The sequence below is a fragment of the Sciurus carolinensis genome, chromosome 1 (assembly GCF_902686445.1).
Source record: "Sciurus carolinensis chromosome 1, mSciCar1.2, whole genome shotgun sequence".
In the NCBI taxonomy this organism is placed as follows: Eukaryota; Metazoa; Chordata; class Mammalia; order Rodentia; family Sciuridae; genus Sciurus; species Sciurus carolinensis.
In genome coordinates, this window is record NC_062213.1 from 12992392 (window position 1) to 13064480 (window position 72089).

Consider the following 72089-nt stretch of genomic DNA (forward strand, 5'->3'; position numbering starts at 1 on the left):
AGAAAATTTTATACTACATGCATTCTGACTCCTTCTTGCAATCTGTAGTTTGCTTGAACTTTGACTCATGAACTCTCCAGGACCTTTCACTTTGGATCATGTCTTTGCACCATCACCATCGTACCCTATTCCTTCCCCTATGGGCCATGATTGCGGTCCCTTGTTAAGATATTTCCCATCTCTGATTTTCCAAATTGAATAGTCTATTTGCTGCCTAGGATTCTTGTTCATAAACTGGTTAGAAATGATTTAGTTAAAACTTTTCAGTATGTAAGTAGACTTGTCACTCAGATGTTATTTCAATACCCCTTCACCATCCTGATTCATGCAGCTAGGGGATTATAAAGATCCTTTACATTGTTATAGCACAATAGTGTCTTCAGGTTTTATCATAAAGAGTTTATTTAATCTTCATGAGTGTATCCAGGGGTTGGAAGATGGGACATAATTACCCCATTTTATAGGTAGAGATGTTGAGATTCAGAAAGTTGTAGACTGCTACTTAATGGTACACAGCCAGTTGGCCTCAGAGTGTGGAACTTGGTCTCTTGATTCCACTGCACCTTGTTGGATCCCTGATTGAGAGCTGAAAGAGTACCTTATAGATCAGCAATCACTGCATTGCGTATGTTCTATAAACTTACTGTGTCTCTAGTACTAAGTTAAGTGGTGTACATGCATGTTATTAATATTGCAGCAGAAATAATCACAGATAACTTAGAAAAGGTCTAGAATTTAGTTTTCACCATAACTGGTACTCTATACCTTCACATGCCTTGGTAAGTTTTTTTTCCCCTAATTTTGCTTATTTGGTTAGGTTTCTCATTATGGAAAGAAGACTTCAGGTTCCACAAGTCTCCTTTGGTTTATTTTCCATGCCATGCAGTGAAATCTAGGCTAGATATTTATTAAATGTCTTAAGTTTAAGTAGAAGTTCATCATTTCAAAACATTGAGAGTCCAGGAACAGGCCTACACATATATAGTCAAATTATTTTTAAACAAAGGTATGAAGGCAGTTTGATGGAAAAAAGGCAGTCTTTTCAACTGTAAAGTTAATATATCCACAGGCAAAAATAAAATCTGTATCCATAGCTTGTATCTTATATAAAAATCAATTCAGGAAAGAGAGAAGATGGTGGATTAGAAGAAGATTGTACTTCCTAGCAGTTTCTTAGCACCAGACCTAAAATGCAGGAAGCCTGCTCCTCAGTGAGGCGGGTAACCAAGGGAACTCACTGAGATTCAACACTTGACAGTAAAAGAAATCATAGAGACACAGAAAGTTGGAAACTTCAAGTATAATGTAAGAAATAAAATGTTAGAAGTACGCCAGCTTGACTTCTGAGGGGAGGGAAACATGGAGGAAAAAGGAAAAGAAACAATTTGTGTGGGTTAACCTGTGGAGTAGGGATGGAGGCTGAGCTTACTGGGCAGAGGGTCTGGGGTTATGGGGAGTTGTTGAGTGAAACGCAACTGAAGTTTCTTGGCCCATGGATGGATAGTTTAGCAATCACTGGGGTCACTGTTGGTACAGGAGACATGTATAAGCACTGAATAGCCTTAAGAAGAGATGGGAGGTTGGAAACTCTTAAAGGAAATTGCCCCAGACCCAGCAGTCTCTTTCTGTGGGCCCCAGAGTGTGCCTGGACCAGTATGATTGAAAGGAGAATTGAACCTAAGACATCCAGGCTCAGGATTCTGAGGAAAGCAAGTTCCCTTTGCTACTGACAGCCCATGAAAGCTATTGGAAACATACCAATAATGGCCACACAGGAGCATCTGCACTCCAGGGCCGATCCTGGGCAGTTCACGTCCATAGTGAATTTGTGGAGGTTAAGACCTTACAGCTAAAAGTGGAATTTGAGGGAAGCCACTGAGAACCAGATGTCCAGCAGAGATCAGCATCTCCCCAGGAACGGGATTGAATCAAATTTCAAAGACCCACTGACAGAATTCCAAAGGTCAGCCAAGACTGAATCCTGACTACTGGAGCTTCCAATTTAGAACTTCGTACCACTCCCACTATAGGGGTACTCAGTTTGCTCAGCAATTCCGTCTATCCCACACTATCCTGGGAGAAAGGAAGTTGAGAGCTAGTATACCAACTAGCTCCTAGCCATATTGCTGGCAGCAAGGGGAGGGACACAGACATTGGACCCAACCCTGGACCCAAGGGTTATAGAGCCTGAAAATAAACACAAAGAATGAAAATCCATCACTTCAAACACTTTTGACCACCACAGGGAAGACAAGTCCTTTATTTCTCATTAAGATTTTTTATCTCTCCTTCCCCATATTCTCAAATTTTCTAGGTTTTGAAAAATTTTTAATTAAAATTTTCTTTGTCCATTCATCTGTTGAAGGGCATCTAGGTTGGTTCCATAGTTTAGCTATTGTGAATTGAGCTTCTATAAGCATTGATGTGGTGGTGTCACTATAGTATGTTGATTTTAAGTCCTTCAGGTATAAACCAAGGAGTGGGGTAACTGGGTAAAATGGTTGTTCCATTCCACATTTTCTGAGGAATCTCCATATTGTTTTCCATAATGGTTACGCCAATTTGCATTCCCATTGGCAATGTGTGAGTGTACCTTCCCCCTACATCCTTGCCAACATTTATTGTTGCTTGTATTCTTGATAATTGCCATTCTGATTGAAGTTAATTTTGATTTGCACTTCTTTTCTTTTTTCTTTTTTTCTTTTTTTAAAGAACAAAATTGGTTTATTTGGATTCGGGACTCTGAATTGTTCTGTCTCTACTACCTGACCGCCTCCGCCACGACTCCTGGATCTAGATGAGCTCTGGTTCCGGCTCCGGCTCCGGCTCCGGCTCCTTCTGCTCCTGCTCCTGTGGCTCAGGCTTGGGCTCTGACTCCGACTCCTGTGGCTCCTACGGCTCCTGCGGCTCCAGCTCTGGCTGCCCCGGCCCCTGCTTTGGTCCCTTTTTCTTCCTCTGCTTCGTGAATTGTGCCTCTCACGATTCTTGGTCATGTGTTTGTGAGATTTCTTTGCCCTGTGAGCACTTCTCTTCCTCTCAGACTCCCCATTTCTCTTGTAGTTGTGGTCTGCACTAGGGCTACTTCTTCTCCTCCTGCTGTAGTAATTGTCATGGTGGCCCATTCTCTCCCGCCTCTCTGAGTTCTTACCAAAAGAGGAGCCAGTCAGATCCGGAGATAGGTAGATGTCTCTATTAGCTTCCCAAAATTCATTGTTGGGATTTCTGAACACATGAAGAAAGTTGCAGTGTTTTCCTCTTGGACACTGTTGTATTTCAAACAAACCACAAATTGCCATTTTCCATCGGGTCACTGGACAGAATTCACACTCCGGCTGTCGTCCTGCACACCAATGTCCGTTAAACAGAGAAAGGGCTGCTTGGCATTCTTCTTCCGACTGGTACTGAACATACACATTGCCCCTCAGATGAGGTTCCAAGTTGCAGCTAACCTTGAATTGGATCACTCTCCCCACGTTCTTGAACTTAGGCAGCATGTCATCATAGAAGTCAAGGAACTGCTGGTAGGTTTCCTCTTCGATGTCCTCCAGGCTCGCGTCAGGGTCATCGTCATCCTCCGGCACTGCTTCATTCCAAACGTAGTAAACATGCTTTTAATAAGAAGGGTGGAACTTGATGCAGGGAAGTTATGTTTATGTGAGCACCTATCTCCAAATCTGCAAGCTCCCGTTTTACTGTAGAATGGACAGTTGGCACGATCTTTCTCCATTATTCTTAAATCTGCTGGTGGTTCTGGGTTCTGCCAGGTGGTACCATTTTCCAGCTCATTTTCAGCCTGATCCAGCATCTTCTGTACAGCTTCCTCTCTTTCTCTCTTCTCCTGCAGTTTCTGCTCCTCCTCTTCTCTCTCTTTTCTCTACTGTTCTTCCCATTCTTCCTTTAACTTTCTCTCTTGTTCTTCCTGCCGTTTTCTGGCTGCCTCTTCCTTTTCCTTCTTTATTCTGAATTCTTCTTGTGCCTTCAGCTCCCTTAGCAACCAACCACTCCTCATGTAACTTTTGCCTCTCTCTTTCCAACAGCTTCTCTTCTTCTAGTTGTTGTTCTTCAATAAAAGCATCCTCCTCTCTCTCCTCCTCCTCCTGCAAGACTCCTGAGTCTCTCAGTCGCGTGAGTTCCTACCCGACGCTTCTTCCTTTTCTCCTTCTTCAGGGTGGCCCTGTACTTTTTATGACTCCAGTGTTTTAATTACAGAACATGCAACTACGATTACCTCATCCCTCCACACCCAAATAGCAGCTTTTCTCCAATTTGCCACCTGTTTCCCTTTGTGCTTCCCTAAGCTCATGGACGAGCGTTGACAGCCAGGGAAACAGCGAGGGTTCAAGCGAGCGCGGTGGCTCCCTTTTTTGGCCCAGCTCCCCTTTCCTTCCTGCCTGCTCATCCTCCATGACCGGTTTCAGCCTGCTCTGTTCCTTTTTCTCTCCAGTCCATCTCCTCAAGCGGAGCTTACCTAGGTTTCTCCTGCATTTCTTAATTGCTAGAGATGTTGAACAGTTTTTCATGTATTTGTTGATTGATTGTATATCTTTTTCTGTGAAGTTTCTGTGCAGTTCCTTAGACCATTTATTGAGTGAGTTATTTGTTTTTTTGGTGTTAAGTTTTTTGAGTTCTTTATATATCCTGGAGAATAATGCTTTATCTGAGGTGCATGTGGTAAAGATTTTCTCCCAATCTGTAGGCTCTCTCTTCACATGATTGTTTCTTTTGCTGAAAAGAAGCTTTTTAGTTTGAGTCCATCCCATTTATTGATTCTTGATTTAACTTCTTGTGCTTTAGGGGTCTTGTTAAGGAAATCAGATCCTAGGCTGACATGGTGAAGATTTGGGTCAACTTTTTCTTCTAGTAGGTGCAGGGTCTCTGTTCTAGTGCCTAAGTCTTTGGTCCACTGAGAGTTGAGTTTCATGTAGGTGAGAGATAAGGGCTTAGTTTCATTTTGTTACATGTGGCTTTTTATTTTTCCCAGCACCATTTGTTGAATAAGCTATCTTTTCTCAAGTGAATGTTTTGGTCCCTTTGTGTATTATGAGATACCTGTATTGATGTGGGTTTTTCTCTGTGTCTTCTATTCTGTATCATTGGTCTACAGGTCTGTTTCGGTGCCATTACCATGCTGTTTGTAATATTATAGCTCTGTAATATAGTTTGAGGTCTGGAATTGTGATGCCTCCTGCTTCACTTTTCTTGCTAAGGATTGCTTTGGTTATTCTGGGTCTCTTATTTTTTCCAAATGAATTTCATGATTGCTTTTTCTAGTTCTATGAAAAATGTCACTGGGATGTTAATAGGAATTGCATTAAATTTGTATAACACTTTTGGTAGTGTGGCCATTTTGACAATATTAATTCTGATGATTCAGGAGCATGGGAGATCTTTCCATCTTTTAAGATCTTCTTCAATTTCTTTCTCTAGTGTTCTGTAGTTTTTATTGTAGAGATGTTTCACCTCTTTTGTTAGATTGATCCCCAAGTATATTATTTTTTGAGGCTACTGTGAATGGGGTAGTTTTCTTTATTTCTCTTTTAGTGGATTCATTACTGATGTATAGGAATGCATTTAATTTGTGGGTATTGATTTTATGTCCTGCTACTTTGCTGAATTAACTTATTAGTTATAGAAATTTTGGTTGAATTTTTTGATCTTCTGAATATAGAATCACATCATCAGCAAATAGTGATAATTGAGTTCTTCCCTACCTGTTTGTATACTTTTAATTTCTTCTGTCTTATCGTTCTGGCAAGAGTTTAAGGACAATGTTGAATAAAAGAGGTGAAAGAGGGCATCCTTGTCTTGTTTGTTTTTATAGGGAACACTTCCATTTTTTCTCCACTTACAATTATGTCCACCTTGTGTTTAGCATATATGACTTTTATGATGTTGAGGTATGTTCCTACTATCCCTAGTTTTTCTAATGTTTTGAACATGAAGGGGTGTCATATTTTGTCAAATACTTTTTCTGCATCTATTGAGATGATCATATGATTCTTGTTTTTAAGTCTATTGATATGATGAATTAGGTTTATTGATTTCCACGTGTTTAACCAACCCTGCATCCCTGGGATGAACCTCACTTGATTGTGGGGTACTAACTTTATAATGGTTTTGTATGTGATTTGCCAGAATTTTATTGAAAAATTTTGCATCTTTGTTCATCAGAGATATTGGCTGAAGTTTTCTTCCCTTGATGTGTCTCTGTCTGGTTTAGGTATCAGGGTTATATTAGCCTCATAGAATAAATTTGGAAGGGTTCTTTTCTATGTCATGGAATAATTTGAGGAGAGTTAGTGTTAATTCTTCTTCAAGGGTCTTGTAGAACTTGGGTGAGAATCTGTAAGAACCAATTTTTTTTCAAAGAACCAACTTTTTGTTTTGTCAATTTTTTCAATTGTTTCTTTTGTGTCAATTTTGTTGATTTCAGCTGTTATTTTAATTATTTCCTGTCTTCTACTGTTTTTGGTGTTTGATTGTTCTTTTTCTAGGGCTTTGAGATGTTAGGTAATTAATTTGTTGACTTTCTATTCTTTTAATAAATGAGCTCAATACAGAGAGCTTTCCTCTTAGTACAGCCTTCAAATTGTCCCAGAGATTTTGATATGTTTTATTAGTATTCTCATTTACCTCTAAGTATTTTTTAATTTCATACTTTACTTCTTCTATTATTCATTCATCATTCAATAATGTATTATTTAGTCTCCATGTGTTACAGTAGTTTCTAATTTTTTATTTTATCATCAATATCTAATTTCAGTCCATTATGATCTGATAGAATGCAGAGTATTAGCTTCATTTGCCTTTTGTATTTACTAAGAGTTGCTTTGTGGCATAAGATATGGTCTATTTTAGAGAAAAATCCATGTGCTGCTGAGAAAAGTGTATTCACTCATTGATGGATGAAATATTCTATATATGTCTATTAAGCCTAAATTGTTGATTGTATTATTTAGTTCTAGAGTTTTTTTATTTAGTTTTTGTTTAGAAGATCTGTCCAGTAGTGAAAGAGGTGTGTCAAAATCACTCAGTATTATTGTGTTGTGGTCTATTTGATTCTTGAAATTGAGAAGGGTTTGTTTGATGTACATGGATGCTCCATTGTTTGGGGCATAAATATTTAGAATCTTTATGTCTTACTGCTGTATAATTCCCTTCAGTAGAATGAAATGTCCTTCTGATTATCTTTGGCTCGAAGTTCACTTTATCTGATATGAGGATGGAAACCCCTGTTTGTTTACACAGTCCTCATGAGTGATATGCTTTTCCATCCTTTCACCTTAAGTCTGTGCATGATATTCTCCAACTTCATCCATTTGCCTGCAAATGCCATAATTTTGTTCTTCTTTATGGCTGAGTAATATTCCATTGTGTATATATACCACAGTTTCTTTATCCATTCATCTATTGAAGGACATCTAGGTTGGTTCCACAATCTGGCTATTATGAATTGAGCAACTATGAACACTGATATGGCTGCGTTACTGTAGTATGCTGATTTTAAGGCCTTTGGGTAAAGGCTGAGGAGTGGGATAGCTGGTTCAAATGGTGTTTCCATTCCAAGTTTTCTAAGGAATCTCCACACTGCTTTCCAGAGTGGTTGCACTAATTTGCAGCCCCACCAGCAATGTATGAGTGTACCTTTTCCCCCACATCCTCTCCACACCTATTGTTGCTTGTGTTCTTGATAATCATCATTCTAATTGGGGTGAAATGGAATCTTAATGTAGTTTTGATTTGCATTTCTCTTATTACTAGAGATGTTGAACATTTTTTCATATATCTGTTGATTACTTGTAGATCATCTTCTGTGAAGTGTCTGCTCAGTTCCTTAGCCCATTTGTTGATTGGGTTATTTGTATTCTTGCTGTAAATTTTTATGACTTCTTTATAGATTCTGGAGATTAGTGCTCTATCTGTAATATTTGTGGCAAAGATTTTCTCCCACTCTGTAGGCTCTCTCTTCACATTGCTGATAGTTTCCTTTGCTGAGAGAAAGCTTTTTAGTTTGAATCTATCCCAATTATTGATTCCTGCTTTTATTTCTTGTGCTTTGGGAATCATATTAAGGAAGTCTGATCTTAAGCTAACATGATGAAGATTTGGACCAACTTTTTCTTCTATAAAGTGCAGGGTCTCTGGTCTGATTCTGAGGTCCTTGATCCATTTTGAGTTGAGTTGTGTGCAGGGTGAGAGATAGGGGTTTAATTTCATTCTGCTGCATATGGTTTTCCAGTTTTCCCAGCACCATTTGTTGAACAGGTTGTCTTTTCTCCATTGTATGTTTTTGGCACCTTTGTCTAGTATGAGAAAATTGTATTTATTTTGGTTTGTGTGTGTCCTCTATTCTATACCATTGATCTATCTGTCTATTTTGGTACCAATACCATGCCATTTTTGTTACTTCTGCTCTGTAGTATAGTTGAAGTTCTGGTATTGTGATACCCCGTGCTTCATTCTTCCTGCTAAGGATTGCTTTAGCTATTCTGGGCCTCTTATTTTTCCAAATGAATTTCGTGATTGTTTGCTCTATTTCTATGAGGTATGTCATTGGGATTTTAATTGGAATTGCATTGAATTTGTATAGCACTTTTGGTAGTATGGCCATTTTGACAATATTAATTCTGTTTATCTAAGAACATGGGAGATCTTTCCATCTTCTAAGGTTTTCTTTAATTTCTTTCTTTAGTGTTCTGTAGTTCTCATTGTAGAGGTCTTTCACCTTTTTGTTAGATTGATTCCCAAGTATTTTATTTTATTTTTTGAGGCTATTGTAAATAGGGTATTTTTCCTAAATTCTTTTTCTGAGGATCATCATTTATGAATAAAAATGCATTCGATTTATGAACATTGATCTTATATCCTGCTACTTTACCGAATTCATTTATGAGTTCTAGAAGTTTTCTGGTGGAATTTTCCAGCTCTGCTAATTATAGAATCATGTCTTCAGCAAATAGGGATAGTTTGAGTTCATCTTTTCCTATTTGTATCCCTTTAATTTCCTTGGTCTGTCTAATTGATCTGGCTAGAGTTTCAAGGACGATGTTGAATAGAAGTGGAGAAAGAGGGCATCTCTGCCTTGTTCCAGTTTTTAGGGTGAATGCTCTCAGTTTTTCACCATTTAGAATGATATTGGCTGTGGGCTTAGCATAGATGCCTTTACAATGTTGAGGAATGTTCCTACTATCCCTATATTTTCTAGTGTTTTGAGCATGAAGGGATGCTGTATTTTATCAAATGCTTTTTCTACATCTATCAAATTAACCATGTGATTCTTAACTTTAAGTCTGTTGATATGGTGAATGACATTTATTGATTTCCAGATGTTGAACCAACCTTGCATCCCTGGGATAAAACCCACTTGATGGTGATGCACTCTCTTTTAATATGTTTTTGTATGTGATTTGCTAAAATTCGGTTGAGAATTTTTGCATCTATGTTCATTAGGGATATTGGTCTGAAATTTTCTTTTCTCAATGTGTCTGGTTTTGGTATCAGGGTGGTACTAGCTTCATAGAATTTGTTTGGAAGGATTCCTTCCTCTTCTATTTCATGGAATACTTTGAGGAGTATTTGAATGAGCTCTTCTTTGAAGGCCTTGTAGAACTGGGCTGAGAATCCATCTGGTCCTGGACTTTCCTTTGTTGGTAGGCTCTTGACGACTTCTTCTATTTCATAGCTTGAAATTGATCTATTTAAATTGTGTATGTCGTCCTGATTCAGTTTGGGTGGATCATATGTCTCTAGAAACCTGTTGATGTCTTTGAGATTTTCTGTTTTGTTGGAGTATAGATTTTCAAAGTAGCTTCTAATTATGTTTTCTATTTCAATAGTGTCTGTCATGATATTTCCTTTTTCATTCCAAATTTTAGTAATTTGGGTTTTCTCTCTCCTTCTCTTTGTTAGAGTGGCTAAGGGTTTATCAATTTTGTTTATGTTTTCAAAAAATCAACTATTTATTTTGTCATATTTTTCAATTGTTTCTTTCGTTTCAATTTCATTGATTTCAACTCTGATTTGAACTATTTCCTGTCTTCTTCTACTTTTGGTGTTGATCTGTTATTTTCCTAGGGATTTGAGCTGTAGTGTTAGGTCATTTATTTGTTGACATTTTCTTTTTTTATTGAATGTACTCTATGAAATTAATTTTCCTCTTATTACTGCTTTCATAGTGTCCCAGAGATTTTGATATGTTTTATCTTTGTTCTCATTTGCCTGTTAGAATTTTTTAATTCCCCCCTGATGTCTTCTGTTACCCATACATCATTTAATAGTCTATTATTTAATCTCCAGGTGTTAGAGTAGTTTCTGTTTTTTATTTTGTCATTTATTTCTAATTTCATTCCATTATGATCTGATAGAATACAAGGTAGTATCTCTATATTTTTGTATTTGCTAACAGTAGCTTTGTGGTTTAATATATGGTCTATTTTAGAGAAGGATCCATGTGCTACTGAGAAGAAAGTGTATTCACTCATTGTTGGATGGAATATTCTATATATGTTTGTTAAGTCTAAATTAGCGATTATGTTATTGAGATCTATGGTTTCTTTGTTCAATTTTTATTTGGAAGATCTGTCCAGTGGTGAGAGAATTGTGTTAAAGTTACCTAGAATTATTGTGTTGTGGTCTATTTGATTTCTGGCATTGTGAAGGATTTGTTTGACGTATATGATGAGCCACTGTTTGGGGCATAGATATTTATGATTGTTATGTCTTGCTGATTTATGCTTCCCTTAAACAGTATGAAATATCCTTCTTTATCTCTTCTGACCAACTTTGGCTTGAAGTCCACATTATCTGACATAAGGATGGAAACCCCCACTTTTTTACTGAGTCCATGTGCTTGGTATGTTTTTTCCCATCCTTTAGTCTGTGGGTATCTCTTTCTATGATATGAGTCTCCTGAAGGCAGCATATTGTTGGGTCTTTCTTTTTAGTCCATTCTGCCAGTCTGTGTCTTTTGATTGATGAGTTCAGGCCATTAACATTCAGGGTTATTTTTGAAATATGATTTGTATTCCTGGTCATTTGACTCCTTTTTGTTTTTTGACATGACTTGGTTTCTCCTTTATTTGGCAATTCCTTTAGGGTAGTTCCTCCCTTTGCTGATTTAAATCATTGTTTTTCATCTCTTCTTCATGGAATGTTCCTCATGGAATGTTCTGTAGTGCCAGCTTCTTATTTGTAAATTCTTTTAGCTTTTGTTTATCATGGAAGAATTTTATTTTGTCCATCAAATCTGAAGGTAAGTTTTGCTGTGTATAAAATTCTTGGTTGGCATCCATTTTCTTTCAGAGCTTGAAAACTGCTATTCCAGGCCCTTCTAGCATTTAGGATCTGTGTTGAAAAATCTGCTGATATTCATATTGGTTTCCCCCTGAATGTAATTTGATTTTTTTCTCTTGCAGACTTTAAAAGTCTATCTTTATTTTGTATGTTGGGTATTTTCATTATAATGTGCCTTGGTGTGGGTCTGTTGTAATTTTGTACATTTGGTGTCCTATATGCCTCTTGTATTTGATTTTCCATTTCATTCTTCAGATTTGGAAAATTTTCTGATATTATTTCATTGAATAGATTGTTCATTCCTTTGGTTTGTTTCTCTAAGCCTTCCTCAATCCCAATAATTCTTAAATTTGGCCTTTTCATGATATCCCATAATTCTTGGAGATTCTGTTCATGATTTCTTACCATTTTCTCAGTTTGGTCAACTTTGTTTTCAAGAGTAAATATTTTGTATTCAATGTGTGAGGTTCTATCTTCTAGGTGTCTATCCTATTGGTTATGCTTTCTATGGAGTTTTTAATTTGGTTTATTGTTTCCTTCATTTGTTTGGTTTTTTCCTATCTCTATATCTCTTTATTGAAATGATCCTTTGCTTCCTGCATTTGCTCTTTTAACTGTTGATTGGTGCAATCATTCAAGGCCTGCATTTGCTCTCTCTCTCATCTCATTGTTTGCTTCTCTGATCATATTAATTATGTATATTCTGAACTCCATTTCTGATATTTGTTCTGCCATGCCATCATTGGATTTTATTCATGTAACATCTATGTTTGTTTTGGACACTTTCTTCCCTTGTTTTCTCATATTGCTCATGTATCTTCCCCTCTAGGATTGCAAATCTGAGGTATTGCAGTTTCCCCTATATAGACTTCTAGTGTCCCTGCAGGTTTCCAATAACTCACCTCCTACTCTTCAGTAGCCTGAAATCTTGGAGGAACTTGATAATGCAGTGACCCCAAAAGGATGCTGCCCCTCTAGGGATCTAGGGATGGTGGCCTCCAGGTGTTGTATAGTCCCTGCTAGTGGGCAGAGGTGCCTCCACATGTTGACCGATGGTCAACTGCAGGGGCACTAGATTGTGGGCTGTGGTGTGGTTGGTCTGGACCTGGGTCTCTGGTCTCTGGTTCCCCAGCAGGGAAGTCTCTCCCAATGGCTCTGTGCTGGTCCTGGCTCTCTCAATATTTCTTCTTCTTGAATCCTGAGTCCTGAAGGGACATGGAATTCAGTCATCCTGTAGTCTGCCATCTTGGATCTCCTATCCCATAATTCTTGGAAGTTCTGTTCATGGATTTTTACCATTTTGTTTGCATGGTCAACTTTATTTTCAATATTAATTATTTTGTCTTCATTGCTTGAGGTTCTATCTTCCAAATGGTCTAGTTTGTTGGTTATTCTTTCCATTGAATTTATATTTTGATTTATTGATTCCTTAATTTCAAGGATTTCTGCTTGTTTTTTTCTTCACAATCTCTAACTCTCTATTGAAATGATCTTTTACTGCTTGTGTGTTCTCTTTGATTTCACTATTTATACCTTCCTTTACTTGGCAGTATAGTGTATGTACATTCTAAACTCCTCCTTGGACATTTCTTCTATTGTGTTTCAGTGGATTCTTTTTTGAGAGCATCTTGGTCTGCATGGGGCACTTTGTTCCTTTGTTTCTTCATGATGCTTGTGTGTTTTCCCATCTAGTTGTATGGATTTGAGGCAGGACAGACTCTACCCTGTAGACCTATATTGTGCCTGAAGATTTCTAGTATCCCACATTTAAGAGGGAGACCAACATCAACAGCACCCAGTGCAAACAATATACAGCCTCAAATCTATCAGCTCCCTGCAAGACTTCCACTGCTCTGTTGCTATAAATAGCAATGATGAGTTCAATCACTGTCCACAATCAAAACAGAAAATTTGCCAAATGGATTTACCATCTCAAATAGTGACAATGAATGGACAGAAACAGTGCAGGACATGGTGTTCATGAGTGAGAAAGATAGAAACCAGAAGCAAATATCCACAGGAAGAGTGAAAGAGAAACCAACAGAGATTGCCTGGTAGGTGGAGAAAAGGTTGAAAGGGAATCTAGGATGATAGACATGTGAGGGGAAGAATGCATTTAAAGATAAAAAAATTAAAAATATAAGAATATACAGCAGAACTACAGAACACCATGTTTATTCACTGTCTTCAACAAACTGATGCACAAAAAACACCCTGCTCCAAATATGGTGGAGAGAGATGCCAGAGAAGAAAAAAATAAAAATAAAATAAATCTCAGTAGAAAATTGAACAGCTATCTCTGCCGGTGTGCAAAAGCTTCTCAGTCCTGTCTCTGACTTCCCACAAGACTGCCTGGTCCAGATAGGCCCTAGCAGACCCAGTCACTATCACACCAATCTGGGCCTCAGATGTCCTGGGTTCAACCACATTGCAGTCCCAAAATCTCAATGCCACTGGAATTTGGCCAGAGACCACCAGTGATGGGCAAACCTGAGAGACAGTAGCTAGTTGGTGCTAATCCACACTCCCAGGAGGAAGACCCCAGTTAGAGCCAAACCCATAGGTACCCTGACACTGAACCTCCAGGTTCTGGCTGTTGTCCCCAGACAGAGGTGGCTGCACCCTAAGATGGCAGTGGCACAAGCCCATCAGCACCCCAAACAAACCCCAGGCACTGGCCAGCATCCCAAAATGGATACGGTCACATGCAACCAAACCTGGAGTCTGCCTGGCAGCAGACCTCTGGGCAGTGGTGGAAGTGTTAGTAGCAGGAGTTGGTGGCAGCAGGCATGAGGTCAGCAGCAGCTGCAGACATCAGTGGCATTTGCAGGAGGTGGGGGAACTGTGGCAACAGTGGTGGTGGCATCAGCTGTGGTTTCCACTGCAGTAGCACCAGAGAGACCTCCAGGGGGTCTCCAGGGAGTGGCAGCGGTGCTAGGGGCAATAACTGGGCATTCGAGGCAGCATCGAGAGGAGACCTTCGGGGGACAGTGACTGTGACAGTGTCAATGGCAGCAGCACTCTGAGAAAAGACCTCCTGGTGTCTGTGGTGGCATGAGCAACAACAGCACCCAGAGAATATACCCAAAAAATATGTTTCGTATCTATCTATATACACACAGACACACACACGCACATTTCTATAATTTAACATTCACCTTAATTGCTTTCTTCTTCACCCATTTATTCTTAATCCTTGGTCTGGCTTAGGTGGTGATAATTATACAAGGATTCAAGTTATTGTGATTTTACATTCCTTGATTTTCAACAGGGTTTTTGTCCCTCTTATTGACCCTTCTTCATTCTCTTACCCTTGAAATAGCCAAATTTTCTTGTTCCCACTTTTTCTCCTTAATTTTTATTAATTTTAGAGAATTTTTTAGTCGTCTTCTTGATAGCTGTCATCTACTACCTATCTCCTGCCTCACTTCTTCAGTTTTTAAATATTTCAAATTTTCTCTTGCATTCCTGTCCTATTTTCTCTTCACTTAAGAAACAGTATACCAGAAGTTCAGTGGATCAGACAAAGGCAAATGAAGGGAGGGGGCAAGAGAGTAGGAAAGACAGAATGAATCAGATAAAACTTTCTTATGTTCATATATGAATGCACCACCAGTAAATCTCCACATCCTGTACAACCATAAGAATGGAGGGGAGATTCAAGATGGCAGCATAGAGGGAACCTGTGTTCTCTGTCTCTCCATAACTTGGAATTTGAGCAAAGGAAAATTTGTTTCTCTGTGAGACAGTCTTTTCTGCTCATTGATCCCCTATTGTTTACCTCATTTGTCCACCGGGATCACCTCCATCTGCCAGCGTATTGACTACTTTTTGAGTGCAGATCGCTCACTGACGGCCACGTGTCATCTGCCATTTGCCCATTGCTTTGCTCTTACCTGTCCATTGCCTACCTTTCACCTACCCATCACCCACTGCCCGAAGTCCACCTGTTGATCATCCACTGGTAGCCTGCAAGACAGCCCACAGACTGCCAGTGGATTGCCAGCTGCCCACTGTTGCCTGGAAGTTCACTGTCACAGTACCCCACAGGTTTGGTTACACATGGCTGCCGCCATTTTGGGACAAAGGCCAGGACCTGCAGGACCCCTGGCCTGACTGATCGCACCCCACCTCCAGGACCCCTGGCCTGACTGACCACCCGTCACATGCACTCGGCGCCTATGCCCCATGCTGCAGCTCCTCATTTGACAAGATGTTTCAAAGACAGGGCAGTCCATCTTGGATTACCCTGGAAGCAGAAGCTGCCATCTTTAGGTGGGGCCAATCCCATCCTGAAATTGCTGCTAGAGACTGGAAGTTCATTTTCAGGTACCTCCCATGCATAAGGCTACTGAAGACTGGGAGGTTTGACTTGTATATGACTGTTATAGTGTAGATAGTTTTTCCTCCTTTTTGAAAAGTTTTGTTTTTATTTCTTTATTTTTCTTGCTCTATTTTCCTTTGGTTCACCTGTTTCCTCAGAGTCTCATTCTCCCTTTGCTCATACTAATAACCAACTTCTTTTGATTCTGCTTTTACTCTTCCTATGATCTTTTCTTATCCCATTAATAGCTATATCCTACACCACCCCCCATACTCTTTGTACCATTAAAAACTGTAGACCTCATTGCAAATCTATTTGTTATACTGTAGATAATAATTGAACTCAACCTCTCTGTTTATTATGACAATATTGTTAATGTCTTCACAGGGGCTATTTGGTTTAGGGCTGCATATTTTCTGTACTGGGTGGTGCTAATATTGATCTCCCCCTTAAAGAAGAGGTATTGGAAGCCTGCCGAGTCACTATAAGCCTATGGGGGAAACTGCAATACCCCAGATCTGCACTGCTAGAGGCGAAGATATGTGAGCAACATGAAAAAAGAAGGGAAGACAGTGTTCCAAACAAACCAAGATTCTTTATAAATAGAATTCAATGACAGCATGGTAGAAGAAATATCAGAAAAGGAGTTCAGAATATGATTAAAATGATTCACAAAGCAAAGGACGAGATAAGAGAGCAAATGCAGGCAATGAATGATCACTTCAATAAACAATTGAAAGCAACTGCAGGAAACAAAAATTCATTTCAACAAAGAGATAGAGATTCTAAAAAAACAAAAACAAAAACAAAAAACAAAAACAAAAAAAACCCACAAAAAACAGAAAACTTTGAAATGAAGGAATCAATAAACCAAATAACAAACTTGATGTAAAGTATCACCAACAGACTAGATCACTTGGAAAACAGAAAATCAGACAATGAAGACAAAATACTTAATCTTGAAAATAAAGTTAACCAAACAGAGAAGATGATAAGAAGTCATGAATGAAACCTCAAAGAACTATGGAATATCATAAAAAGACCAAATTTAAGAATTATTGGATTGAGGAAGGCACAGAGAAACAAACCAATGGAATGAACATTCTATACAATGAAATAATATCAGAAAATTTCACAAACCTGAAAAATGAAATGGAAAATCAATTACAAGAAGCTTACACAACACCAAATGCACAAAATTTCAACAGATCCACACCAAGGCACATTATAATGAAAATGCCCAATATCCAAAATAAAGATAGAATTTTAAAACCTGCAAGAGAAAAGCATCAGATTGCTTATAGGGGGAAACCAATATGGATATCAGCAGATTTCTTAACCCAAACCCTAAAAGCTAGAAGGGCCTGAAACAACATATTTCAAGCTCTGAAAGAACATGGTTGCTAACCAAGAATGTTATACTAAGCAAACTAACCTTCAGATCTGAAGACGAAATAAAATCCTTCAATGATAAAAGTTAAAAGAATTTATAAAAAGAAATCCTGCACTACAGAACATTCTCATCAAAATATTCCATGAGGAGGAAATGAAAAACAACAATGTAGGTCAGCAAAGGTAGGAACTACCCTAAAGGAAAAACCAATCAAAGGAGAAACCAAGTCAAGTTAAAAACCAAAAATAAGCCAAAATGATCATGAATATAAATCATATCAGAATAATAATGCTGAATGTTCATGGCCTAAAATCATCAATCAAAAGACATAGACTGGAAGATTGTATAAAAAAGAAAGACCCAACAATATACTACCTTCAAGAGATTCATCTCATAGAAAAAGACATCCACAGACTAAAGGTGAAAGGATGGGAAAAAACATACCATGCATATGGACTCAGTAAAAAAGTGGGGGTTTCCATCCTTATATCAGATAAAGTGGACTTCATGCCAAAGTTAGTCATAAGGGATAAAGAAGGACATTTCATACTGCTTAAGGGAACCATAAATCAGGAAGACATAATGATAGTAAATATTTATGCCCCAAACAACTGTGCTTCCATGTACATCAAACAAATGCTTCTCAATTCCAGGAATCGAATAGACCACAAAACAATAATTCTGGGTGATTTTAACACACCACAGTCACCACTGGATAGATCTTCCAAACAAAAATTGAACAAAGAAACCATCGAACTCAATAACACAATCAATAACTTAGACTTAACAGACATATATAGAATATTCCATCCATCAATGAGCGAATACACTTTCTTCTCAGCAGCACATGGATCCTTCTCTAAAAGAGACCATAATGTTATGCCACAAAGCAGCCCTTAGTAAATGCAAAAAAATAGAGATACTACCTTGTATTCTATCAGATCAACATGAAAAAAGAAGGGAAGATAGTGTTCCAAACAAACCAAGATTTTTTATAAATAGAATTCAATGACAGCATGGTAGAAGACATATCAGAAAAGGAGTTCAGAATATGATTAAAATGATTCACAAAGCAAAGGACGAGATAAGAGAGCAAATGCAGGCAGTGAATGATCACTCCAATAAACAATTAAAAGCAACTGCAGGAAGCAAAAATTCATTTCAACAAAGAGAAACATAACAATAGTAAATTAGAAATCAATGACAAAATAAACAACGAAACTACTCCGACACCTGGAGACTAAATAATATGCTATTGGATGAAGCATGGATAACAGAAGACATCAGGGAGATAAAAAAATTCTTAGCAGTAAATGAGAATGATGATACAACATATCAAAATCTCTGGGACACTATGAAAGTAGTACTAAGAGGAAAATTCATTGCATGGAGTGCATTCAAGAAAAGAATAAAAAGTCAACAACTAAATGACCTAACATTACAGCTCAAAGCCCTAGAAAAAGAACAGAACAACAAAAAACGTTGTAGAAGACAGGAAATAATTAAAATCAGAGATAAAATCAATGAAATTAAAGCAAAAGAAACAATTGAAAAAAACTGACAAAACAAAAAGTTGGTTCTTTGTAAAAGTAAACAAAATAGATTAAACTCTTAGCCACACTAACAAAGAGAAGGAGAGAGAAAACCCAAATTACTAAAATTCATGATGAAAAAGTAAATATCATGACAGACACCATTGAAATACATAACATAATGAGAAACTACTTTGAAAATCTATACTCCAACAAAATAGGAAATCTCAAAGACATTGACAAATTTCTAGAGACCTATGATCCTCCCAAACTGAACCAGGAGGACATAACAATTTAAACAGATCAATTTCAAGCAATGAAATAAAAGAAACCATCAAAAGCATACCAACGAAGAAAAGCCCAGGACCAGACAGATTCTTAGCTGAGTTCCACAGGACCTTCAAAGAAGAACTTACACCAATACTCCTCAAAGTATTCCATGAAATAGAAAAGGAGGGAACCCTTCCAAATTCATTCTATGAAGCTAGTATCACTTTGATACCAAAACCAGACAAAGACATATCAAGGAAAGAAAAATTTAGGCCAATATCTCTGATGAACACAGATGCAAAAATCCTTAGCAAAATTCTGGCAAATCATGTTCAAAAAACATATTAAGAAGACAGAGCACCATGATCAAGTGGGGTTCATCCTGGCAATGAAAGTTTGGTTCAACATCAGAATTCAATAAATGTAATTCATTGCATCAATAGACTTAAGGTTAAGAATCATATGATTATTTCAATAGATGCAGAGAAAGTATTTGACAAAATACAACACCCTCTCATGCTCAAGACACTAGAAAAAAATAGGAATAGTTGAAAAATACCTCAACATAGTAAAGGTTATTTATGCTAACCCTACAGGCAACATCATTCTTAATGGAGAAAACCTGAAAGCATTCTCTCTAAAAACTGGCACAAGACAAGTATGTCCTCATTCACTACTTCTATTCAACATCGTGCTTGAAATACTAGCCAGAGCAATTAGACAGAAATTTCTTTAGCAAAGAAATTAAAGGGATATAAATAGGAAAAGAAGAACTCAAGCTATCACTATTTGCCAGTGGCATGATTCTATATTTAAAGAATCAAAAAAACTCCACCAGAAAATTTTTAGACCTAATAGATGAATTCAGCAAAATAGCAGGATATAAAATCAATACACATAAATCTAATGCATTTCTATTCATAAGCAATGAATCCTCTGAAAGAGAAATTAGGAAAACAACTCCATTCACAATAGCCTCAAAAAAAATTACTTGGGACACAATCCAACAAAAGAGGTGAAAGACCTCTACAATGAAAACTACAGAACATTAAGGAAAGAAATTGAAGAAGACCTTAGAAGATGGGAAGATCTCCCATGTTCTTTTTTTTTTCTCCCATGTTCTTGGATAGGCAGAATTAATATTATCAAAATGGTCATACTTCCAAAGGCACTATACAGATTTAACATAATTCCAATTAAAATTCCAATGACATTTCTCAAAGAAATAGAGAAACAATCATGAAATTCATCTGGAAGAACAAAAGACCCCCAAAAGCCAAAGCAATCCTTGGCAGGAAGAGTATGCAGGAGGTATCACAATACCAGTTCTTAAACTCTACTATAGAGTAATAGTAACAAAAACAGCATGGTACTGGCACCAAAATGAACTGGTAGATCAATAGTACAGAAGAGAAGACACAGAGACACACCCACATAAGTATAGTTACCTAATACTAGACAAAGGTGCCAAAAACATACAATGGAGAAAAGATAGCTTGTTCAACAAATGGTGCAGGCAAAACTAGAAATCCATATGCAGTAAAATGAAAATAAACCCCTATCTCTCACCCTGTACAAAACTCAACTCAAAATGGATCAAGGATCTAGGAATTAGACCTGAGACCCTTCACCAAATGGAAGAAAAAGTAGGCTCCAATCTTCATCATGTTGGCTTAGGACCAGGCTTCTTTAACAAGTCTCCCAGAGCACAAGAAATAAAAGTATGAATCAATAAATGGGATGTATTCAAACTAAAAAGCTTTTTCTCAGCAAAGGAAACAATCAGCAAAGTGCTAAGAGAGCCTACAGAGTGGGAGAAAATCTTTTCCACACATACTTCAGACAGAGCACTTATTTCCAAAATTTATAAAGAACTTAAAAACTCTACACCAAAAATACAAAGAACCCAATGAATAAATAGGCTAAGAAACTGGGCAGACACTTCACAGAAGAAGATATACAGGTGATCAACAAATATATGAAGAAGTGCTCATCATCTATAGTAATTAGAAAAATGCAGATTAAAACCACCCTAAAATTTCATCAACTCCAATTTGAATGGCTATTATCAAGAACACAAGCAATAATAAGTGTTGGCATGGATGTGGGGAAAAAGATACACTCATACATTGCTGGTGGAGTTGAAAATTGTTGCAGCCACTCTGCAAAGCAGTATGGAGATTCCTCAGAAAACTTGGAATGGAACCACTATTTGACCCAGGTATCCTACTTCTCGGTTTATATCCAAAGGACTTAAAATCAGCATACTGCAGTGATGCAGCCACATCAATGTTCATAGCAGCTCAATTCACCATAGCTAGATTATGGAACCTAGATACCCTTCAATAGATGAATGGATAAAGAAACTGTGATATATAAATACACAATGGAATATTACTCATCCATAAAGAATAAAATTATCGCATTTGCTGGTAAATGGAGAATATCATGCTAAGTGAGATAAGCCAAGCCCAAAAATCCAAAGGTCCAATGTTTTCTCTGATAAGTGGATGATGATACATAATGAGGCCAGCGGGGGTGGGGGAAGGTGACGATGTGGGGCAAGAAAAGACTGGAGGATATTTGGATGGTGTAGAGAAAAATGGGGCAGGAGGGGATGCGGGAAGGAAAGATAGTAGACTGAGACAGACAATATTACCCTATATATATGTATGATTACATGAATGATGTGAATTTACATTGTGTACAACCATAGAAATGAAAAGTTGTACCCCATTTGTGTACAATGAATCAAAATGCAGTCTGTAAAAATTAAAAAAAAAAATAAAACGAAAGCATGGAATCCTAATTAGAGTAAGTTTTTCTCCATGTATGTGTAATATGTCAAAATACACTCTACTGTCTTGTATATATAAAAAGAACAAATAATAAAACAAATTTAAGAAAAGAAACTCTATTCCAACAATCTGATGGAATTATACAGTTTACATAATTCCTATCCCATTCCTGTGATTATTAACACAGTGGGTGACCTAGTGAACTCTGGTTGTTTAATGCCTGCTGTAGTTTATGTTTTTTTTTTTTTATTGTTGGTGCTGATGTTAAATGCTTATCTTACCATTCCTATATAGGTGGCAATATATAGTGTTATATATGTCAAGGAAGACAATGACATTTATCTTAAATCTGTACAACTGTTGCTAACTTTTTTGGTATTCCTAGCTCCAACTCTTCCACTAAGAAGGGCTAGAAAGTGATTGGGACATTTCACATTCACAGAGCAGAGATGCTGATGCTTAGCAATTCTAACAACTCAGACAAATAACAGTGAATCTCACTCCACATGTGATTTATCCCCACTGGGAAGAGAAAAAAAAAAAAATCCTAAGCCAACAACCAGGCCTCAAGGAGGAACTACCAGAGGAGGAATCTCAAGTCCCACTGCTAGATATGTGCTTATACCTTGAAAACCCAAGGAGGTCTCAAAATGAAAAAATAAATAGACAAGAAAGGACACACATAGAAAAGTGGAAGGGAAATTCCTCTCAATTGATTCCCAAGACCAAGTCTACAGAAACATGAGGAAACAGGCAATCAAAGCCCCCCCACAATTTCTGCAATCCCTCAATGAAGAATCCCACAGATAAGGGAGCATATCAAATTTTACAGAAAGCCTATAAAATTGTTTATTAACATGTTCAGTGAGTTAAAAGGAGATCTAAGAGTGAATTAAGAAAGCAAATACAAGAGATGAAAGACCATTAGAATAAAGAAATAGAGAGATGTTAAAAAGAATCCAGTCAGAACTCCTGGAAATGAGACACAATGAATCAAATTAAAAATTCACTCAAAAGCATCAACAACAGAATAGATTACCTAGAAAACAGAAATTCAGGCCTTGAATTTGAATACTCTGTATGCATTAAAGAAAAAAAAGGCCATAATTGGAATGTATGAGGAGGCTGGGACAGTATCAAGAGGACAAACCTGAGCGTCACTGGGCAGAAGAGAACATGTAGACAGAGGTGAGAGGCATTAAGAACATCTTCAGTGAGACAATAGCAGAATAATTTCTCCATTAAAAAAAGTAGATAGACGCACATATACAGGATGCATCTAGGACCTCAAGTAGACAAGATCAGCACAGAACCTCTCCAAGACACATGATAATCAAAATCGCTAACAAAAAAATAAGGAAAGAATACTAAAAGCTTCAAGAGAAATACATCAGGTTACATGTAGAAAGAGACCAATAAGGCTCATGTCTGACTTTGCAAATCAGAACCTAAAATCAAGAAGAGCCTAGAATGAGATACTTCAAACTCTAAAAGAAATACATTGCCAGCCAAGATTGCTATCCCAGCAGTATTTTTTTTTCAAAATCAATGGAAAATCAAAATATTTCCATGACAAGATTAACTAAAAGAATTTATGAAAACTAAGCCAACATTACAAAGAGGATTGTAAAAACTAACCGAAAAACCCCCAAACAGATGGAGACCATTAGAAAATCAGCCACCCAAATGAAAATTAAGGCAGAATAAAATATAGCAAACAAAACAAAATGGCAACAGGAAACAAACCCTGATCCATCATAACACTGAAGACAAATGACCTCCACTCTCCAATTAAAAGACATAGATTAGCAGAATGGATCAAAAAACAAGATCCAACTGTACGCTGTTTGCAAGAGACTCATCTCAAAGGCAAAGACAACCGCAGGCTCAGGTAAAAGCATGGAGAAAAACATTTCATGCAAATGTAGTCTGAAAACAAGTGGGAATATCTATCCTCACTCTAACAAAGATTGGATTTCAAGGAAAATTTAATCAGAGGAGACATACCACTCATATTGGTAAAGGGAGCAATCCAACAAGAAGATAAAAGTATGGTAAGTGTATATACCCCAAATGTCAGTGTACTTATTTGCATAAAAATACTTCTTGACATTAAATTCCAGATAGGTTCCAATACAATCATAATAGTTGATTTCAACACACTCTGATCACCAATACAGGGGTAATCCAAACAAAAGCAATAAATATATTTCTGACCTAAACAATATTATAAATCAAATGGACCTAATAGACATCTACAGAATATTTCACCCCCAGAAACGTGAATTCACTTTCTTCCCAGGAGTTCATGGAATCCTTTCCAAAATAGACCATATTCTGAGCCAAAGTAAGTCTTAGCAACTTAAAAAAAATTGAAATAATTCTGTCCATATTATCAGATCATAATGGAATGAAACTAGAAATCAACAGCAAGAAAATTAATAGAAACTACATAAATACACAGAGATTGAACAATACTCCTTAAAATAAGACTGAATCGGGTCTGGGGTTGTGACTTGGCGGTAGAGCACTTGCCTAGCATGTGTGAGGCACTGGGTTCGATCCTCAGCACCACATATAAATAAATAAATATAATAAAGTTATTGAAAAAAAAAAAGACTGAATCATTGAAGAATCCAGGGAAGAAATCAAATTTTTTGAAACAAATGAGAACAGAGAAACAACATATCAAAATCTCTGGGACAATATAAAAGAGGTTCTAAAAGGAAAATTTATAGCATTGAGTGCCTATGGTTAAGAAAATAGAGATATCCCAAATAAATAAACTTGTGCTCCATCTCAAGGCCTTAGAAAGGGAAGAACAAACTAATTCCCAAGGAGTAGAAAGCAGCAAATAGTTATTATCAGAACTAAAATTAATAAAATTGAGAATAAAAAATAATACACAGGATCAATGCAAGAGTTTGCTTTTTTTCTCAAAAAGATAAATAAGATTGATAAACCCTTATCCAAACTAATGAAAAAAAGTGAGAGAAGACCCAAATAAACAAACTAGAGGTGGAAAAGGAACTATCACCATAGACACTTTGAAATCCAGAGGATAATTAGAAACTGTTTTGGAAATCTATACTCCAAAGAACTGGGAAATATAGAAAACTTTAACAAATTTCTATAAACGTACGATGTGCCCAAATTGAACCAGAAAGACATAGGAAACCTAAACAGACCAATGTGAAGTAATAAAATTTAAACAGCAAATAAAAGCCTTCCAGCAAAGAAAAACCTGGGAACAGATGAATTCTCAGCTAAGTTTTACCAGGCCCTTAAAAAAAGAACTAACACACAAGTCTTTCTCACATTATTCCATGAAATTGAAAGGGAAGCGACACTCCCAAATACATTCTATGAAGCCAGTATGTCCCTTAATCAAAACCAGACAAAGACACACCAAGGAGAGAAAACTACAGACTAATATCCCTGATGAATACAGATGCAATGATCCTTAATAAAATATTAGCAAACCACATCACAAACACTTCAAGAAGATATTACTCCACAAACAAATGAACTTTGTCCTAGAGATGCAGGGCTGGTTCAACATATGCAAATCAGTAAGGTTAATTCACAACATAAACAGAATTAAGGATCAGAATCATATGATCATCTCACTGGATACAGAAAAGACCTTTGACAAAATTCAGTACCCTTTCATATTAAAAAGGCCGAAGAAACTAGGGATAAAAGGAATACCTCAACATCAGAAAGGCTATATATGACAAATCCCAAATCAGTATATATTGAATGTAGAAAATCTGAAAGAATTTCCTTTAAAATCAGGAACAAGACAAGGATGTCCACTCTCATCACTCTGATTCAATATGGTTCTTGAAATTCTAGCCAGAGCAATAAGGCAAGAGCAGGAAATTAAAGGGATACAAAGAGGAAAAGATGAAGTCAAATTATTTGTTTGCTGATGACATGATCCTACATAGAAGACACCCCCAAAATAAAACAAAAACAAAAACAAAAACAAACTGCACCAGAAGACTTCTAGAGCTAGTAAAGAAATTCAGTAAAGTAGCAGAAAATAAGACCTACAATCATAAATCAATAGCTTTCCTATATTCCAATAATGAACCCACTAAGAAATGAGAAAAACTATCCCATTCACAATAATCTCAGAGAATAAAATAGAACACTTGGGAAAAACTCTAACCAAGGAGTTGAATGATCTCTACAATGAAAATTATAGAACAGTGAAGAAATAAATTAGAGGAGACCTTAGAAGATGAAATTACCTCCTTTGTTCTTGGATAGGCAGAATTAATATTGTCAAAATGGTCATACTACCAAAATCAATATACAGATTCGATGCAATCTTCATCACAATAACAGATGACATTCTTCATAGAACCAGAAACAGTCCTAAAATTCACTTTGAAGAATAAGAAACCAACAATAGCCAAAGCAATCCTGAGCAAGAAGAGTAACACAGGAAGTATCACAAAACCTGATCTCAAATTATACTACAGAGATGTAGCAAAACCTGCATGGTATTGGCATCAAAATAGACATGAAGACCAATGGAATAGAATAGATGAAACAGAAACAAACCCACATAAATACAGTTATCTGTTACTTGACAAAAGTACAAAACTATATATTGGAGAAAAGACTGCCTTTTTAACAAATGGTACTGGGAAAACTGGATATCCATATATCAAAGAGTGAGACTAGGTCCTTATCTCTCACCCTGCACAAAAGTCAAGTGAAAGTAGGTCTAAGACTTAGGAATTAGACCAAGAACTTTGCAGGTGCTGGAAGAAAATATAGGATATACACTCCATCTTATTAGTGCAGGCACCAACCTTTTTACCAAGACCTCTAAAGCTCGAGAAATTAAATGAAGAATCAATAAGTGGTATGGCAACAAATTAAAACGCTTATGCACAGCAATTGAAATTATTAAGAACATGAAGAGAGAGCCTGCAGAAGGGGAGAAAATGTTTGACAGCTACTTCTCTGACAGGGGATTAATATTTAGAGTCTATAAAGAACTCAGAAAGCTTATACAATACTCCAATGAATAAATGAGCAAAGAACTAAACAGATATTCTGAAAAGAGTACACACAAATGGCCAAGAAATACATGGAAAAATGTCCGACATTTCTAGTGATCCTGGAAGTGCAAATCAAAGCCACTGTAAAATTTCATTTCATTCCAGTCAGAATAACAATGATAGGGAATACAAATAATAATAAATACCGGTGGGGTTAAAGGTACCATCATGCATTGTTGGTGGGACTGCAAATTAGTACAAACACTTTAGAAAACAGTATGGAGATTCCTGCAAAGACTAGGAATGGAAACACTGTATCTCCTAGCTCTCCCAGTCCTTGGTATTAATCAAAAGGCCTAAAACAAGCATACTACGTGAAACAGCCACTTTAATGTTTAGGGCAGCACAATTCACAATAGCCAAGCTATAGAACCAGCCAGATGCCTGACCGTAAATGAATGGGTGGTATATATACAATGGGGTTTCACTTGGCTGAACAGAAGAATGAAATTATGGCATTTGCAGGAAAATGGATGGAAATGGAGAACACAATGCTAAGTGAATTAAGCCAGACTCAGAAAATAAAATATCAAACATTTTCTCTCATCTGTGAATGCTGAACAAAATAAAGAAAAGAAGGTGGGCAGTGTTGGGGGGGATTGGATATAATAAAGGTATACAAAAGATCAGTGGAGTAGAAGAGAGAGATTCACAGGGAGGGAAGAGGGACAGAAAAGGGCAGGAAATGCTGAATGAATTCAACAAAATGTGCACGTGTAAATATGCCACAGGTAACTCCACCATTTTATTTGTGTAGACAGTACCAATCAAAAATAAATGCACAGTTGAAAGGAAGATCAGTAGAGTAGAGGAAAGAAGATGGGGGAGGGAGGAGGACAGAGAAGGGTACGGGGACAGGGACCAAAATGGAGTAAATGAAATTCCACAAGTGTGTGATTTTTGTCAGAATGAACCCAACTACCATGTATAATTTTCTAATAAAAGTTAATTCAGAATAAATCATACATATAAATGTAAAACCTAAAACTATAACATTTCCATGAGAAAACTCCTAAGAAAATCTACAATGAGTGGAGTTTAAGCAAATATTTTTTCTCAATATGACATCATAAAGCACAATCCATAAAATGAAAATGTTAGACTGGACTCAAACAAGAACTTCTGCTCTGTGAGAGAGTGAGAAAAGCCACAGTAGGGAATATTTTTTGCAAATCCTTTGTCTGATAAATGACTCAAATATGTAAAAAAACTCAAAAAATTCAAATAATAAGAAAACAAATGAATAAAAGATGGACAAAATATTTGAATGAACATAAGATATAAAATGTTCAATATCATTCCTTATTAGAGAAATTCACATTAAAGTTACAAAATATTATTATATACTTATTAGAATGGTAAGATAAGCTAAGAAAAAAATTTAACCCAATAATACTAAGGATACAGGGATGCAAAGCTCAGAAAATCTCACTGCTGAAATGAATGCAAAATGGTACATCCACTTTGGAAAATAGTTTAACAGTTTTTTTGTAATGTATTATAAACATATGCCACACAAGACCAGCAATCCCACCACATAGTAAATACCCAAGTGAAATGAAAACCTATCTTCACCCAAAACCTTGTGTATGAATGTTTACAATGACTTTATTCCTGATAGCTAATTCTGGAAAACAACTCAAGTAGCTATCAACCAGTGAATGGATGAGAGGGAGGGGGAGAGAGAGAGAGAGAGAGAGAGAGAGAGAGAGAGAGAGAGAAAGGGAGAGAGAGGGAAACATGTTACATCCACATAATGGAATACTACACAGCAGTAAAAAATGAAGAACTGCTTATATACTTAACATCATAAAGGATTCTCAAAATGCATTATGCAAAGTGAAAGAAGGTTATCTCCTTTATAATTCTACTTAAATGGATTTCTTGCAAAGACAAATTTACGCAGAAAAGAGAATGGTGGTTGCCATGGTTCTGGGGTTGCTTGCAAGCAGGCATAGGACACTTTTTAGAAGAATGTAACTGTTCTATATCTTGACGCTGATAGTATTTGAATGATTCTATACCTGTGTTAAAATATGAAGCACTATCAAACAAATGGTGAGTTTTTCAGTTTGTCAATTAGAGTCCCACTTTTTAAAGTTGAAAAATATAATTGTATGATGTGTGTAGCAAATCAGAAACTTATAAAGAAAGAGGAAGAGGAATAGAAGAAGATTAAGAAGAACAAGAAGAAATAAATGCAAAAGGAAAAGAAAAAAAAAGAGAAGAAAGGTCAGTGAAGAATTATGAATACTCAAGAATGATTACTATGGAGATTCCAGAGGCACTCCCAACTCTGAGTCAGCCTTCCAAGCCAGTCTAGGGTTTTGAAACCTGTGGAGATTAGAACTGGTGGCTTTGATACAGTATCTTAAAGGAGGATTTCCAGGAGTGGGTAAAGGGACTGTAAATGCTCCTTCTACTTGAATTCCATTTTTATATTGAGTTTCAAGGGCGAGTTTTACAACTGAAAGCCACCCATGTCTCAAAAAGAAATAAAAAACTACTGACATCATTAAATTATCTCATTTTAAGAAAGGTTTGCAGATATATCTATGTTCCCTAGCTAATTGACAGCAGAGCTAGCTGCTAACAGGGGTGTCAGGCTTGGCTATGTATGGGACCAGACAACCTCAATGAGTGGAGTCGGGATGAAGAACATAGTGGCAAAATAGAGTCTGTTTTCAAGGGCCCTGACGACCCATAAGACATGTCCAGAGACACCACATGTTTTCTTTATTCAAAAGAAGCTTGGAACTTGAATTTTCATGGGAAATCTCTTGATTTTTTTAAAGTTGTTAGCTCATTTCCATTTTTGTTCACACACTGTCTTGATCAAATAAGAGCCATCTGTTCGTGGGATAGAACTGGCTGTCATCTGTTGGTCTGTGAGTCCCAGCCTGAACTGGACTCCGAAGCCCACACTTGGGTCTTTGCATCTGATGGTCGACTAGCTCACTTGAGCCGTGAGCTCTGAAACCACAGAGGTGAAATGTAGGGCTTCCCTGCAGCCTTGGGCATGTTCCCTCACTATCGCCAAATGGAGTGTTTGGATCTAGGAAACCCCTCACCTTTCCTCAGATGAGCCCAGTCTACCCACAAATCCTGCATTCCTTGTCCACCAACCAGTAAGTATCTGAATCAGCTTTTGTGTCACTATGACCAAAATATCCAACAAGAGCAACTTAGGGGAGGGAAAGTTTATCTGGAGCTCACTGAGGGTTTCAGAGGTCTATAGACAGCTGACTGTTGCTCTGGGTCCAAGGAGAGGCAGAACATCTTGGGGGAAGGGCCCAGAAGAGGAAAGTCGCTCAGCTCATGGCAGAGTGAGGAAGCAGGGGGACAGGGAGAGAGCTCTGGGGAAGATGCACTCCTTCCAGGGTGTGACCCTTGTTCTCCAGCCAGGCCCATCAGCCCACGGTTAACAGCCAGTCGGTCCACTTAAACTCCGAGGGCCTGATGAGGTCACAGCCCTTATAATCTAATCATTCACCTCCAAATATTCCTGCACTGACAGGAGTTTTGGGGAACACCTTATAGCCAAATCCTAACACCCAGCTCTGGGTGGAAACACCACGCTCTTGCCCATGGGAACTGTAGGTTATGCGTTCTCGTTTAATGGCAGCACGGATGGGTGTATAAGACACGTATTTGGGACAACCTCTCACTAGCTACCTAATCTTGAGCAAATTACTTAAAAAGCTCAAGAATTCATTCTTTTCCACTGTAAAATGAGGGTTGAAGGTACCTCAAGGATGAAACTGTTGTAAGCATAAAATCAGGTCGTGTTCTGACTATTGTGGCTGGCCGCTTGTTTTTCTAGTTATTGGTGTATGTTAATTTTTATGATTCTATAATATTAATACTTGGTCAGAGTCAGGGTGCTGCCACGGACTAGCCGAGCAAGTGTTGGCAAGCCACGTAATCTCAGAGTGTCTGTTATCGCCTCTAAAAAATGGGAAATAAAATGCCCAACTCACAAAACGTTTTGTTCATTCTTACCAGTGACATTGTGTTAAGGGGGACTCACACAGTTTGTGGCTCTAGTAGCTTTCAGTAGTTTTGATGAATATATCACTGTTAGTATCTTTGCAGCTTCACTCAACAATGTCAATTATGTACTTGCGCTTTCTTTTCTGTAAGGGATCAAGCTGTGCTCTCCTCTCTCAGGAAGTTCGGATGATGTCCAAGCACTCATTTCCTGAATAAGCGATGTGCTGGCACTGTGCCTGGACATCCAACCTGCGGTGATGTCAGCAGAAGATCACTTTGGAGCATCTGTCTCTTTAATTGTGAGTCAGGGTAATTTTCTCTACCAAGATGCTGGGACTCGTAGGGAGGCCCCTGGAGACTCTTTAATCTCTTAAAGATACTAAACTGAATCCTTGCATAGATGTTCAACTGAAACCTGGGGTTGGGATAAAATCCACTTAAACTTTTAAAGCGCTCTGTGTGGGACTGGACAGAGCTCTTGAACATTTTATGGACCCCTAGGCAGCTACTTAAAGCAACTAAGGCTCCCTGAGAGCCAGGCACAGCAGCAAGTTGTGAAAACACAGCTTGATAGCTTCCATCCATTCATTCAGCACTTCATCTGTCAGGACCTCATGTCACCTCCCCCATTGCTTCTTTGCATTTCTACCTGACTTTTCATGAAACCTCACCTGGTCCCCCCCGACTGGAAGGTAGGGCCCCAGAATAATCGTTAACACATATAAGATGGCAAAGCTCAACAAATACTTATTCACCTTGCACCTTGATTTATGCTACCATTTATTTATTAAGTACATTAACATGACTATTACTGTTTTTTTTTTTTTTTGCTTATAGAAAAGTGAAATTGAGCTTGAATGCTAAGTGACATTCCAGAAAATATGTTTTTGAAAAAGTGACTATGCCAAATTTTGACCTAGAGCATGTCTGCTTTCAAAGCCAATGCTGAAGTCAACACTTTTTAGAATGTGTCAGAAATTCGAGGTAGCTTTGTTGCAGCTGATTACAGTTGTCTCATAAGTGAGATGGAACCCATCATTTGGACTCATCTCTGGGGTGTCCTCTATTATTCTAGTTTAGTATGAGGATGAGCCAAGGAGAGTTGACCCAGCTGACTTTCTTAACCTTTCTTTATGCTGTATTCTTTTCATAATTTTCATAATCATTAGCATTTACTTAACCACCACTCATCCCTAGAGGGTGTGAGTCACAGGTAAATGCAACAGTAGATCTGTCTTCAACTTTATGTCAAAGCACAGAAAATAATTATTAACGAGAACTGATGGTTATGAAGGTAGGGAAAGAATGTACCCAAAAAGAAATTGATGAGATGGGCAGAGGTCAGATATTTTTTGTCAATAGGGGCAATCAGTTGAGTACCTATATGAGCCTTGTGTGTGTGTGTGTGTGTGAGTATGTGTGTGTGTGTGTGTGTGTGTGTGTGTGTGTGTGTGTGGTGTTCATTACAGTTGGAGGAATTCCCCATCTGAACAATTCCTGTCTCTCATCCTCAGTGTGGCAGAATGAGAATCCTCAGGTTTAGTCATTGTATCAATAATCCTGCACATATTCAGTGACTACCTTCTCTGTGTAGGTCGTTTGCTAGAAGTGAGGAATACAGAGATCAATGTATATGAATATCTGTTCTCAAAAAGTTCTGATTATAATTAACTTAATTGTGATGATTATTTCACAATACATATGAATAATCAAATCAGTATGTTTTACACCCTAAATGTATGCATTTTTTTACTTGTTAATTTTACCACAAAGCTTTTGGAAAAAAAGTTTCTGAACAATTAAATTATTACCAGTCTGTACAGGGTCATCCAATTATGGGTAGAATAACAAAATATTACAGGTGGGGAGATGAAAGACTGAGAAAAGATTTTTACCGTGATCACATAGTTAACAAAATTGGGTCCAGAATGTGAGCTCAAGTAACTTTCCCTGATCCCATGACATTTCCTTCATACCAGGCTGTCTCTTAGGCGTTCGGTAAAGTTCTGTTGGAAGAATGTTTGAACTTGAAGAGGGGAATGAGGAATGAGGTCATCATTTGGAGCTGAGCTTTGTTGGCTCTGAAACACAATGCAACAGGAAGCTACTGCACATTTGTCAGGAGAGAGATGTGACTCTAAAGACAGAGGGTGGAGCTCCCCTTAGGCACACGGGGGAAAGTTTTGGCAGTATATTTACCACCTATTCCACCAAATTAATAACTTTTCAGAAGTGAGGATGTCTTTCCAGTCATTTCATTAACGGGACTCAATTTTTTACTCCTTGCTCCTGAAAGGAAATTTGAGGAACTAAATAACAGACCTTTTGAGGGCTACCAAAATGCAAACACGAACGAATGGAAGAAATCGGCAGAGGTTAGGGGAGATAATCTTCCTAATTTCCTCTGTACTGGGCACCCGTGCATTTCCTGAATGAATCATTTGGCTCCTGAAATGAAAGAGACTGGGGAGGATATCTGCAGCCTAGTGCAGTGCCAGTTCTGTGACCACCTCTTTTCATCTTGCCAGGGAGAAATGCCTTAGCACCTCATTGAGGGTGCAATGTTACTATTAGAGGAGGAACTGACAGGCCATTGAGTGAGGAGCATGGAGGAGCTGGCGCAGTTCCCACAGAGTTCAAGCAAGCATTCAAAAGGAGGTGGCTGAATAAATTACTCAACATCTGTATCCTCAGCCCAGAAGCCGCCCAGTGACTGTGGGGATAATTTTCTACCACTGTGTTTTATGCTTGAATTAATTGATGTCTTAATCCTTTCCATGACACTGGACAATAGCACCACAGATCTCGAAGGGACTTCAGAATCCATCTAGTCATGACTCTCATTTTACGTAAGAGGAACTGAGGCTGAGTTTAGAAAAGGGAGCCTCTTATCCACAGGTATTCAGCGAGTTCGTGACAGTTAGAACGAGGATGGTGACTTTTCCACTCCTGTTCTAGCATGCGACATTTTTTACTCCAAATGCAAGGGTTAAGATGATCATATTGTTTTGTGTTGTCTTCACTTTTCCGTAAGACTTACTACACCGTGTAACACAGTGTGCACCTCCACCAAGTGACACACATCAATGACAAAATGTTTTAGGTTGAAAGGAAATTTCACATATTTTCTAATACAACTCTCTTAATTTCCACAGGATGGACTAAAGGTCTGGGAAGTAAAAATAAGTTGTAAAAATCATATTAATGGCAGAGCGCTGCCTTACCTTATAGATTGAATGCCATGTCCTGACCTTAAAGCAAGTGTCAGCTGATGGATAATGGCTCCTTTTATCACAGCCCAAATGTTCATTTATGATGTGTTTATTTTACCATCATTGCTTAATAGAGAAATTGAGAAGTCAAAATATTTACATTGCCTCTTCAATAGTAATATTCTTCTTTATAAGATCTCTAAATATGTCCAACACAGGTTTCCACTAGTTAATATGGTTCTCAGCATCCAGAATCTAAAGGCAACTTGAACTCTGTTGCCTGCTACAAACATCACTGGAAAAAAATAAAGTCATGAGGTATCAAAGGTTAACTACCCAATTTGAGGTATATAGATGGACATATGCAAAGAATGCCAGGGCTCAAAAACATTCTGCAGCAATCAGCATATCAATAATATTATGAATTGTTGTCTTAGGATATAGAGAATGAGATCAATCAGCTGTCCTAGACCAAAATCCTGTCCCAAGGAAGGAAGAAAAAATATTCTGCTGAAAAACAGAGGGGCATATAGTAGTGCCATTGTGGACAATGGAGAGAATTTGAGATTGGGAGAAATAGAAAGAGAACTTGATCAGAAACATGCAAAGGAATTCCCAGGTGGCAGTGATATTAGTTGATGTCCTCATGGAGTGTGAATTTGTGACAGTGATCATCTGGGTGCAGTGCCTTCTTGTAGATTGTGTGATACCTGTGTGAATAAACAGAGATGCGGCCCTAGAACATTAAGGACATTGGATTTTGTCCAGGGATCTAGGTTCTGCAGAGGTCGAAGGGATGTGAAGAGACATGGGAGATCTGGAAAAGACTCAGAGATTCAAAGCAAAGTTGGCAGAAATGCTAAAAGGAGAGGGAGTCATGGTCAGAGACTAAAAGACAGCATTTAAGACTCTGGGTATGGGGAAGCTGGTGTCAGAAGGGGAGTGGTCCCAGTTGTCTATGAGAGCACATGTTCCTGAGATGGAGAGTACCTGATGCCCCCTGGAGCCAGGACAGGGAAAGAAAGCTAGATGGTGTGGTGGGTTATCAACACAGACTCTGATGCTTCTTATGACGATGTGAAGTGTGAGAATGGAGAGAAAGACTATTTGCTGGTGAGAAAAGCTCTGTTGATTTGCACAGAGTTGTCAAGAAAGTAGCAGATACCAATAAAGGAGAGGAGTTTAGGTGCAGCCAACAAGAATAGCAGAAAGCTGGAACAATTACTGTCCTCCTAATCCTTCATTGGAGGGGAACCTCAATTGGCTGTAAGTCAATATAAATCTGCCCTTGTTAGGAGACCTGTGTTCAGCAGAAGGCCTAGGGTATAATTATATAGATGCCAATAAGGACTTACTCTCATGGAAGACCTTATTATCTTAAAGAAGTCATCAATTTCCTCTTAATAGCTCTTGGTATAAGACAATTTTGGTTTGTAAGTTTATGGTTAGAGCAGGGCCATGGTGGTGATGAAGGAATTAAGAGTTCTTACCTTTTCTATTAGTCAGGGTGCTCCAGAGAAACAGAACCAAGAAGAGATATTGAGAAATTGACTCTTGCAATCATGGAGGCTGAGAAACCCTAATCCACTCTCTGTGGATCCAAGTTGGAGACTTGGAAAGCTGGTGGTGAAATTCAGTCTGAATTTGGAAGCCTGGGAACACGGGGGCTGACCATAGTGATGTCCATCCTGGTCTGAGGGCAGGGGCTGATGAGATGAGACAGATGTTCCAGCTCAAGCAGCCAAGCAAGAAGAAAAAGGACAAGTTCCTCCTTCCTCCACCTCTTGTTCTATTCAGACCCTCAGAGTGCTGATGACACCCACCCACACGGTGGAGGAACACCTGCTTTACTGAGTCCAGTTTGGATGCTGTTCTCATCCAGAGACACCCTCACCAAGAACACTGTTTAGTCTGGACACCCCATATCCCACTCAAGTGGATGTGTTAAAATTAGTCATTACCAGCAAGATGGCGGCTACCCCTCACTCTCAAGTACTTTGGGCCTTTTTCAAACACAAGGATGAATACCCCTCACTCCTCTGTAGGTTACTTTTTGTGCTACAGAAATGGCTTTCCATTGTTTCTGAAGTAGTGTTAAGACCAAATAAACATTTTACCACTTACAAAGAGAGTGAATAAGCTTTAAAGAAATTGGCATGCCACACGATGGCGGCAAGTGGAAACCTGAGAATGGCTGGGAAGAAAATGTTTAAGATGCTAGGTCCAAGGGTTCTGGCTCAGGAGAGGAGTGTGGGTCGGGTCAGCAGGAGAATGAGCACTCCTCCAGAGCTCCACGGAGGAGCACGACTTTCGGCAGGAGGCGGGGATTTATTTGTTCAGGCCAACTCTCCTTCACACAGAAGAGTTTGGGAGAGTGTCTACAGAGGAGATGCTTTAAAGTGGGGAGAAAATAAGAAAGACTCATGTGTGGTAAGGTCCTTGAACACAAGGACCAAGAGGCCTGGAGGGCTGGCCCCTGAACTTTCCTTGCAAATGAAGGCTGGGTGCATTTGTGGCCAGAGTCTGACCAGATAACCAGTCGGGGCTCTGGCTATTTGTACCCTTTGCTCATGTTTCCAAAGCAATGTGTGCTGAGAAGTTTTATGGTGTCAAAGAAAAAGCAGCCTTGACGGGTCACTGGAGGCATCCGGAAGTGACCACGGCCTGCTGGGAGAGCTGTGAGGACTGAGGCAGGACATTTAGTTGAGGTGCTACTCCCTTCCATGGCCCTAGCAGAGGCCTGTGGAGGCCTGGTGACTAGACATCTGGAATGAATCAACTGTCTGTCTTTCCTCCAGATTTTGAGCTCTAAGAAAGTAAATGAGGCTTCTTTATTCCTGGTATTTTGAATATAGCAGATGCTCAAAAAATACCTATAGTTGAGCAAATAAGATCAATGTAATAAATGACATTTATTGACTTCTTCCTACGTATCAGAAAGTCTACTAAGTATCTATATTCATTAAGCCATTTACTCCTGAATGAGCCAATGTTCATTTTCGTCATGATACATGACTTCACTTTATGAGAGGATGCTTTGCTTTGAAATGAAGACACGGGTCAGTTGTGAGAAAACTTTATATGCACATCTGCATGTGATACTTGTGTTTATCACCATGGTTTGGGGTTTGGAGGTATATTTGTAAAACTAAACAGAGAAATGTATTTTCTCAATATAGAACTAGCTGATATCATTTCTACTGGTATTTAAATATAATATGGCTACACTATTTTTTTTTACAATGTGAAAAATCACTTGTGCTTGGTTAATAAAGACTGAGTGGTTGGAACCATATTTAATCCCTCTCATTTTAATGGGTATGCCAAAGTAACCTTGAGAGTTTTAAGAAGTCTTTCCTGCTGAGGTAATATTAGTACTAGATGGAAAAGCCAAGATCCAGAGCCAGGTTGGGGAAGGAGCCGTGCTTTGTCATGTCTGTACAGGGCACAGCCTGTCCATTATCAGTGCATAAACTCTGTGATAAGCACATATGTTGCCCTATTTGTTTTGCATATATGCTTGCCTTATTTGATGAAACAATTAGCTTATTAACCCACATTTTTTCTGAAGCAATGATGAAGAGGATGTAATTTTTAAAATATCCTATATTTTATTTATTATGAACTGAGTTTGTTCAACTCTGCTAAGCAGGTACTGACTTAATGATGTTAGACTGGGGCAGAGTGTTGAAAAGGAGGCACATAAAACTTATTTTAAGGTCCATTTATTATCTGGAGTCTTGGAGTCTTTCCTCTTTTGCAAATTTGCTTTCCCCTCTAAAAGTCTCCATCCTTGAGACGTGCTTGAAATGAAAGCCAGTTCCTGCTAGACTTGCAAAATCGCAGCACAGGCAGGCAGGGCCCCTGGGAAAGGCCATCTCATCCATCAGACCCACTGGCTTTTGAAAGCGAGAGGCCTGTGCATAGTCAAGATGATGAATCCCAACGGCTAGCAGCATCCAGGTTGCATATCCTAGAGGATGCCAGTGTGGATTGTGGTAACCCTTGGCACACAGCGAGGCAGGGGTCCTTTGAGAGATCAGCTCTACCTGCTTCTGAAGCAGTTTGCGCATAGATAGGGTACAGAGTGTGCTCTGCTTCGATAGGCAGATCACAACATCCAAATGCAGGCAGAACAAAAGTGGAGAAGATGGAGCCAATTGAGAAACCAAGTCTCTTAATAAGCACCTTTATGCTTCAATACCAGGGAAATAGAGCATTAAAAAGACTTCTGTGCTAGCCTCTGTCTGTGACCATGTTCCTTTCACTGGACAAATTTATTAGATACCTACTATGTGATAGGCACCGGGCTTGCTACTGGAGATAAACCAAGAACAAGAAAGACATGGTTTTGGTTACCAGAACTGGAATTTATGAATAAAAACTTTACAATGCAGTGTAATAGTGTTATGAGATCCCTGAATTGGGTAGCCAAAGAAATCCAAGAAATATGACCTGCTGCTGATAGCAGTACCATTACCTGCACAGTGTGAATTTTACTCCTGGCCTGTCTTTGTTTCCTAGAGCTGCTGTAACAATGGACCCCAAACTGAGTAAATTAAAACAATAAAAATTTATTCCCTCACAATTTTGAGACCAGAAGTCCACAAGCATGACTCCCCTCAGGTTTTAGGGGAGACTCCTTCCTTGCATTTTCCCATTTCTGAAGGATCCAGAGGTTCACTGGCTTGTGGTATTATAACTCTAATCTCTGACAGTGTCTTTACTTGGCCTTCCTCTGTGTTTGAATCTTTGTATGTGTGTTTTCTCTCCTTATGAGGAAGGAGTCCTTGAATTTTGGGCCTACCTTCATCCCGTATGACCTCAACTTAACTTGATTTCTTCTGCAATCATGCTATTTCCAAGTAAGTTCACTCTCTGAGGTTCCATGGGTTAAGCCTTGAACACATATTTTGGGGGAGCAAAATTCAACCTATTATATAACCTAAGGCTTTTTCATTTGGGTGTAGCTTTTGACTTTTTACCATTTTCTTTTTCTAGAGTTGGGTAGCCCTTTGAGAAATTTACTTGGCTTGATGTTCAAGTCTCTTGAAATATTTGTAACTTGGCTCTCAATAACCTCTGTCTCTCCTACCTTTGGGGTGCTTTAAGTAAAATGCTTCTTTCATTCTCAAAGGAAATCAGTGGCTCATATGATGCTAATCCCCTAGGCAAGTTCCCCTAAGACCCTGGGTAGAGACCAGACACGAGCAAGGCTGTTGAAGAAAGCAAAGAAAGGAAACTGAAAAGCAACTCTGGCCTTAGCAGACAAGATATCATGAGAAGCAGTCCCCTGAAGAAGGGTTTTGGGAGGACTCTGACTCCAGCGCTCTTGAAGGTGCCCTGAAGTACCCACAGGCCCAGGATACATGCCTTGTGAATTCCTGTTTCAAAATCTGAGTCATTATTTAGAAGTTGGCTCTTTCCATTTGGTGGAGATAGAAAACCACTAACTATAACAACAAAGTCTCCCAAATATTACTACGGTCATGCAAAGGAGAAAACAGCATATCTTTCTGGTATATCAGGTGGAAGACAGTCAGAATATTGGTTTTGAGGACTAATTTTCATTTGCTTTCTAAGTTCCAATGCTAGGGATGTCCAAAGTCTTGTCCAAGATTTTAGCAAATGTCCTGGAACTAACAAATCTACTTTCAGAACCTGCCTCTGAATTGGTCCCTAAAATCAGAACTAAGAACTTTTGCCATTTTCTGAAAGAAATCCAGAATCACCCAGCATTGGCCTGGGATTCTTTGTAAACTGGCCACATCTCTAAGCCCACAGAGCTCATCTCCCTGCCTCCCTCTCTCTCTCTCTCTCTCTCTCTGGCTGTCTACATCTATTTGTCGCTCGCAATTTCTATCCCTGGCCATCCTTGCCTTCTTCAGAGCAGGTGGACTTCTTGTCTCTGAAACCACAGCAGAAATGCTATATACTACTGAGAGGACTTTCCTATGCAGTTTTTTATGGTGCTGACTGGTCTTTCCCTAAGAGGAATTTCCTACCCGACACTAAAAGAATACACATCTTTTCCATCTCATTATCCTGAGATGGGAAACCATTATGATTTTAAAGGCTTAATTTGCAGGCTTCCATTATTTTACTTTACCACCTATTACCATCTTCTCTCTAACAAGTTGTTGCTTCCGGTTTAAAAGGAAAAGGACTTTTATAGGCTTCTTTGACATTTACTAGTGTTTTGGAAATTTGGGAGTTAAATATTTAGAAAACATGATTTTGCCAACTCTCCCTTTGAACAGTTCTGGAATATGAAAAAAAGCAAAGAAGCATTTGACTGAAGTGTTTTTTTTTTTTTTTTTTTTTTTAAGCTGAGCTTGGAAAACTGGCATCCTTCAGAGTGACATTAACAGAAAGAAATAGTTCTCGTGTTCTGTTGCGTTCTAGGCCTTATTTCATGCCAGAATATATATCAAAACCCTCTATTTGGGTGTACCAGATCTCTTAAAATAAGGGAGTCCTGTTTCCAGAAACAAGATTAGTGTATTTCCTGAACAAAGAAGAGAATGGAGCAAGTCAGTTCTTAACTCTGACTGGAATCAGAATCATCAGAGGAAGGGTCTTCTAAGGTACCCTAAGTCCTAACCCACACGTAGAGATCCTGACTTACTTGGTCTAGGGTGTGACCCAGGAGTGGGATTATTTCAGAAGTCTCCAGGTGATTCTCATGTGTATCAAGAAACACTTACTACAAGCTGGGCGTGGTGGTGCGCACCTGTAATCCCAGTGGCTCAGAAGGCTGAGGCAGTGGAATTGTGAGTTCAAGGTCAGCCTCAACCTTAGCGAGGCCCTAAGCAAGTCAGTGAGAGCCTGTCTCTAAATAAAATATAAAAAGGGCTGGGGATGTGGCTTAGTGGTTAAACCACCCTGGGTTCAATCCCTTGGTACCAAAAACAAACAAACAACAACAACAACAAAAACCCCCTGCTGCAGTACAGTATCTCTGGCTTCAGTGTGTCATGACCCGGACTCAGTAGGCAGGCCAGGAAAGGCCCTTCTTCTCTTTCTATGCAACTCCCAGATGGTGCCCAAGCAGGGGTCCAGAGGACCCTGCAGAGTAAGTGACAAGGTGTGAGAGAAGTGGCATTACCTTGAAAAATGGAAAAAAATCAAGTCTGGAAACCAGTTTGCTGTTTAGTTTTGTTGCTATCACTAACATGAACTGAACTATATACTGTCTCTTTAAAGTAGAAATAATACTTCTTACATTCTGGGCTAAATGTATGTAGCAAATGTGGTCTTAAAGGCAGTCTGTGAAGGGCCTGGCACTGAGTAGCTAAACAAAGCTGTTTCCATTTCAGGTGCCCCTCTCTATCTTCCCAAGTACCTAGTCTTCAAAAGGCAAAGGGGTATGGGCTGTTGTCTGGAGAAAGGTTGCTATGGGAACCATTCTATGGAGAAAAGGGATAGAAGGTACCAGAAATCACAATGGCTTAGTGGTTATTAACCCAGGAGTTTGGGGAAGAAATGCAAACAAACCCAAGATCACAGTTTTAAGTATACATCTATGCAGTTTTGAAATACAAAATCTACTCAAAGTCAGTCTCCACATCTTTGATTATATTGGTCTTCTCATTTAGGATGCCCTCTTTCTTCTCATTAAAAGTAAAATCACTAAACTCCTAGTTCCAAATAATATGCATCTTTGAAGGTAGTAAGAGGGTGCTAGGCTGGTGTTTAAGGGTATAGAGTGTATGGGTTAGCACAGGGGTCCAGACAGAGGCAGAGGTCAGATCTATCTGGAAAGAGCATTTTGTTTTTAATTTTAATTTTAGTTTTAATTTTTTATTTTTTTTTGGAAAGAGCATTTTAGACCAGAGTTTTAACTCCCAGGTTAAGTTTAGACCATCTGCTGTAGGCTTTGGGAAGGCCTGAGGAATTTTGGAAGGTTAGAAAAATGTAGCATTTTTGAAACATTAATCTGCTTATTTTGCTATAGGTCAGAAGAATGAAAACATGGTAGAGAAGGGAATGTCACTCATTTGGCAGTGCTTCCTGCGGGCTGATGGGGTGAGGACGCCATGCTTGATGGAAAAGATGGCGGTCAACCAGACACATCTCCTGCCTGGTGAAACTGCTGCCCTACTCGTCTACTTTGTACTACTGTCACAGAGAAATTAAAACAAGTGTCTGAAGGAGTCATTTAAAGTGCAATGAGGGTAAGGTCAGGGGAATCTGAACTCCTTGCTGAGATCCAAGTAGTCTTCCACTGGAAAGGATGATCCAGTGATCCAAACAAGCAGGCACCTTAAGTTCTATTTGAGCTCTAAAAAGGTGCGCTTCAGGGTGGTAGGGGATGTATTGTTTATGTCCCAACTGTGACTCTTACTAGAGAGACTGGATGTGTCATAAATTTCCTCTCTGTTCAAATAGGGACAAGCACAGGCAATTTCCAGGACTGCTATGATGCTAGATGAAACCATGCATGATTGGCAGCCCAGTACTTGGCACATAGTGAAGCTCAACAGTGGTGGATATGTGTTTCCCTGATGATTAGTTCCATTTACTGAGCACCTGCTATGTTTTGCAACTGAAGACTAAATTGCCACTGGCCCCTCACCTTCCAGTCCCTTATGGAGCAGCATGTGCCTGGGTTTGGTTGTAAGACTGACATGTGTCATTTTTGAGTGACTTTGCCACCACTCCTCCCTGTGCATGGTGAACACGTGGCTACACTGTGTAGAAGTCACCTGTATCCCTGTGTTTACCACATGGGCCCAACATCATTCCCTCCTCAGACCCATTCAGCATGCGGCTCAAACAATGAGTAATTCTTGCTTACGTGCATCCTTCTAAGGGGCAGATACTTTACTGCCAAGGAACCTAGGCCATTCTTGTTGAAAGAGTGTTCCACACCAAGAATTTTTCATACATTATTATTTAAGGTGATATACATTAGGAACCCATTGCATTTATACAAAGTGAAGCACTAAATGGCTGAAGGAAATGAATTTTTAAGTCCAGTTTAAAGGTGCTAAGAGTAATCCTTGATTGACAACTTTTGGTTTGCTGCTACTGTTTATGCCAAGTCCCCAGATGAAATGCAGGAGACACTGGGAGGAAGGCAAGCAGCATCCCATGCTATTTAGAACCAACTGCATCACACTTGTGATGCTTTTGGTCTTTGCTAAGGGGCTAATCTATAATGTGCTTGCAGCCTCACGGAGTCACCTCCCCCACCACCACCAGCTGTCTGACACGAAGACATGTAACCAGAGACTCAAGTTCGTTCATTTGCTCCTTAGCAATGGATTCCACATGGTCCTGAGCATGGGTCACCATGTGGGGTGCTCAGCCTTCTCTCTGGGGGAAATTTTCATTTCTCTTATCTTTTTTTTTTTATTGTAAACAAATGGGATACATGTTGTTTCTCTGTACATGGCGTAAAGGCATACCATTTGTGTAATCATAAATTTACATAGGGTAATGCAGTTTGATTCATTCTGTTATTTTTTCCCTTCCCCCCATCCTTCCCACCCCTCTTTTCCCTCTATACAGTCCTTCCTTCCTCCATTCTTGCCCCCCTCCCTAACCCTAACTCTAACCCTAACACTAACCCCTCCCACCCCCCATTATGTGTCATCATCCACTTATTAGCGATATCATTCATCCTTTGGTTTTTTGAGATTGGCTTATCTCCCTTAGCATGATATTCTCCAATTTCATCCATTTGCCTGCAAATGCCATAATTTTATCATTCTTTATGGCTGAGTAATATTCCATCATATATATATACCACAGTTTCTCTATCCATTCATCAATTGAAGGACATCTAGGTTGGTTCCACAATCTGGCTATTGTGAACTGAGCAGTTATGAACATTGATGTGGCTGTATCTCTGTAGTATGCTGATTTTAAGTCCTTTGGGTATAGGCCAAGGAGTGGGATAGCTAGGTCAAATGGTGGTTCCATTCCGAGTTTTCTAAGGAGTCTTCACACTGCTTTCCAGAGTGACTGCATTAATTTGCAGCCCCACCAGCAATGTATGAGTGTACCTTTCTCCCCACATCCTCGCCAACACCTGTTGTTGCTTGTATTCTTGATAATCGCCATTCTAATTGGGGTGAGATGGAATCTTAGGGTGGTTTTGATTTTCATTTCTCTTATTACTAGAGATGTTGAACATTTTTCCATATGTTTGTTGATTGTTTGTAGATCTTCTTCTGTGAAGTGTCTATTCATTTCCTTAGCCCATTTGTCGATTGGATTATTTGCATTCTTGGTGTAGAGTTTTTTGAGTTCTTTATAGATTCTGGAGATTAGTGCTCTATCTGAAGTATGATTGGCAAAGATTTTCTCCCACTCTGTAGGCTCTCTCTTCACATTGCTGATAGTTTCCTTTGCTGAGAGAAAGTTTTTTAGTTTGAATCTATCCCAGTTATTGATTCTTGCTTTTATTTCTTGTGCTATGGGAGTCCTGTTGAGGAAGTCTGGTCCTAAGCCGACATGTTGAAGCTCTGGACCTACTTTTTCTTCTCTTATCTTTATGCATCTTTTGTGGATGTGCCTCAAGACTGCAGGAGCTGTGCATGCTGTGGGCCAGGACAGTGGTGAGGGCCAATGTACACTGTGTGTTGCAAAAAGTAAGGTGCTAACTGAGCACTGGAGTTGGCCTCGTTCCCTCTCCCCCAGCTCACCCTTTGCCTCCCTCCCTGTCCCTGCTGCTGCTCCCTCCTTCCCCTTTCCCACCAGCATGCTTATGCTCTTTTTGCTGGATCCAGACAAGCTCCTGTCAGGGATGAGAATTCGTTATTGATGTAGAAATCTGCTGCAGACTTGCTGCTGTCAACCCCCTCCTTTCCTCCTCTCTCGAGCTTTCTAAAACCAGCTTCTGTGTACATTTGTGCTCAAATGATGGGGTTTTGATGAGTTTCTGACTGTTTTATTCATATCTTTCCCTTAGATAGATACTAAGCATTTTCTAAGTATCTTATCCAGCAAAAAGATAAGTGTATTCATACAAGACAAGGTAGCATCTCTCAACTCAAATAGAAATGATTCCACTTCAAAATGGGTGTACTGACATTCTTTTCCTTTGAAATTATATTTTGTAACCAAGTTGTGAAAGAAAACAGAGTTGGGTGACAAAGAACGGGTTGGATGTTAATTTTGGCTTGAGTACCATGTAAGATTGAGTTGCCATTTGTTCATTCATTCATTCAGCTACTAATTAGACATCAGTTATGTTTCGAATACAGACCTAAGGGCTAGAAGAGCATCCATTAGGAGAAAATGTATATGTTTATGCAGTTTTTCATTCCCCAATGAAAACAGACTATCAACCAGTGTTTCTTGAGACTGAAGAATCCCAGTCACCTGCAGATTATTTATTGTTTAACACAGGTTGCTTGAGCTCCCGTCCCCTGATGATTCTGATTTTCTAGGTCTGGGGTGAGGCCCAAGGATTTGCTTCTCTGAAAGGTTTCCAAGGTGATGTTGATAGTCCAGGGATCAGGCTCAGAGAGCAACTGATAAAAGCTAGTCAATAGGTAAATACATAATATAATGGTAGGTAGTGATACATATTATAAAACAAGAATGTGGAAAAAGGAAACAAAGAAAGATACATGACACTGGGTGCTGCTCTTTGAAGTTGGAGCTTCGGGAAAGGCCTGCCATTTGGTAAAGACCTGAATAAAGTGAAGAGACCTCGGGGCCCATTGCAAGATGAGTGAGTGGAAGGCTTGGCAGGGAGCAACCTGGCCTGGCTGTGGTCCTCCTAGCCTCCGGGCTCTTAGGATGTCACCTGCATCTGGCTATCACTGCGTTGAAACTGAAGTGCAGGAGACTTCCTGCATGTTTCCATTCTCATACAAACCCGGTACTGAGAAGTTGCTCATTAAATGAAACGAGGTGCTGTGTGAATCACTTCATAGCACTGAACTCATTCATTCCTCCTGGAAGTCATACACAATAATCCTGTTATCTGTCCCATTTTACAAACAAAGGAAGTAAAGCACAGGAAAGCAAAGTACTTTGCTTAAGATCACAGAGATAGGAAGCAGCAGAACCAGCAGCTAATCTCTCACAAAAATTGGATGGTTGGATACATGGATGGGTGAGAGGCTGAAGTTGAGTCAAGATGAATTGCTAACTGGCCTCTGCATTTTAACAGAGGATCCGTAACACAGTGAGGACTGATTGGTGGATTTATCCAGTTGAGGAGAGAGAACACCTTGGAAGGAGTCCTGATGAGAAAAGGTATGAGGGAACCAGGTCCAGGAGGAATAAGATCAGCTGCCCGGCCAAGAAGCCACCTGGCCAGGTAACAGGCTCCTGCTGCATGAGCAAGGCAAGCCATTGGAAACTGGAGGGCAAGAGAAAACCGATCCTGCAAACCATCCCCTCCAGGGACCTGGACAAGTTGTATTTTAATCTAATTAATACATTCAGGAAGTTGGACCAGGAGGAATGTGATTATTTAATTGTTTTGTTCAAAGGGCTCCAAAGAGGCTATTAGTCTGGGGTCCTGACTACAAGGTTCATCTCAGGTTATTACTGAGGAGGAAGGTTTTGGAACAAGAGTGGCTGATTGATTCTTTCCCGCTGTTACCCTCATTAATTTACAAAGATTCATTGTGTTGGTGCTAATTTTCAGGGTCTGGAATGAAATGTAAAACAGATACAGACTGATAAGAACTGTTTTTATCTGCTATTCTATCTGGTTCCTTCCCCTCCATTTTCCCTTCTAAAGATTTTCAGGTACATGAATTTCCAGTCTGATGATAATTAACTCTTTTTCCACATGACAGAAGTTGTGTCTAATGATTAAACAGCAAGCAGGAAGTCGATAGTTGACATTTTATTTCCAGTCCAACATAAACAGGTCTGCCTTAACACTCTCCCTCTGACCTGGGAGAGCTGGGTCAGATTACCCTTCTCGAAAACGGGGAAAATAAAATGTGAATGTGAACACCTTACCCCAGCCTCCAACCTATAAGAAGTTTTCCATGGTGCCCATGGCTTGGAAAGTCAGTGTTTCTCAGCCCTCCTGATTGGCCTCAACTTTGGTCCCCGCCTCTCCTGCCACTGTCCAACAGCGAGTATTCTCTGTGTCATGATACAGAGTGTGGTTTGGCGTGGGCTGGTTCCTTAGAAGCCTCCCCTTTCTTTGGGTACTTGCCAGATCCCTTTTCTACTTTTAATTTGTCATCACTTCTAGGAATCTTCTCTGGCACCCACAGGCAAATAACACAACAACTTAAATATGATTTCTGGCTTTCTCTATTAATATTTGCCACATTTTATCATAATCATTTGTTTATGAGCTTTGGAGAGCAGTGAGTAGATCGCATCTCATGCAGGTCTGTATACCAAATTGCTAATGAACTATCCACAGCAGGAACTTATGGGGTGACTGCATGAAGAAATGATAAAATGTTTGGATTATGATGATCAAATTGTATGTTAAATGCGATTTAACATACGATTTGGTTTATTTATTTATTTGGTTATCAGGGATTGAACCCAGGGGCTCTCAATCATTGAGCCACATCCCTAGTCCTTTTTATTTCTAAATTTTGAAACAGGATCTTACTAAATTGATGAGGGTCTCACTAAATTGCTGAGGCTCCAATTTGCATCCCTCCTTCCTCAACCTCCTGAGCTGCAGGGATTACAGGTGTGCGCCACTGCACCTGGGTTACAGTTTATTTATTAAAGGGCTGTAAAAACATTTAGTAACTTTGTCTCGATCATGGAGATTTAAATATTCTCTCTAAATACAATAGTTCATTCAGGATATATTGATCATGGAATATTAAATGCTATCTTTTTTTGTCAGAAGTAGTTACTTACTCATTCAGTCATTTTCATGGAATTAACAAATACACTTGGCAAGCAATGTGCTAGGCCCTGGAGATAGAGTGTTGAACATGAGAAAGGGGTCTGAGGTCTCATGGATCGTGGAGAAGCACAGAGGATAAGGCATGAGCGGTTCCCTCAGGGTTTGGGTTGCTCACAGCCTGCTCATTGTGGGTCACTGCCTCACTTCAGTGACTGTTGCCGGGGTGCTTGGTTCATTGTGACGTCTTGATCATTGCTTGGCTAAATCTTTCACTGGAACATCAGCTTTCCTTGCTCGACAGCGAAGTATCCAGGCTACTCCCAAAACCCTGGGTGCACAGGACTGGCTAACCAGAAGAATCTGACCTTGATCTGCAAAGAAAAATGCAGATGAACCTATTCTTCAGCATATTTGGCCTGGGACCTCCAGTTTAATGTCACCTTTCAGCCTTTCTTCACCTTTCAATCCCCAAGGAGCATGGAAATTGAATCAAAGTATTTACATAAAATAACTTCGCTTCCTTTGATAAAGAGTCACGATCTAGTGAGAAGAGCAGCCTGAATATGATTTTTCTTCCCAGTCTCTAGTTTCTTATCAGAAAGAGGTCTTCTGTGTCCGTAATCACCAGTAACAGCTATGGATTTCTGTACTTAGAATCGTCCAATTCAGCACCTCACCAGACTTAACTGTTCTTGGCAGCCTCTGGCTGTGACCGGTGGTTTCTGACGATCATGTTCATGAAAGGCGGCCTGTCTTTCATTGCCTCAGTCGGGCCCCCTGCTCTCCTGTCCCCTCTGTTGGAAGTCTAGTTGAGAAGGAGGTGGGGAGGGATAAGGGGTCAAATCTGTTACTTTTTATAGAGGCAGAGTGAAAATAATTTCCTGTGAAAGCTGAGGACATTCCTTCATTAGTTTTGCTTCCTGCTCTGGGTCTTATATGCTGGCTGATTTTTTTTCCCTCTTTTGGAACTTCTATGGGCCAACTTCCCGTGCCCCAGGCGGCTGAGAGATAGAGTTTTACAAGCTCAGCCCACCTACCCAGCAGCGAGCCAGGAACAGTGATGAATGAACAGAACCCCGCGTACGTCATCCCTGAACATTTAGGACCTGAGTTCAAAGGAGAAGCCTCAAAGAGGTGTCCTGGAACACTGCCGACCATGGAATTTCAAGGGTTAGGAAGACTCAGTGGGGGGAATAATTCTCAACTAAGGCACAAGGGTGCTTTGGCTCTAATACTAATCTTTCCCAAATTGCTTTTTCATAACTTGGTCAGTGAATCTCTGTTAAGAGTGAGCTGTGCTTTGTGTATGACTTCAGTGGTGTATGGCTAAGGCAGTGGCCCAAAATACAACTCAAACAAACTTAACCAGAAATGTAATGGTTCATGTGATGGAAGAATTCAGGGTTGTTTAGCTTTAATCAAGGCTGGATCCATCTATCTCTGTGTCTCAAAATCAATTAATTAATTAATTAATTAAACCCAGGGTGCTCCACCACTGAACTAGCTCCCCAGTCCTTTGTATCTTGAGTCAGAGTTTCACTAAGTCATCCTGTCTGGCCTAGTACTCGCAATCCTCCTGCCTCAGCCTCTCAAGTCACTGAGATTTTAGGCATGACCACCATGCTGACCTTAGTATTCAATTCTTATGTCAGCTTTATCCTGCTGCAGGCTTTTGTCATCAGTAACCAGAGGGCCAGAGGCAACTTCAGGATCACGTTCTCTGAGCTTCTTCCCCACTGAAAAAAGTTTTTTCTTTGCTAATACTTCAAGAAAAGTTCACAGGTCTTCTCCTGGACCTGGGCTAGATCTCATGTTCTGCTGTGAACTGGTCATGTGGCTTTGAAGGAGCAGGCCTATTTCCTAGGTCCATCTCTCTAGGAGTGGGGATCACTTCAGCTCTAACTCTGTCACCTGGCTTGAGAGTGAAAGATCAGGAGAAAACAAAGTTCTGTTGCTAGTAAATGAGGGACTAATACTAGACTAGAAACTACACAAAAGTATAACCATCTTAATGAGTGAACCAGGCAGAATGATAACCACTTAATTTGCCCAAACTCATAGAGCTAGTAAGGACTTTTAAAATGACCTCCAAATCCAGGTTTTATAGCACTGTGACAAGTGCCCACATTAATGATCCAATGTTTATACTTTCTTCTGCACTCAAACCTTCAATATGCATTTCAGCTCTGTGACATTCAATATGCATTTCAGCTCTGTGACATTCAATATGCATTTCACTTGTGTGCAAACTTGTAAATGACCCTGTTTTAGTCAGATTTTGTTTTGTTTTGTTTTTGCTTCTGTGACCAGAAAATCTGACAAGAAAATTTTAGAGGAGGAAATGTTTATTTGGGGGCTCACAGTTTCACAAGTCTCAGTCCATAGAAGGCCGACTCTATTCCTCGGGGCCCAAGGTGAGTCAGGACATCATGGTGGAAAAGCATGGCAAAGGGAAGCAGTTCAGAACATGCCCACCAAGAAGCAGAGAGAGACTGTACCCAACAGATACAAAATATATACCCCAAAGGCATACCCCAATGCCCATCTCCTTCAGCCACACCCTGCCTGCCTCCAGTTACCACGGTTAATCCCGTCTGGAGATTAATTCACTGATTGGGTCAAGACTCTCATAACCCAGTCATTTCACCTCTGAATGTTCTTGCATTGTCTCACACATGAGCTTTTGGGGGACACCTAATATCTTAACCATAACAGGCCCTCAGTGGTGTCCTCCTCCTGCTGTTCATAGTGCCATGTGGTTTTCTCCATTTCAGTGTGGATTCAACCTGGTGACCTGCTTCTAACCAACAGAATGTTGCAAGGGCCAGAGGATACCAGTGGTGTGATTTGGCTACCAGATTCTCTTTCTCTTGATGTCTTTGATGAAGCCAACTATTATGTTGGAGAGGCCCACATGGCAAAGGAACTGAGGACAGTATCCAGGTAACAACCAGCAAGGAACAGAACAAAGGCCCTGTGTCCAGCAGCTGCCGAGTGAGTGACAGGAGCATGCTCTTGATGGATTGTCCCCTGAATCCCAGGTTGGACTATTACCATTGCTTCCACCAGCCTGAACTAACTTACCAGCCAATGCACAGGAGTGGTTCAATTTGATATCACAGCTTGACTTGATTTCCTGGCAGCTTCACAAGACTTGAGGGGAGCTTTCAGCATGAGAGTGACAAATGCAGGAAGGTGAGGAGGGAATGAGAACATAAGTCACCAGATACCAGCCAGCACCTCCCTATCTGTGCTTCCTCTGGAAGTTTACATCCTCTCAGGAGGAAATCACCGCCAACCCTTCTTTACCCTCTGACTAAAAAATACCGATTTTATAAAATACAAAACACTGATTGATTTTATTTGATGTGAATTTTTGCTTTGGACACTACATTTACTTGTCATTCTTACTGATGAAAGAGGAGCGTTCATTTATATTTTAGTCTGATCTGTGTGGTAACTTTGGCAACAGAAAAGCTTCCCCCATGGAAAGGAAGAGCAGCAGGAGAAACGGCGACTGCTGTGAACTGCGCCTAAATTCCTGAACGTGGTGTCCCTTCATTTACTGAGGTCAGCTCTTTCTACTTAATATACTTCTGGCAGTATCAAACTGGTGATGCATTTTATACCATTTTTCATGTCACAAATATTTGGCCAAGAAAAAATAAAAGAGCAGCTAAAGTCAAATTCATAAATAATGATGTTTTAAAAGGTGAGTCGTTCTTATTCCACACCAAAGACAAAGCCTTGCATTATTCATATTCGAGTTGATTTTGTCTGAATTCTTAAATTTTCTCTGGATAGGGGAAAAAAAATTCTTGTTCAAAACCCTGACTGTCTTAAAAAGGCAACATTCAAAGATTCCTTTGGGGATGCGCCATGTGGTATGCTTATATTTTGAAAGACACTCAAATAGTATGTCAATTATTTCCCTTATCCTACCTGGGGTTATTAGGCATGCTAATAAATTTGTAGTTTTCACCTGAAAATACTGGAAAAGAGAATTAGGAATTCATAGTTCAACTTTAAAATGATAAGCCTAGGAAAAGAAAAAAAAAACATTGAAAATTCCTCAATTCCATAACTATAATTACGGGCCCTAAATTCTACTTCTAAATTCATAGACTCAGCAGCTTTTGTGGATTTTGGAGGGGGAAGGGAGCACAAATGTTCAAACCACTAAAAACAACTTACATTCTCTTCATTCCAGGCTACCTCAAGTTAGTGAAAAAGAAAAAGGAAACCAAAATATGTAGAAACCTGGAGGAAAGTGAGGAGGTGAGACTTGGCTCTAAAGAGAACGGACTGCTTTGTGATGGCTGAGTTGTATGAAAAAGAGCGGAAAACGTAAAACCTGGTGTCTTTGTGGAAGCAGCCTGGGACTCAGGGACAAGAAAAGGTGAATGTCAGTGTTTCCAGATATCCACACACACAGTTAAAGGGAAGGCTTCCTGTGTCTGCTATGGCTACCTCACTAGGTGAGTGACAGATGGTTCCTGTGAATGTGTCAACTCTAAATTGTGGGATGTCGCTGAGACTGAACATTGAGCATCAGTCCAGGCAGGTCTGTTGTCTAGGACACAATGACCTGCAAAGGACTTGGGAGCAGGGAGAAGCAGATGTGATGGGGGCTTCTGAAGATAAGAGAGCAAAGACAGAACTAATCCTACGGAGACTAGTGTCATAGAGCAGCACTGTGAAGCCAGCCAGTCAGGGACTATGAGAGCACATGGCCTTAAGGGAGAAGCCACTCCTCAGTGCCAGGTCATCACTGCCTTTCCAAAGTCCCAGTCAGAATGTCCCCCTCTTCCAGTTATTTCCATGTGATTTAAAGATTATAGGAGAGATAGGAACAGAAAATTACTGGTGGATTATAAAAGGGGAATAGGGGGCATGAATAACCTGTTATACAAAAGAGGAAGACTGATGTTGAGACACTCAGTTTAGGCATCAGCACTTGCATGTACTTGCATCTACCCAGCATGCATTTCAAGTACTTGTGCATGTATCACATATATATATATATATTCATATATATATATATGTACATACACGTATCATATATAGTAAAATTTAAATAATGTATATTCAATGGAAACAAAGATGACTTATTTCATTATTATTATTGGGTTTTGTGATGAGATATATATTACAATATATATCAAATATACATATATATATATTACATATATATTGCATCACAAAAGCCAATAATAATAATAATAATAATGAAATAAGCTGTCTTTGCTTCCATCTAAATTCATCCCATACACAACGCCTGGTCAACACATATCCTCCTCCTATCCATGCTTCTGATGCTTCTGCCATGTTGAACTGTTTAATATTCCTTAGACATAACAGAGTTTATTCCATTCTTCACACTCTCAAATTCTGATGTTCTGGCATAAGATTCTCTTCTGAATATTCTATAACAAATCTAAGAATTATTCTTTAAAGTTTTACTCAAATGTAACTGACTCCACTCGGTTTTGCCTTCTGTGTAGATTTATTCACTATGCTCTGTACTTTCATAGTCTTTCCTCACATTTCCTTAATAGCATTTACTAAATTGAATTAAAATAGACAACGTGTCTGTTCCCCCAAATTGTGACTTTCTCATATTTAAGAACTGGACATTTTGACTTGTTCCTGAAGTACATAGAGTGGTTATTGAAATACCATAGGTTCTACAGAAATATTTTTTAAAGAACAGGTGATAGAGTGCCATTTCTACCAAAGCAGTAGGAAACTGGAAAAAACATTGCTTGGCTTACTTTAACAAAACATAAGAGCTGGAATCATAACTGTTCTTCAGTACAGTGAGGCCTGAACAAGAAGTCAGCCACACATATTGAAATCCAAGGGAAGATAAGTCTTTCTACACAGAGATGGGACACAGAAATGTGTTTACTAGTGCCCAAGTATGGGATGAAATGATCTGAGCATCATTTCAGTGGGTAAGGAGAATTCAGCTAGAAATTTTATCTAATTATGAAAAGTCAACACTGGGACCCAAAATGAAAAGAAATACAATTAATTCTATTTACTTGAGTCTACAATATTCTACACACAAATAAAGCTATTCAATAACACAAGGAAAAAACTCATCAAAGAAAAAGTAATTAATAGAACCAGATTCAGTGATAATCTATCAGGAAGCTATCCAAAAAGCAATGTAAATTAACAGTGATTAATACATCAAGGTTTCCAGAGAAAAAGATGAAAGATATGCACAGAGAGAAAATAAATAGCAACAAAGACATGCATGGAAACGTAATCATGGGTCAAATGAAAATTCCAGGAAGCAACAACAAAAAAATAAGCAAATCAGTAGAGATGAAAAATGCTTCGTATGTGCTCATGTATGGACCCAGTATGACCAGGGAAAGAATCATTGAACCTGAAGATAAACCAATAGAAATTTTCAAACTGAAGCATAGGCAAGAAGTTAAACAATTAAACCAAAAAGAACAGAGTATATGAATGAGAGCAGTATGAAAATTTCAAAAGGTCTAGCAAATATAAGTTGGAATTCCTGAAGAGGGAAGAAAAATGGGAGAAATGTCTTTTAAAAAATTGAATATATCAAATTACAGATCTAAAAGACTAAGATGATAGTGAACAGAATAATATAAAAGATAAAGAGAAAAACTTGAAGGAATCTAGATGGAAAAAATACAATAAATACAAAGAAGCAGACAGAAGAATTACAGTAGACTTAACTAACTTATGAAAGTCAAAAGGCAATGGAGTGACAATTTTAAAGTACCAGGAAATAAAACCTATACCATTATGTAAAATCTATAAAAACCATGTCTTAAGAAAAGCACATTGCATCTGAACTAATGTCAATGACTGTCACTAAAAGAAGTATTAAAATAATTTCTTTGGGTTAAAACCATATGATACCAGACCAAAACTTGGATACACAGAAAGTGATAAAGATCTCAAGAAATTTAGAGAGTAATGTAAATATGAAGGATATTTTATCATTTTAAATTATTTAAAATAATTGATTGAAGTGGAAACTGTAGCAACGCATTGTATACAATGATCTGCCCTCTTCCGTGGCTCAGAGAACTTAAAACTTTGAAACCCAGGTGGAGGTAGCCATGCGCCCATGGCTTAAACACTTGCATGATAGCAGAGACTGGACCACATGGATGCTGCCAAATGCTTGCTCCTCGCGAAAGGACAACCTGTGGCTCACCTTACAACCCTGTGGCCTGCTGGAGCCACGTCTGGGTTGTCAAAGGAGCGTGCTTCTGGTATACATAGTGAAACCTGCAATGCAAGGTGCATCTGCACTGAGGTTCCCAGGCACAGGTGACCTCTCATATAGCATTGCTTAGTTATAGTGGAGAGAAACAGACATTATTACCTCATGCACATGTATGACTGCATGACCCATGTGATCCTGCAATATGTTCAATCAGAAAAATGAGTCATTCCACTCCATTTTTGTGTTTTATCAAAATGCGTAAATGCATTCTACTGTCATGTACAACTAATGGTAACAAATAAAAAAATTAGAGTTATTTACCACCAGTATTGTTATTTATACATAGTGTTACAACACTTTACAGTATGTTTTCTTTTTTTTTTTTTTTCATTCTGCAACTTGCTTTTTTATTGGAACTAAGAATACAAAAGTATTAAAAAAGAATACTTAGAAAGATTTGATTATGAGTTTGGAGATGAGACAATCTTCTTAAAGAAACACCAAAAATGCAATGATCATGATGATATGAGTGATATGGATCAAGCGATATGGAACTTGACCACATTAAAATGCAACACTGCCAAAGTACTTCATGACAAAACATTCATAAACAAACTGGGCAGACTGGAAGAAAATATCTGCAGCATATTTAATGAAGGAATATATTAAAAATAAATAACTTTGAGATATAAAGGTAATATAGTAGAAGAATCTTAAATTACCTGAGAGGAAATTCATGATAGAAAATATCCTAATGGCCAATGGCATGAAAAGATGATCAACTGGACCAATGAGGAAGGAAGTCAAAATAGAAACAACTAAAGAATGCCATTTCACTGTTATCTACTTTGAAATAAAATTTAAGCTTAGAGAATTAACTAGGGGATATAGAAGTAATAACTGCTATGAAACAGTGTTGGTGGCAGTATAACTGGCACCTGTCCAGTGAGCAGTGATTTTGCACGAACTTTCTCTGTTGTTGGTTTTAGATATACATGACACTAGAGTGTAGCTGGAGATATTAAACATACAGGGGGTGCAACCCATTGCAATTTTGATCCCATTCTTGTGGTTGAACATGATGTGGAGTTATCCTGGTCGTGTATTCCTATATGATCATAGGGAAGTTATATCTGATTCATTCTGCTGTCTTTATGGGAGGGGAGATGGGAATAGGAAAGGCAATATGCTTTTAATATATATTTTATTCATTTGTGCTCTCAGAGTTATCTGGAGCATTGAGTTTTGGTGAATCATGTTGGAAATGGTCTCAGCAAAGATGGTCTACCCTGTCCACATGAATTGAGGACATTCTGCAATGTCAACTCAGATTGTTCACTGTGAATTTTGTTTACTTCAATTTATTGTACTCTGTGGAACTTGTTAAGGTTATTGTGGTTGATAAAAAAAAATGTGTAAGAGATGATAGTTGTATTACACAGTAGCTAAGAGAACATGAGGTTGCATGTGACCTTTCCTTAAAGTATATGATTGAGAAAAGAAATGGTAAAGATCAGAAGGCAATTGGAAATTGGTGGAAATCCTTTGACAATCTGAAGAGTGTCATGGCCTCAATACACTGTGAATTACACAACAATTGTTTGAACAGTAGCTGGTAGACAGATTTGCTCTGGATGTGCTTCAAGGGATTGAAGAGAAAATTTTCCCTTATGTAGTATGCAGCAGTTTGCTCCCCCACTCTCTAGAATGTGCCCTAACTCTCTCACACCCTTCAAGTACATCATGTGCTCATTTGTTGAATGAATGTCCTTATAATAAATTAATGACTTAGTGATGAATAAATAAAAATTATTGAGAACAGTAGGTGGTCACCAAAGATGAAGATTACATATCATGCTCTGGAATTTGTTGCTTGTGTGGCAAGACTTTCAAGTCCTGATGTGAAGTCATATTTTTAATAGACTGGAGGCAATACTACCTCATTAACTAATCAGTTATTCATGGTGAGTTCAATTTTGGCTTCCTGGCTTCTTTGCTCCATTGCCTTTAGGGTCAAACCTGCAAAAACTTACTTCCATATGTTATCTGAACTGCTGATTCTGACATAATACTTAACAAAATGATTGTTTTTTAATCTGTACTATTCATCTTGTATTAGTAAAGATTCTTCTAGTTAAAAGTACAGAAACAAAACCAAAATTCAAACCAGTGGAAGAAAAGAAGAGGAAGGGGAAGAAGTGTGGAAGAAGGAAAGGGGAAATGATACCTTAATGTTACTGGGGAGTTGTGAAATTTTGTAGATAGGATCTCACATAATTTTTGTAGGACCTCCTGTTACCTTGTTATTGTTTTCATTATTTGATAGATTTTTCCCATTTGGTGGGAGACCATTCATGGTCCCTGATCCAAAATCATAGACCCAAAAGAGAATCTGTCTCCTAGAACCAATACCATCTTAGAGATTATTCTGATTGGTCTCATTAGGTCATTTGCCTTTCTCAAGAACAAATTAGTGAAGCCAGATGAATGACTTACTCCCATTGGTCAATAGGAATCTTGTGCCCTTCTTTCTAGACAGGGAATACGTCACTTAATCCAGCCCCTCCTGGATCTCATTAAAGAGAAGGAAACAGTTATTAGTCAATGAGAAAATAGAACCAGGGTATAAACTCAAATCTTGTGGCTCTGGAACTTAAAGATGCCTGTACTGGTTTAAAAGTATACTTGCTCATGTACCTTGCTCCAATTTGACTCCTTAAAAAAAAGGCAAAAAACAAACAAACAACAACCTCTTGATCCTTCACCAGTCCATTTTAACTCCCCATGAAACTCCTACAATGGAACAAATCACTCTGTCCTCTGAAATCCTATTATCTTAATCACATTTTCATTTGAAACCATTCACTAGACATTTCTTGTACTTGTGTCATTGTAAGCCATTCTGCTAAGGGAGGACAGAGATGAAATGGTCTCTTTCATTAGGACATTTTAAATATAATGGGTGAGATTGTCATGCCCATGACCAACTAACGCTGAGGCTGTTTTTGCAAAAGTGTTCCCAAAGACATCATGTACTTTCCTTTCTCTGTCTTGTTAGTGCTGTTTCTCTGTCTGAAATACACAATCTGAATCTTTCAGATAGAACCCATTTATTATTTCTTCTATGAAGCCAAGAATATATCCCTCTACTAATATGCTTCCTCTACAAAACACCATACCTGCCTTAGTTATTGTTTGTGTATGTGATAGAAAGGTAAAGGTATATTTGTACAATCCTCATTTCCTGGGACCTAACATATTACTTGTCACAATATAAGCCCTCAATAAACAGAAAATGAAAACATCTCTTGCTACCCATGTGAGAATTTCAGGTCCTCCAGGATCTTTGAGCATGGAAGGTAAAGTGCTACCAGGGAAATCATAAAGGTTTTATACTCTCAGAGGCCTCTGTACTCTTGACAAGAACCTTATATGCTTCTGTTACAATTTCCATTTTATAGATGCAAAACAGGCACAGAAGTGAAACAATTTGCCCAAAGTCCTGGACATGTAACCCACAGAGCTATGATTTGAACTAGGCGATCCTGCTCCAGAGCAAGGGTTCTTTACCAGTTCATATTTTTAAGTACATACTATATTTCAGGACGTTGATGACTATTATTTCGTTTTTGTCTACTTTTTTTATTCTGACTTGACTTCCATCCTTGTCTGAATTGGACAGAAAACAAGAACCTAGTGCTAATGGAGATGATGATATCCTGCTAAGATAATACTCTTCCCAAAATATAAAAATTTAAAAAGGCTGCTGCTGGGAAATCTTGCTGGTGTGTTTTCAAAATGCTAGACTCTCATTCTCTCGGTCCACTTACATCTTTTTGGTGATCGCATTTCCATTTGACCGCATGTGAATTTCACTGAAATACCAAGGATTCAAATGGAAGTGTCGTCCAGAGACATCACTTACGCAGTGCGCAGGCAGAAATCGGCCAGTGCCCAGGGTGCAGTCAGAGGCCTCTGCGCAGACTGGGTGGTGCTTTCATCTCTTGGAGGTGTGCCGCTCATCCTGGGACTTCCCGGGGACCACAACTGAAGGGCCAGGTACATTCCCATAGGATGGTTATCAGAGGCAAGTCTGCAGTTTCTCGAAGAGCACCCTGCGGTTTCCAATGAGCAGTTCACCATAAAGCTAAAAACAATTCAGGGGCCTCCTTCTCCAATTCTCCCCTGAAAAAGGAAGTTAGTCAAATATAACTATGGAGGTGAGTTGTTCCTTCCCATTCATCCTCAGCTACATTGACTTAGCAGAAGTACCATGCGAGAAATGGAGACCCCACAACTTCTTACATGAATGAATCATTTATGGGATGATCTTTGGTTCCTAGTGACATCTGAGATCTAAAAAAGTATATCAGCATGGAACTGGAAGGGACCGGATGAGACTCACAGCCATGCTTTGCCTTCATTTACGAATGAGGAAATGCAGGCCCAGCAAGGTGACTTGCTTTGATAAAATCTCCTGGTCTTATGAATAAGCAGCCTCTCCAACGTGTTGTTCCTGATTCTTTACCCAGTGTGCTTCCTACAGTGGATCTGAGTTTGGAGGATTGAAACTCATCTTGGTCAGTAATTGCAGTGGCCATGATGATGGTGGGAATGTTCTTTAGCCTCTCACGGATTTAGATTTCCAATGGAGGAAATTATTTTCAAGGGTTTTTTTTTTTTTTTGCATTGGAGATGATAACATATGTGCAAAAATATAATTGGCAATAATTATCATTTCAATTTTACCGCCATCCTTTCTTTGGCAAACTGAACATAAAATGAAACTTAGATTGCTTATCATACTTCCTAACAGATAAAATATTCTTTGCATACTTACCTGACGTGTTGGATGTTTCTTGGTTGGTTGATTGGTTTTGTCTTGTTCTCTGTATTAAGCCAATAACAAGAACCATTAAAGTGAGACATGACACAGGAAAAATCTTCTGTAAGTCATGACTATGGCTGGCATAGCCATATTAACCCTGCTATGATCTGTATTAATTATTAATTATAATCTACATTGGAGAACTACTGTTCTACCTGAGATTTAAGTGTCTTTTACTTGTCTCTTATTAAGACATAACCAGTATTTTGAAGCATTAATATAAAAATATAAAACAATAAAATTTCCATAAAAAAAAAAGGAAAAATTTTCAGTGGGAAATGATGACAGTATTAGTCTTGAGTAATTTGACCCAAGTCGTGGAGCATTTGAATTGTTTTTGCAGTGCTAGGGATTGAATCCAGGGCCTTGGCCATGCTAGGCAAGCACTTTACCTGAGCTACTTCCTCAGCCCTATTAACTATTTGAACAGTGGAAAGAGAACAACATTTTATGGTAAGTAATAATTCTGTCTTGTGCACCGTATGTCATCTTAGGTATTTATCACTGTGGTTTAGTATCCTCAAATGTAAAATGGGGATAAAAATATTATGGCATTTGCAGATAACTGAATGGAATTGGAGAATATCATGCTAAGTGAAATAAGCCAATCCCCAAATCCCAAAGACCAAATGTTTTCCCTGATAAATGGATGATGATATATAATGGGGTGGGGGTGGGGAGTAAGAGAAGAATGAAAGAACTTTAGATTATGTAGAGGGAAATGAGAGGGAAGGGGTATGAAAAATGGTGGAATGAGACAGACATCAATACCTTATGCACATGTATAATTACATGAATGGTATGAATCTACCTCATGCACAACTATAGAAAAGAAAATTTGTACCCCATTTGTGTATAACGAATCAAAATGCAGTCTGTAAAAAATTTAAAAAATTTAAAAAAACATACCTAACTCCGAGGTAGTTTGATATGTAAATTGATTAGCAAATTTTGAGGGTAGCAATACTAGTCATCATTTATGTGACCATGTGCTGGGCACTGGGCTAATTGTTTATGATGCCTCATTTTGTCTTCATGATATCCCTCTAATGAAGACATTGCAATTAACTTTAGTAGAGTAGGGGAAAGTTTAGTCCTGGAAGTTGAAGTGATTTGCTTAGGGCCACATAGTAAATGGTGCAGTTAGCTTCTGCACCAAGACACTGTGACTCTAAGAACATGCTTTTTATCACTATATTCTGCTTCCTTCATGGTATAAGATAAATGCTCAACATTTATATTGTCTTAGTTTGTATTTGTTTTCTTCTCTCTTCTTTTGTTTCTTCTACTGGTAGTTGCTTTTGCTAATCCCACAACTATTTATTAGTTAAGCTACAGGTTCAGAGCACTGTAATTGGAAAGGGAGGAAGAAAACCCAGAAGTTTGACAAAGCTGAGACTTGAGTAAAATATGTAAAGTAGCCAGAGTAACAAAGGAAATCTGGGGCATGCAGTAATGTGGATAAGTTGTTAAGTGCAAAGGTTCTACGGCAGTTCATGCACCACTCCCCGCCCAGGGGGACATGGTGGGGCCAAAGCTAGAAGTGGAGGGTGAGGAGAATGTGACTCAAAGAAACAAAGAGCAAAAGGGTGGTGTAGGGCAGCAGACATGGACAATTTTTCTTCTATAAGCTCTCTACAGCCTTTCTTGTCACACAGTATCAGTGAGAAGGCATTTTGCAGAGATCCTTCACAGGTTTCTCTCCTTTACAAATCCCATTTGCAGAATTAGCTCAGAGGTGAACCAAAAAGATCACGACCTATCAGTAATATTGCAAATAAAAACCCAAATAGCATCCTGGAAATTCATGGCAGTTATTCTGGTTGTTATTATTGTGCTTAATATTTTCTCTAAATTTATTTACTTCCTATTTAATGTACTTGTAAAATAAAAAATAATCGAGTCTGCCATTGATCATGCACTTAATATATACCACAGACCATGAAAATTGTCTAAGATTTATTATTTAATAAGTACTTACTGAACATTACTATATAGCAGGCTTTTCCTTGCATGGTGACTTTAGTAATAAATAAAAGTATCCCCAAACCCTGTTCTTATGGAGTTCACATTCTAGTCAGAAGAGGTACACCACACAAAAGGATTATGAGTATTTTGGAGGAAAATAAAACCCAAAGAAAAAAATAATGGATGTGGGTGTGAGTGGGGGGCAGGGAAATACACAGGGGCTGCAAATTTAAATCCTATGGTTAGGGAAGTCCCGGAGTCTTCACTGAGATTTTGACATTTGAATAAGAACATGGGGAGTCATCCTTATGGATAATAGGGAGATTAATATTTCAGAAAGAGAAAACAGCAACATAATTTTTTTTTTTTTTTTTTGGTACCAGGGACTGAACCCAGGGACACTAAATGACTAAGCCATATCCCCAGCCCTTTTAATTAATTTATTTATTTTCAGACAGGGTCTGGCTAAGTTGCTTACAGCCTCGCTACACTGCTACGTCTGGCTTTGAACATGTGACCCTCCTGCTCAGCCTCTCAAGCGGCTGGGATTACAGTGTGTGCCACCACAGGCAGCTACATGAAATGTTTTATAGGGGCAGGAGAAGGAATATTGGTATGGTTTAGGAACAGTAGGATGCCAATGGGGATGAGGTTGGAATGAGGGTCTGAGAGAAGAAAATAGAAGAGAGTCTTATAGGTCAGCATGACAATTTTTATTTTCATTCTGCATAAGTTGAGAACCACTGGAGGATTTTGATGAGAGGAGTGATCTGATATGATTTAGAATTTCATAGAATCCTTCCAGCAGGAGAAATGTGGAAGGCCTTAGGAGGAGGCGATGTCAGTCACTCAATTGAAAGGTCATTGTTAAGCATGGTGTGATTGAGAAGGAGCATGTATTGAGTAGGTCTGAGATAAAATTGGAAGAGGAAATTTGAAAATGAAAATCATACATTTTAAATTAGATTTTGTGTAAAAGAAAGGGAAATGGGGCAGAAGATGGAGGTTGAAAAGGGGTCAAAAAGGATTTTCTTATTTAAACTCAAGAAATGTGTGTCATGAAAACTCTTCACAGATGAGGACCCTGAAGTTTTGAACAGTAAAGAAACATGCCCAAAGTCAGAGAATGGGAGGCAACATGCACAGTGTTTGATTTAGGCTTTCCTCTGCCCGAACCATCTGCAATCCCTAGGAAGTCACTTACGAATGAGCCTCAAGCTCCTGAGCCCTTGAATGTACCCTGTGATGATAAAGACTTCACAAGACTGAGAATCAAATTACTATATGAACTCCTTAGGGGCTACCATCAGAATTTCCTCCAAAGCATTTGCTTGAGTCCAACACCTAGCAGACGAATGGGCTCATGAAAGTTCATCATGAATATTTGCTGAATAAGTTTTAATTCAAAGTCAACATCGGTCATGTTTTGTAAGTGGTAGATGATAGACCTTCAATTATCATTGCATTCATTCTTCATTTTATAATTCCCTTCCAAGTCTCTTAATAGAAAGAGAAGGTAGAGAGGAAATAATTTCCTAAGCTCACAGTGGACTAGGACCTCTCCCTGTCAGTCACCTAGTTTCAGTACAGATGCTTAAGTTGCAAACAATGACTTGGAGGAGTTTGTAAAGGGGATGAAGTCATAGTGGGCACATTCCCCATGTGCTGGAAAGGAAGTGTGAGGAATTGCTCTTGGCTTGTGGCAGAAAGAGGCATTTTTGCACTTAGGGAACTAGGTTCATCCTAGATCTCTTGGATTAATGCTAGTGCATTCTCCTAACCAAAGGAATTTTGCATTAGAGTAGGCAGCTGTTTTTACCTCTCCAGCTGCACCTCCTCAACCAACTCCGTTCATATTCATGTAGAAGACAAGCTCTGATTTGGGCATAATTGCTAGATTAGCTAATAACAGAGGTCCCTCTTTCCTGCTTCTATTACCCCTTGAATAGCTATTCTGATTGTTAAATCCATTTTTATTCCAAACAGAAGAACAAATTCCAGCAATTAGTGAACATTTTGCAGTTCCTGACCTGTTTATAAGAGCATGTTTCTGTTGTACACATTGTATGGAAAGTCAATAAGCAGGGCATGCTTCATTAATTGCAGCTGCTTTCACGCATGCCAATTTCGTTTTTTTTTAACCACATGCACCGACTTAAAATGCAGTAGCTCAAAGACAGAATAAAAATGTTGATTATTTACAGCCAAAGCTGAATATCTAAAAAAAAAAAAAAGAAGTTTTAAAATGCACTTTGATACTTTTAAAAGGAAAACTTTAACGTCAGGAATTGTTTTAAGGAAGACAGTAGTAAGGTAGAACTTTGTAAATATTTCCATTTTGTATCTATGCCTTCAAAACTGTTGTAAATGCAATGCCATAGTATTATTTATTACATTAGTTATGTATTTCAATACCTGCATGGAGAGTTAATTTATGTACCACAAAATGCACACATTGTAAGTGAACAGTTCAATGATTTCCATTAAATAAATATAGGTGCACAACTATCACCCAGATCCAGTTTTAGAACATTTCCATCAACATAGTGCTTCTTTATAGTGAACCCAATGCCTATCCCTAGGCAACTATTGATATATTTTGTGTCTCTATGGACTTGTGTTTTCTAGAAATTTCATATAAATGGAATCCTACAATATGCAGCCCACTGTGTCTAGCTTCTTTCATTTAACATAATGTTTTTAAGTTCATGTTGTAGCACATATTAGTACTTTGCTCCTTTTTATGGCCAAAGATTATTCCATTGAATGGCCATGAATTTTTAAAATCCATTCACCCTTGGATTCACAGTTTGGATTGTTTCCACCTTTGGTCACAGCGAATAGTACTGCTATGAATAGCGTGACTTCCTAACTTGGGGAAATATATTTCTCTGTTAGTTTTGGTGAGCAGAATGACTTTGGACTCATCCACAAGACTCGCCTTGGCTTTTGAGATATTAGCAGACCAGATGTAGAAGTGTTTCTATATCCTTAAGCCTCTTTCTAGCGCCTCTGCCATCCCTAGAGAAGAGTTTTCAGGTAGATGCTGCCCCTTCAGCCTGGTCCTGAATGTGAAAATGTGTAGACAAGACCTGAGTTGAAACTCACCCATATCCTGAAACAAGGCTGAGCAACGGATCCCACCACATGGTGACAGAAGTGTGATGGGTAATAATTTTAAAAATTATTTTGGTGTGGGTCATCCCACAGCACTATTATATCAACAGCTAACAGACACAAAACTGTCAATAATTTAGCTACTCCTGCCTCACAAAATTTATTTCATAATATTAAAACTGTCAATAATTTAGCTACTCCTGCCTCACAAAATTTATTTCATAATATTGCCACTCTTCTTGCTCCAGCCCTCTGGCGTTCTCCATCCACTCACTCTCACCTTGCTGCTGTTTCCTCAGGTCCCTTCATCCATGATGTTCCCTCTGACTGGGACATTGCTCCTTTTCCCCCTTGCCTAGCTTCTTGCCATTGAACCTTCATATCCTAATTTGGATATCTTCCTTTCAGAAAAATCATATATACCTTTGCTTAATAATAAAATATTTTAAAAGTCTGGTAGTTTTAAACAACCATTTTATCCTTCTGGAACTATGGGTCAACAATGTGGGCCAGGGAGTACTTCTGCTTGGTTCTTTGGGTTCCAGCTGCAGTTTTAGTTGTTTAGAACATCAAGTGGGGACAGATATTTTAAGATTCATATTTGCTGGTATGCACTGGCTTTTGGCTCAGTCTTGTGTCTCAGCAGGCTAACCTAGGTTTCTTTACCTGGGTTCAGGGATCCTGGTTAGAAGACAGAGCAAAAGCCCAAAGCCCAAACACTTCTGAAGACTGCTTGCATCAGATCTCGTAATGTTCTTTGGGTGAAAACAAGTCACCATTGGAGGGGGTTACCTCATGCACACAGGGAAGTGTGATACAATGAGGACCTTACCGCAGTCTTCCCTCTGGCCTCCTTGACTCATATCCCACTAAAATGAAAAATATATTAACTCTCTAATGTGATTCGATCATGATATCAGACTCATGGACCTGATCTCATACACATACAGATGAATCTCCTTGAGTGCAGCTACATGGCTATGGTCCTCATCAATGAGAACTAAGACAAGTTATCTACCTCTGAATACCTAATTGACAATACAGAAATAGGAGCAGAAAAATTAGAGAGATTGTAATGGATACTTCCATTCAAAAAGAGAAGAAATAGGAGGCAAAAAGATAGTTATTTGTTTACAGAAGTTATAAAACACAGTCGGGCATGTGCTATCAGGTACCCCCTACTCTGGATGTGCTCACTGGGACTGGTTCTTTAGACTTGCATGTGCCTTTGCTTTTTGTTCTATCCACAAGGAGCTTGTCTCTAGACTTTACAAGCACCACTTATTATAAGAAAATTTAATTGTAGTGATTTTCCTTTTATTACAAAAGAAAAGGGGACTGGGGAGAGGAATCCAAAGAACAGTCTCCATTCCTTTTAATCTCAGATTGCATAACTTCCTTTAAACCTTTTTTGGATTTGCTATGTAGCACATTACATCCACTCTATTAGTCAAAATCCATACCCACCGTTCTTCTGAAATAGTCTTCTGAAACTATACTTATTCAGAACTGTTTTGAGAGTAGGCTTCCTTAGGAACATACAACAAAGAATCCTAGAAACAATTTTGTCTAGTTGAGAGGGTCTATTAAGTATGACTTTAAATCTTTTAGGGATCTTGACAAAGAGTTTTATGGTCCTGCTGTCGATTTGATCTTTAATCTGTAGCCATTTCTTCTTTTAATCTCTTGCTAGCTGGAAAGATTCCAGCTGTGAAACAGTTTTCTTTTCTATCTCAGAAAATGCTGTTTACATTATAGTTCCTCTGAGTTCTGCTTCCAAAGTGAACAGTTCTCTCTAGCCCATCTTTCTTCCTGTATCTTATCATATGTAGTTCTAGAAGCCAATCCCTTTATCATTGTTCCTGGGAATCTCCTTAACAAGGTCCACAAATTCATTAGGAACAGTTTCTCTCTTGCAGTTAACTCAGATGACAGTTTGGCACTGCTGTATAACACAAATCAACTGTTTCACAACTTTAAAAAGCAGTTTCCTTAGCACTTCTCCAGGCTCTACAAAATTTTGTTCACTCTTTTATAAGACATTGATAACAGTTTTCTCACCATGTTTCCATCCATCATCTATTGCCCATTGCCAAAGCCCATAGATCCTATTTTAGGTTTCTGCATCACAACAGACTCCTTCTAGGTATCTATTTCTGTATCAATTAGACTTTGCTGCATGGCAAACCACCTCAAAGCTTATTGACTTAAAACAGCAACTTTTCTATTTGCTCATGATACTTCGGGTCAGCAATTTGGGTCATTCTTGCCTGGATAACTCTTCTGTTCTCACCTGAGGTCACTTATGCATCTGCTGTCATTGGCATCTCAACTATGCCTGGTGGTCAAAGAGGTACTTGTTCGTATGTCCGGCCATGAGTGCTGGCTACACCACATGTATCCTAAAGATTGTCTTGGGTGTCTTTATCTGGTACCAGAAGAATTCCCAGCAACAATAAGTCCTGGTGCACAGTGCTTTTTAAACCTCTGTGCACTTCAGATTAGCTTATGCCCCACTGACCAAAGCAAATCACATGACCAAGCCTACAGTCAATGCAGAGGGGGACTAACAAGAATGTAAAGTAAAACATGCTTCACTGAAGGTCATTAAGAACCTACCAAGAGGAATTTCTTACATAAATTTTCATGGGTGTCTTGTAACTCTACAAAATATTGGGATTCATTGTGATGCACTTGCACATGCACATAGCACAAGTTAGTCTTTTTATTTCCCCATACCTCCTTTTGCCTCCTCTCCTCCCTCCCTTGATCTCCTTTCTCAGTCCTACTGGTCTCTCTAGAAGAATTATTCTCTCAGTACCCTGTGTTTCTCCTTTAAAACTTGTAGTTGTATAATTTTGATATTCATCTTTTGCCTTCCTTAGCTAAATGTGTGCTCTTGAGGGCAAAGATTATACCTTCTTTATTACTTTGTCATTAGAACAGCAAAAAGTAATGTTTATTCAAGGTAGCACTGATGAATAAATAAGTAAATAAAAAATTAATTGAAAATAATCCTAAGGGAACTCTTCATTCTCCATACCTTATTTTCTTTCATATCTAACATATCTGAACTTAGTTGCACATTTATTTATTACCTCTTCTATTCTAGAATATAAGTTCTATAATGTCAGGAATTGTGCTCCATGGTATTTATAAAAAAATTCTGAATAAAGTATATGCTTGATAAACCTTCCAAAAGAAGGAATTAAATAATGTTGAATGTACTATTAAATAAAAATTTGTTGAAATGCTTATTTTATTATATATAGGTTAATAACACAAATCTATTAAAGCAATATACTATCTATTCAGACCAGGTGTTGGGATCGTAACTGAAAGGCCACCCCAACAAACTGTGTCTAGACTGGCACAGAATATGGTCTGTCCTCAAATCTGAGTTAGATCTTCCAATATTTCTCTAGCTAGAAAAACATTCTCATTATGAAGTGGGAAGAAAAGAGGTGGCAGAGTTATCATGTGGTGGAGTCACAAGGGACAAGGCATGGCAGTCTCTCAGCTCCTGAGAGGGACGCCGATGTGAACCACAACAGACACGAAGATGAGGGCAAGACTGGCATCACTCAGCAGCAGAAACAACACCGAGAGAGTAGGCCCTTTTCCTCCTCCCCAGCACCTCTCCACTTTGACTGGGTCATGCAGATTCTCTTGTCAGCACCCATGATAGCTCAAAAGCCACGTTCCATGTCAAAGGAGCTAGCAACCTATAAGGACAGGAAAATGCTAGAAAGCACATTATAAACCCAAAAGAATACAGAGGCTTATCAACACGTTTTTGCAGTCATTTGTTCTTTCTTTCATCTGTTTATTAATTCCATAAAGAACTTAATTGAATATTTATGGTTATACTGCTATACATGCGTAAACTGCATTGGGGAATTAGCATAGTGGTCTCCTCTGTGGCAAGAGAGACAAATGCATTTTTCTTGTTAGACTAAGGACAGATAAATGCTTTCCCCATTTATCTCTATTTCAGTATTAATGACACCCTGATTGTATCCACAGCATCAGACATGGCCCCAGAGTGCTGAGCTGCTGTTGCCCAGATCCAATACAGCTAGCTGGCTTGTGTAATAGACACACCGGAAGGCCAGTAGCTCTGTGCACCAGACCACCTCAGTGGAGGATGCAGATTGCGCCTAGCCCAGCTCGCTCAGCCTCTTTTGCAAACCTCAGGGACTATGTGAGCCTTTGAACTGACAAGTTTCAGACAATATGGGGCCTGTAATTTCAAACAATATGGCTGCCAATTTCCAAAGCCCTTTAATATAAGACTTGTGCTAACATTTATTAGACCCCTGTAGTGCACTATCTATGCTGGAACAAGTATGTGTATCGCAAGCACAGGGTGGATAGAATGATAGAACTCATTCACTCATTTGACATTTTAAAAATGTCTGTTAGACTCCAGCCTTGAGTTGGGCCTGTGCTTGAAGAGGATTATTTTACTTTCAGCATCTGAGCTCTTTCTGCCAGGTCAGACTCTTCCAGAAAGGAAGTGGAGGGTGTCCAAAGGGGCAGCAGGGCTGGAGCGCGTGACATCCGAACATCCCAGCTTTGTCTGTGCGCGTACCCTGCCACCCATTCCCTTTCATCCTTCACCCAGCCCTCCTCCCTCCCCTCTCCCGCCTCCATCTCATCCAGATCCTCACCTCAGCGACCCAGGCAGGAGTTCTTTCTGGAACATCTCCCTTGAAAGGATAACAAAAGTGTTTTCACTGGCGCTGTTGTCATGTGATCAAAGCATAGCTCAGGAAATGGGGTCCCTCGAAAGCTGTTTATCTAAAATCTCTTATTTCACCAGTTGGAGTATTTTAAGAGAACATTCTGCACCTTCTCTCCCAAGGGCAAATATTTCAGTTACCTGTGTCCTAGGAGCCAGGCAGAGGCCACACATACTTTCTGCGGTAAAAGAAAACACAGCTCCCCTGTTGGAGCATTCCCTTTGTGCTCCTTTGCTTCCCCAGCCCCCAGCCCAGCTCGGAGGCCAGAGGAAATCCTGATCTGGGCTCTCACAGGAAGTTTGAGTGATTCTAAGCAGGGAAGATTTAAAGACAAAAAGCTCTAAATCCAGGCTTAGGTGGGAGTGTTTTTTATTACTGATAAAAAACAGAGTCCCCTTTCTGGGTTATTCAGATGAACTCAGAGTAAATATTTGTTCTTTCAGCTAATAGGTCTGTCTTGAGGAGTCCTGGGACTCCCAGACAGTCAGGCTGATGGATCACTTTTTGCTTCCCCACTCTGAAGAGCACTGGGCGAAATTATTTGGCATGGGGAGCCCTTTTCCTGTGGCCTGCCTGTCGGTATGTATGAGGCATAACACTGCTCTTTGTGCCAGAACAGGGTGGGTGTGAGGGAAGGCCTGGCTAGGACCTCCCGGCTCCACCACTCTGAGATGATTTAATGGTCATATCGTCAGTGTTCCCAGAGCAAACAGCCGCCCACCTCTGAGGAGGAGAAAGATGGATGGCTGGATCTGCAACCCCCACACTCCCCTCGTGTTTCAATGCAGCACTTTGTTCTTTGGCACTTGGAGGGAATACAGAATCCACACCACCACCACCACGGGCACCCCTGACACAGGCACACACAGAGGAGAATTTACATACATGAATAAATGCAAAGGCCACATATGGACGCACTGCGCCCGAGACCGAGGGAGAGGCCATTCCTTATTCATATTTGTATTCTCACACTGCCTAGCAATGCCTGGCACAGGGAGGATGATTAATACATACTTTTTAAATGAATACATGAATAATTATAATTTTAACCATTTACTTAACACTTAATCAGTGCCAGGCACTGGAGGAAGTACTACGTAAACCAATCTCTTATTTAACCCTCAAGACAGACCATGAAGTTAGGTGCTGTTAACACTCCCCAATGCAAAGAAATGAACGCGAGGAGTTTTAAGCAAGTTACACCCCTGACTCCAGTTGAAGCCCCTGACACGTTTCTCTTTGAACTCATCCACCCAAAGTATAAGTTAAAAATATTTCTACAAATGTCATGGACAGAGAGCAGTGGCATTATGCTGAGGCGCAAAACCCTGTCTGAAGGTGTATCAGACCTCCTAACTACTCAAACCTCAATCTTTGATTATGGAGTGTCTTGTCTCAGACATTTCCTTGTCTTTTCTCTGCTCCGTTCTGTCTTTTCTCCACATCCACAGTTGTCAGGCATTCAAAGGAGGTATGAGCTTCAGAGGAAAAATGTTGTGTTTCCAAGGGATTTTGAGAGCACCTTGGCTGAAGGTCCCTTCAGGCCACACAGACACTCTCCTGAAGAGTGAATCGGCAGGTTCCCTGCTGTACTAATTTTCTCTGGCTGCCTGAACAAATTAGCACTGACTTAGCATGTTCAAGGAATGCTCACGGGTTGTCTTGCAGTTTTGTAGGTCAGGAGTTTCATCCAGGAAGCTGGGCTCCAAGCTAAAATCAAGGTGTGCACAGTTGGACTCTTAGGAGATTCTCAAAGAGGACCTGCTTTCAAGGTCATTCAGGTCATTGGCAGATTTGAGTTCCTTGCGGATACAAGATGTACCTCCATGTTTCCTTACTGGCTGCTATGATTTGAAGATTTGTGTCTCTTCCAAATGTATGTTGAAATTTCATCCTGAATGCTACAGTGTGAAGAGGTGTGGCCTCTGGGAGGTGATTAGGTCATGAAGACTTCACTTTTACAAAAGGATGAGCACTCTCATAAAGAACTAGAGGAAAACTGCTGCCTCCCTATTGTCTTTCCATCCTTTCTGCCACATAAGGACATCGTGTCTATGCCCTCTGGAGGCTGCAATGTTCAAGGTGGCTTCTTGGAGGCACACTGGGTCTCCACCAGATGCAGAGTCTGCCAACACCTTGATCTTGGACTCCCTATCTTCTAGAACTATGAGAAATACATTTCTGTTGCATAAAAATTATCCAGTCTTAGGTACTTTGCATTAGTGATTGTGAAGGATGAAGACACTAGTAGTTATGCAGAGACTGTTCTTTGCTCTTAGGAACCACCCAATTCCTTCCCATGAGACCCTTGCATCTTCAACCCTCCTCATGCTTTGAATCCCTCTGGCTACTTCTGACTTCATCTTCTGAAATGGGCCAGAGAAAGTTCACTTCTTTAAAGGACTCATGTGATTAGACAGTGGTCACCTGGATACTCTCCGTAAGGTCCA

At 39.1% G+C, this 72089-nt stretch overlaps 1 pseudogene; it reads right to left on the minus strand.

Annotated features, from left to right (window-relative positions):
* Positions 1 to 2724: 2724 nt before the first annotated feature.
* On the minus strand, positions 2725 to 58986 carry LOC124962815 (U2 small nuclear ribonucleoprotein auxiliary factor 35 kDa subunit-related protein 2-like; annotated as a pseudogene).
* Positions 58987 to 72089: the final 13103 nt, after the last annotated feature.